Source organism: Mesocricetus auratus, unplaced genomic scaffold (genome assembly GCF_017639785.1).
Source record: "Mesocricetus auratus isolate SY011 unplaced genomic scaffold, BCM_Maur_2.0 Super-Scaffold_100003, whole genome shotgun sequence".
NCBI classification, from domain to species: Eukaryota; Metazoa; Chordata; class Mammalia; order Rodentia; family Cricetidae; genus Mesocricetus; species Mesocricetus auratus.
In genome coordinates this window covers 53311914-53384002 of record NW_024429188.1, presented here as the reverse complement: position 1 = coordinate 53384002, position 72089 = coordinate 53311914, and the positions used below count along the sequence as shown (strand labels likewise).

The 72089-nt window shown below is 37.5% G+C and overlaps 1 protein-coding gene across 1 annotated transcript; it reads left to right on the top strand.

Annotated features, from left to right (window-relative positions):
• Positions 1 to 31521: 31521 nt before the first annotated feature.
• Positions 31522 to 37394, top strand: Itm2a (integral membrane protein 2A). Its single transcript, XM_005085933.4, has 6 exons — positions 31522 to 31777; positions 34930 to 35061; positions 35303 to 35500; positions 35729 to 35839; positions 36355 to 36505; positions 36630 to 37394. The coding sequence occupies exons 1-6, from the start codon at positions 31667 to 31669 to the stop codon at positions 36716 to 36718; spliced, it is 792 nt and encodes a 263-aa protein (XP_005085990.1). The 5' UTR covers positions 31522 to 31666; the 3' UTR covers positions 36719 to 37394.
• The last annotated feature ends 34695 nt before the right edge of the window (positions 37395 to 72089 follow it).

The following is a 72089-nucleotide window of genomic DNA, read 5'->3' as shown; positions in this document are numbered from 1 at the left end:
CCAATGTAATTTAACTTGAAAGTATGAAGTTAGAACATACCTGTAGTTGGAACAACTCCATCAAATCCCTCATCTTAGAGCTCAGAGAACTCCACAAAGGAGGAGACAGAAAGAGTGTAAAATCCAGAGGAGGTGGAAGAGACCAAGAGAATAAATTCCTCTAAATTAACTGAGCAAAGCTCATATGAACTCAAAAAGACTGAAGCAGGAAGAACAAGGTCTGTACAGGTCTTCACCATGTTCTATGCATATGTGTTATAGATTTGAGCTTAGTATTTTTATGGGACTCCTGAGTGTGTGAACGAGTGGGTCTCTGATTCTTGGGACTTCTCGGGATTCTTTTCCTTCTGTTGGTTTGCCTTTACAAACTTGGTGATGGTTTTTGATTTATCTTATTATATTTTATTTTAATGTTTTCTCTTAGAAACCTATTCTTTTCTAATAAGGGACAGAAAGGTGGTGGATCTGAATGGTAGGTGAGTTGGGGTGGAACTTGGGTGAGAGGGAGGGGAAACTGTAATTAGGACATATTGCACCAGAAAAAAATTTATTTTCAATATAAAATAGAAGTATAGGAAGTGAAAAAAGTATGAAGTTTTAGATATAAAAAGAAGCCTCAAAACACAATCTAAACCTCAATTTGTATAATACAGTATATCTTAATAATATGACCTCTCATGAATTATAGAATTTTTTCAAGTAATTATTGATTTTTAACAAGAATGTGTTCTTCTAGGGCTTTAGGTGTTACTAAAACTATTTTGACATATTCAGAAGTTTTATTTAATATTATATAAATTCTAACTAGTTTCCATATTATCATAAGTTCAACAAATTTCCATTTGATGATTAATAATCATTGAATGTTCTTACAATATTCAATATTTGAAAAATAATTGTGACCTTTATATGTTTTGGTACATGCTGAAGGGCTAGATCTAGACTGCCCTCTAAAGGCCAATATGCTCTTCCTAAAAATGTTTCTGCTGCTACTCTCTGATTTGCTATTGATATTATTTAATTGTATGCAAATAATGAGAGCAATATCTTCTATTTTGGAAGCTTCCATGATTCAATACTTTTCCATCTTGGTCTTCAAAGGTTTAGATTATATTCTCAAATGATTTAATAGCAACAAATTCAATATGACTAAATTGTTGAAAATATACAAGAAAATGCTAACAAACATGACTATTCTCAACACCCTGGCCTTTTCTTTCCTTTTTAAAGACATTTTTAAAAGATTCTTTGGAATTTTACATCATACACCCTAGTTCCACTCATTATCCAGTCCTTCTGTGTCCCTCCACCCTTACAGTGTCTCCTTTCAAAAGAAAGATTTTAAAAAGTTAATTTAAAAAACAAAACAAAACAATAAAACCACTCTGTTACTCCATCTTTTCCACCTATCCATCACCTTTTCATTTGTCTCAATAGCACTGGGGGCTGCAGTGTGTCACGCAGTATATCCTTTACACCAAAGAGCTTTATTTGAAAATGTTCATTGTAATGGGTTGTTGGTCTAGGTCAAGGACTCTAGCTTCTGGTACACCATAAATACTGGACCTTCACCAAAATTCCTCTCAGATATCCTGCTGTTTCCCTGAGTCATGAAGATCCTGTGGCTATGGTTCCATAGGATCAGTTCCTTTACACACTCCAGAGGGTCATAGATGGACTAGACACTGGGGTGAGCCAACTCAAAGTTCTGGATGTGGGACTGGGTGGTAGCTGAGTATGTCAGTGAGGGCCTCTGCTGGGACTGCCCCATCAGGTGAGGGGTGAAGCCAGCTCCCCTGTGCCCTTGGTGAGGGGTGGGGCCAGGTTTCCCATTAGGTGTGGGACCAACTCCTTCATGAGGGACAGGGCCATATCTCCCAGGGCCAGTGAAGGGCAGGGCTGGTTTAGCACAGCCCTCAGATTTCAACATACATGGTTTGCGTGGTGGTAACATGAGTCATGGATATAACTACAGACCAGCTGCAATAGGACCATGGTATCAGACATGGCCCTCAGCACTTGCTTGGCCACAAAGGCACCTTGGCACTGGGACAATACCCAGAACTGTCCTGACTTCTGTATTCCCGTAGTATAGAGCCTAAAGTAGTTCTGAAGGCAAAAACAAGGTTTGGCAACAGAATGTCAAATGTATTGGCCTCTCCATTGTAAACTGTACACAAATTTCTAGCACTTGGGAGGAGAGAAGCCTGGGAATAGGATGAATGTAATGACTTTTTAAGTTTTTCTAAGATCAGGCATACAAATTATTTTAGTTAAAGAAAACATGTCAATCATTGAGTGGAAGGACATAATTAATGTTAATTATGGCTGTGTTGGTTTGAGTAGGAATGTCCCCCAATAAGCTCAGGTTCATATATTTGAATGCTTAGTCATTATGGAGTAGCACTATTTGAGAAAGATTAGAAGGATTAGGAGGTTTGAACTTGTTCGATGAAGTATGTTACTAAGGGTAGGTTTTGGGGTTTCAAAAAGTCCACACCAGTCTCTCTCTCTCTCTCTCTCTCTCTCTCTCTCTCTCTCTCTCTCTCTCTCTCTCTCTCTCTCTCTCTCTCTCTCTCTCTCTGTTTTTGATCTTTCTCTGCCTCTGCCTGTGAATTAGTATATAGAACGCTCAGCTACTTTTCCAACACGAAGTAGCTCTGCATGCTGCCATTCTCCCCACCATGATGATAATAGGCTAAACCTCTGAAACTGTAAGCAAGTACCCAGTTGAATGACTTCATTTATGCAAGTTACTGTGGTCATGGTGTTTCTTCATGGCAATAGAACACTGACTAAAACAATATTAATTATAAACGCTACAAATCAATGTGTTCAGCTTTTTTTTTACCACAATAGGTACTTTATTGTAGAAGTGTATGGTTTTCTTTGCTTCCAGTCTTAGCAACTAAAGTGAGTATAGATTTAGAATATATCCTTCAATGGGACAACCTTTCCTAAGTAATTGAACTTCTAGAAAGCATCTCTAAATGACTATATGGGAAACAGTTTGTTCCTCAATGTGAAAGGCATTCTGTTGCTACATTGTTTTAAAGTAATAATCTCAGCTAGGTGGTGGTTGTGCACACCTTTAATCTCAGCATTTGGGAGGCAGAGGCAGGTGCATCTCTGAGTTCAAGACCAGCCTGGTCTACAAAGTGAGTTCTAGGATAGCTGGAGATGTTACACAAAGAAATCTCATCTTGAAAAACCATAAAAGTAATAGTCTCTCAAATACATTTTATAAATAATTTTCATCATTAGCTTCAACTTCCAAAAGAGTAAAATAAGATTGGGAAGCAAAATACCTTTAATTTCTAGTATTCAGTGATTTCTAGTAAGACACATCCAAATATGAATGTTAATAAAAATAATGTGATCTTCTTGAGTCTTTCTCTTTCCCAGTAAAAGTGGTCCTCTCTGTCCCTGGGAATTGTTTATATACACCACTAGCCTTTCTACTGGTGTGATGGTGGAAGTTCTTCTGTATATATGTTTGTCTTATTGGTTGATTAATAAAGCACTGTTGGCCAATAATGAAGAAAGATAGGTGGAGCTAGGAGAGGTGGAGGATTCTGGGAAACGGAGGCACAGTCAGTCACCATGTATGACACTATAGGAGTAAAAGATCCGGACCCTTCTTCGATAAGAGAAGACCACGTGGAAATATTCAGATTAGCAGTTATGGGTTAATAATTAAGTCAGAGCTAGACAATAAGAAACCATAACAAACAGCCAACAGCTTCTTTTTTTAAATTGGTTTATATTTTTTCCTCAGTATATGTTTTTATTTAAATTAGAAACATGCATGCTTCACATGTCAATCCCAGCTCCCTCTCTCAACCCTCCTGCCTTGTCCCTCCACCAATCCCAGCCCCAGGCCCCCACCCAATCCCCAACATCATCCCCCAGGTAGGGTGAGGCCCTCCTTGGGGGGATCTCCAGAGTCTGTTGTTTAATCCAGGGCAGGACCTAGGTCCTTCCCCATGTGTCCAGGCTGAGAGAGCATCCCTCCATGTGGAGTGGGCTCCCAAAGTTCATTCATACGCCATGGTAAACACTGATCTACTACCCAAGGCCCCAGTGATTTCTGAGGCTTCCTCACTGACACTACATTCATGGAGTCTGGATCAGTCCCCTGTTGGCCTCTCAGCCATAAGTCTGGGATTCAAAAGCTCCCCCTTGTACAGTCAGCTGTCTTTGTGGGTTTCACCACCATGGTCTAGACCCCTTTGCTCATCATTCCTCCATCTCTGTCACTGGGTTCCAGGAGTACAGTTCAGTGTTTAGGTGTGGGTAACTGTCTCTGCTTCCACCAGTCACTGGATGAAGGTTCTAGGATGGCATATAAGGTAGTCATCAATCTTATCATCAGGGAAGGGCTGTTAATGTAGTCTCTCCTATTTTTTAGTTTGCCAGTCAATGTTATCCTTGTAGATCTTTGGAAATCTCACTAGTATCAGCTCTCTCTTCAAACCTATAATGACTCCATCTATTATTGCATCTTTCATCCTGCTCTCCTCTATTCTTACCTCTACTCAACCTTCCTGCTCCCCCATGCCTTCTCCTCCCCTCCTCTTATCCCCCTCTCTTTTTCCTGGTTCCCTCTCCCCTCCCCCGATGTTTCCAATCTGCTCAGGAGATCTTGCCTCATTCCTCTTCTCTGGGGTATCATGCATGTCTCTTGGGAACCTCCCTGTTTCCCAGATTCACTGGCACTGGGATTGTAAGCTGACACTCCCCTGATCCATGTCTAAAATCTGTATATGAGTGAGTACATACCGTGTTTGTCTTTTTGTGATGGGGTTACCTCACTCAGGATGGTTTCTTCTAGTGCCATCCCTTTGCCTGCAGTCAGAATGGCTAAAATCAAAAACATCAGTGACAGTTTATGCTAGAGAGGATGTGGAGAAAGGGGAACATTCGTCCATTGCTGGTGGGAGTGCAAACTTGTACAGCAACTTTGGAAATCAGTATGGAGATTTCTCAGGAAAATGGGACTCAGTCTACCACAAGACCCAGCAATTCCACTCTTAGGCATATACCCAAAACATGCCCATTCATGCAACAAGGATGTCTGTTCCACTATATTCATAGCACACGTATTTGTAATAGCTAGATCCTGGAAGCAACCTTGATGCCCCTCAACTAAAGAATGGATAGAGAAAACGAGGTACATTTACACAGCCAACAGCTTCTTAATTAATATAGCATCACATGTCTTCGTTTGGGACTGACACGGCTCTGGGACCAGGCTGGCAGGAAGAATCTCATTACACTGGTGTTTGTAAGTAGTGGCATGTTCATTTGCAATTTTATTCTGTAAATAGATTAAAAATATTTTGGAGGTATGTATTAAATTTCTTAAATAAGTAAACTCTATTTAATTGTTCTTTATGCTTTTTACATACAGTGCATTTCATTATTGCTCCAAGGGGCACATAAACAACAGCAATAATAGTAAAAATAATGCTTTTTTATTTTTACATTTTACAGTTACAGAATTGCATCTTCATGCTGAATATCACATTTATATCACAAATAAATGATAGCATGTGCAAATAAACTGGGAAGGTCTTTTCCCCTCACTTAATCCTTCAACTTGTGCAGAGGAATGTATGTTAATTGATTCCATACCCAATCAAATTGTCTATCAAGGTTAACTGTCACAGTACCTTAGCAGAAATAACAACTATGAATGGAGTGATCTGAATGTGAGTTTCTTAAGAGACACACATTCCAATCTAAGCTGGCTTTTTCTTACTACTCCTAATAATGAAAACTTCTTTAAAAATGAAAGAGATAGATGCCTTTCTTCAACATTATTTAACCAGGAATGTAACTTATGACTGATATAGCACAAGCACTGCTTACATTCCAAGGAAGCCCATAAAAACTGTTTTCCTAAACTGTGCAGAGAGACGTTGGAACACACAGACCTAACTGGGATGTCTTCATCAAACCCCTCCCCTCAAGGTTCAGGGATACACGCCGAAGAAGAGACAAAGACTGAAAGAGCCAGAAGGGATGGATGGCTCCAGGCAGACAGTGTTTTTCAGCGACAACAGGACTGATGTACATAGGAACTTATACATATTGAGGCAGCACGCATAGGTGCCTCCAAGGTTCAAGCCATTGCGTCCCAGCACTGAGAGGGACTATGGGATCCCATTCCTAACCACGAAGATTTTTCTGGTTGATACCTGCATGTAAAGAGAAATCAATTCTCTTCAATGGAGTCTCACTGGGTATATTTACCTCATTTAATACCGGGCCTCATACTGAGGGCTAAGCTGGACAGCACAAAATGAACTCAATAATGTTTTTGAGGACTTTGTTTTATTTTATTTTGCATAGTTTTGATTTCCAGGGTTTTTGTATTAATATCTCTAGGATATTTCTCTAAGACTAATGTCTCCATTTGCATGTATTTTAAATCAAGTTTTACTAAGAACAAAGAACTAAGACTTCTGGCTTGATGAGCACCAGTTAAATGATGTGGGAAAACATTAAAACTCAGGGGTATGAGTTTATTTTGGAGGTACTTAAATATCTCAAAAATCACTCCACTAGTCAGGAAATACTACACTGCACTGTGAGAAAGTAGAAGTCAAAGGCATTGATTTGTCAACACCTACTGAGACAGGGTTTCCACGCTGGCACTATGAATATTTGGGCTTGAATCATTTTTGATTGTTAGAGACTGTGTTGTGTATTGCAGAATAAAAGCATCATCTTTGCTCTCCACCCACTAGATGCCAGTAACAGCCATCCTTTCAATGGTTCACAACCATTGATGTCTCCAAACATTGCCAAATATCCCTTAAATAATGCCTCTTTTTGAACTGCTGCTCTAAACTTGTAGCATTTTGGTCCCAAGCCTAAATTTGAGTCACTTATGATGTGTATATATATATATGTCATATATATCATATAAATATTCATCTGCATAATTCCAAAAATAATCTGAAAATAAATGCAAAGGAATTAAAATTATAAAAGCATAGAGATTGTATGCTCAAATACTATCTTAAAATCATTTTGAACCAATATCCTTTCATTTTGCTTCCATTTTCAACCTGTTTATTTTTACTTACTCATTTTATATTTATATAATTATCTATTTAATTTTTAATCATTCATTCATTCAGTCATTCCATCAGCCAGACAGTCAGTCATCTTCCTGTTCTAGTGAACTATCCATCCCAAATTTACTCTTGGATCATGTACTCAAGCCTCTGCCAGATCCATTCTGCTGCGAGTTATGATTTCCAAGTGTCCTTCAAGGGCAGCCAACTGCAACAACAAAAATAAAACCCCCAGTTGATCCTAGCCAATTTAGTCACCTCATTCCACACAAAAGTGAGAACTGCATTATCAATAAGTTGGTAATGTGTTGGAAACTTTCCCCTCCAAAGATTTCTACATTCAATTACAGTTATCAGTAATTGCTGGCATTCTCAGTGTGCTTCTCCTTCCTCCAACTATTGAACGCTTTTAAAATATCTTTTCAACATAATAAATAGTTAGTCTAAGCAAGTTAAAATCATTTGTCTTCATTGTGCTGCTAAAGGAGGAAGGGAAATGAAACATCCAATCTGAAAAAGCAATGTTTATAATCTGTAATCAGTTAATGGAAAAATACATGGTAGTTTGCTGAGGAAATACTATATACCTCTCAAAATGTAGTTTGAATAAGATGAAAAGATGCATGCTGTGCAAACTTTTTCAAGAATTAGAAAAGCTGTATCTATCTTTGAATTATTCCCTTTTGTGTCAAGAGATATATCGAGGGCATAGTTGGTTCATAGTTAAAGAAAAGCAATTTGGACCAAGTGAAACTTAACATTAATGTTAAATCTGCCACTTTAGAAATTATTGGCCTTAGGTATGACTAATAAATGGTTGTTATTGATAATTATCTTATTAGATGTGATTTTATTTTAGAAAAGTGCTGAATAAATCACACTTTAGCATGTACATTCTTGCAGGGTTTCTATAAATCTATAATGATAGCAGTATATGAACGTTCATCTAACCTATTAATTCAAAGACTTTCTAGAATGTCTTTGTTGTTAGACCTTGTATTGTTCTGTTAGAGTTACAGCATCATGCCAAAATACCTGAGAAAGGCAACTTAAGGGAGAATGAAATTATTTTGTTTCATGGTTTTAGAGGGTTCCATTACTTTCTAGAATAACACCATGAACTAGGGGCAAAGTTTGAATACATGAACCTGCAGGGAACACATCACATCTGAACCATAACAACAGCTAACCATAGGATAAATTGTTTCTAATTTTTCACCATTATTAATTTGATCTAAGTATATATATACATATATATGTATATATGTTATACACATATATATGTATATATATTATACACATCTCTCCCATGTGTCTTTGTATGATTGATCTAATGCATTTTAGAGTTTTACTATGGGTAAAAAGAAAAGAAGTTCACAAAATGAGTTGCTTCATACCTTATTTCTTTCCATGATTTCATTACAGCAAAAGCACAGTAATTTAATTATAGTGCATGACAAGATTTCAGTTTGTAATACTGCTTTGTTTTAGACAGACTTCAAGAGAGGTAATGGAGTTGAACATTTCTATGTTAATATTAATCTCATATTTGTAAAGATTTGAGAATTTTTAGGAACACAGTTTCTAAAAATTCAGTTCAAAATTCATAATAAATTTAAAGTGATTGATTAAACTTTGCATCTAATAATTTGTGTATAATGACAAAGTATGTGTAAGCCATAATGAAAGTGAAAGGCAAATATATGCTATTTATTACCAAAAATAAAGATTTTAATTTTTGGATAATTATCTGATATAGTTCATGGGTTCCAAATAGTTAATTGTTTTTTTCCTGGATGATTCACAGTTTTAAAATTATGTTCACCAATTTTTATTAATAATTTTATAATTTACTGATATTATCTTACATTTCATACTCAAAGAAATTTTTATCTAAGGATCATTATCTTTCTTTTTCCATATATTTTTATTTAACTTTTTACACATGTCACTTTCAGTTCCTTCTCCCTCCCCTCCTCTCCCACCCCCTCATTCCTCCCAAACCCTCACTCCCACTTCATCTCCCCTCCACTCCCCAGGGAGGGCAAGGGCCTCCATGAGGGATTTTTCAGGGTCTGTTATATCATCCCAGGAAGGGCCCAGGTTCTTCCTCAAGTGTCCAGGCTGAGAGAGCATCCCTCCAGGTAGTATGGGTTCCCAGAGTTCTTCTGTATGCCAGGGATAAATACCGCGCCACTCTCCCAGGTCCCACAGATTGCCAAAACCTCCTCTCTGTCACCCAGGTTCGGTGGGAGGGTATCTGAATCAGTCCCATGCTGGCCCCTCAGTCATCAGTCTGGGTTCCATGTGTTCCCCCTTGTTTAGGTCAGCTGCCTCTGTGGGTTTGCCAGCCCGTTCTTGATTCCTTTGGTCATCACTCTTCTTTGCAACTGGGTTTCAGGAGTTCAATTCGGTTCACAGCTATGGGTGTCTGCCTTTGCCTCCATCAGCCATTGGATGAGAGTTCTAGGATGGAACGTAAGGTAGTCATCATTCTCAATATCACGGGAGGGCATTATAGTTAGCCTTAATGTCAGTTGATGTCATTCTTGTAGATCTTTGAAGATCTCACTAGTGCCAGATCTCTCCTCTAACTTATACTGACTCCCTCTTAACTTTCTAAGGAAACTAGAAAATGCAAATATGGAAACATGAAATTGGTTACAAATAGAAAACTGTTGCTTACTGAAATATGTTTAGGGTAAAGATGAACAAAACAAAAAATTCTAATTATTTGGTTTGTCTGGGTCCTATAGTTAAACCATGGCAGAGAGTTGTGAGTATATTATCATCTTAAATATCAATTTAGTATAAAAATTGAAACAGTAATATAATGAAATTTCTATTAAAGACCACCAACGTACCTTACTTCACCACAGTGAGAAAAGGGGTAGGGAAGTAAAATCCAGTTTGATTTGCTTATGTTGTTTTGTATAATTTATCCACTCAGAGTAATCATTAGGTACAACTGAGAAAATATCACGTTTGCACTTCCTGTTCCATTGTGTCCTGACCCACACGTGTGACAATTTCTCAATAGAGTATACATGAAGCCACCATCTCCCAATGATGCTTCCAAATCACTTATTTAAAACTTATTTATACAATACATGGGATTATTACTGCTTTGTAAACTTTAATCTACTCAATGATTCATTTTTCTATTAAGTAAAGCAGGCATAAAGTTAAATCACACTAAACTTATTTAAAATACACAAGTCTAAGCATTAGTGAAACACTGTACCACTCTTCTCAATTAAATGTAACATTTTTGACAAATGAAGTTTGAAGTTAGTCACATTTCCCAGCTCTTTCAGATACTTGCTTTCCTTTGACTTTACATATTGCATTTGCTTTTGTTCTGTTATCTACCACCATCTCTGTACAGAAGATTGCAAAACCAGAAGACAGATTTAAGATACATTTCAAGTATACTTACTGCATACCAAATTAGCATCAAGTTTCCAGGTGCCTTAGCCAGGCAAGCATGTAAGTCATTTCCTCTTAAGACCTTCGTTGAATGTTCTCACCTACTTCCTGTACACACCCCACAACTGAGAAAAGAAACATAGATGCATGCATATGTATCACCATTTCACAAAAGATACTCTGTTTTGAAATGAGTTATAAAATGCCTATCCACAATTCAACAAATTATTTTGAAAGGTAACCTGAGTTTCTATAAATTTACAGATCACATGTTTTTAGTTAATCCAAATTTTAGGCCAAATATATGCTCAACTTGTTTTAAGTGTGTATATATATTCACAAGCATTTATATACATTTGCTAATTATCTCACAAAACAAACACACTGAAAGTACTTTAGTAGTAAAACCATTGATATCTACTTATTTTACCAGTCATCTAGAAAATGCCAACTTATGATCAGTCCTGAAATTAGACTATGCGAACTTCATGGTTACTCATTCCATGATTCAGTCCTCCTTGATAAAGACCTACTTAAAGATGAAATAGCGTCTTCCAACTCCCTATTCCATCCTTTTAACATCCTTTTCATTTTTTGTTATATTAGTATAGAAAAACTGACTCATTATTATGCTATTGTTTGGGGTTGTTTATGTTGTTGCTGTTGTTTTTAAAGCAAGCCTCATGACATAGGCTTGTACAATATCTTTCTTTAAAGCATTTTGGGGAAGAATAACATTATATACAAATCATCTAAAATAATATGAATTTTAATTTTGTATGTGTGTGTCTGTGTGTGTGCAAGTGCTCACACACATGTAATTGTGGAAGGCAAAGGATAACCTCAGGCACTAGTCTTCAGATGCCATCCATCTTTTTGCTTGAGGCAAGGTCTCTCATGGACTGGAACTTTGCCGACTATTCTAGGATTGCTGTCCTGTGAGCTCCCCAATTAGAGGCATGTATGACTTTTCATGGGTTTTGTAGAGTATAAACTCAGATCTTGATATTTGTGAGGCTAATGCTTTACCTAATGAGCCTCCTTCCTAGACCCCTCCCTGAATTTGTAAGTTTTGATGGATAAGAAATAAACCAATATTGAAAGTCACTGATTGTTTTTAAAGTTGAGGGATGAGTTCATGAAGTCTTATTCTACTCATAAAAAGTATCATAGACTTCACAGAAGTAGTTATGTACTATCTGAATAAGTTGACTAGATCCTGAAGAAAAAAAGCCTGTTATTTTTTTGGTTCTTGTCTTTTCCATTCTGTGATTCAATTGCTTCTCTTGGAAACAAATCAAGGAATAATATTTGTATTCCAATGTTCCTGTGGCTAAGTCTACCCAAAGGAATGTAGAGAACTAAAGACTTTCTAGATAATTGGAAACAGTCTTGTTACTGTAAGACCATACAACCTTTTTCAATGTTATATGACTAATATTTTGCCCTTATCACATAAAATTGCAAGTAAAGGACAGGAACTCTCACTGTCTGGTAGTTGCTCTCATGAATAATGAATATTTTGGCATAAATTTACTCACATCATCTCTGCAATAAGGGGCTTCTGGATATATTTTCTTTTTTAGCTGTAGGCTATTAATTTTAAATAATTGGGAAATTAATTTTAATGACTTATTATGTTAAGATTAAAAGGTTGTATAGAAATTTCCTTGATTTTTCTGAACACCAGGTATCTAGACTTATGACAGATTGCATACACTTTACACATCCAAATGAATCTTAGTTCCTCTCCATAGTTACTCTTGGATACAGTATTATATTTTCAGAATACGCATTCCTCTGGGGTTGCCCTCAGTATCTAAATAAAACAGATGTGATCTATATATCAAATTCTCAAACATATTACTGATCACTCTAAATACAACAAGTATTCTGGGTTATTATGAGTGAATAAGACATCAAACGTACTGATCACAGTCAAAGGCAAATGCTATTAAAAACAAATGAACGTATTGTCTTGCTTGAGTCAGGGTATATGCTCAAGAGAGGACAGCCAGCAAGACCATGGCATCATATGGAGCAGAGGTAATGTGTGTGGTATGAGGAACTAGGAGGGCTCTCTCTCTCTCTCTTTCTCTCTCTCTCTCTCTCTCTCTCTCTCACACACACACACACACACACACACGCACACACACACACACACACACACACATATATATATATATTATGTTCTTCTTGAAACCATTTTTAAATCCTACTTCTTGTCAGACAGTGTGGATGATGGTGTAGCTGAAAGAAACACTGTAGAACTGTAGTTGTTTCCACACCCAGACCAGGAAAGACTGCTTCTTTGACTCATTTCTATTGCATTTGCTTTGCTCTGTGAGTCATATGACATGCTTACAATGTTTCCTAGTATTTCATGTCTTTGAAGTACAGGTTTAGATTTTACATACAATAAAATTCTGCCCTGTATGAGATATAGTTTGATGATTTTTTGGTCTAGTCAAGAGGTTAAATAACTATTACCACTTCCTAATCTCAGAACATTTTCATCTTCCTAAAAGGAAACTCGACATTGTATACAGTCAATCACCATCAGCCCTTCTGTTTTGCTTTGTTAAATGAATTTTATTTTAAATTAGAAGCAATCTTATTTTACATACTAATTCCAGTTCCCTCTCCCTCCATCCTCCCATTCCCCGCACCAGCACCAACCCCCCTTCCCACTCCTATGCACTCCCCAGGGAGGGTAAGGCCTCCCATGGGGGATCATCAAAGTCTGCCAATCATTTGGGGGCAGGATCTAGGTCCTTCCCTATGTATCTAGGCTGAGAGAGTATAGCTCCATAGGGAATGAGCTCCCAAAGCCCATTCATGTGCTAGGAATAAATACTGGTTCCACTGCCAGAGGTCCCATAGACTGCCCAAGTCCCCCATCTGACACCCACATTCAGAGGGCCTGCTTTGGTCTTATGCTCATTCCCCAGATGTCAGTCTGGGGTCCGTGAGCTCCCACTTTCTCAGGTCAGCTGTCTCTGTGGGTTTCCCCAGTATGGTCTTGACTCCTTTGCTCATTACTCCTCTCTTTCTACAACTGGATTCCAGTGCTTGGTTGAGAATCTCTGCTTCTGCTTCCATCAGCTTCTGGATGAAGGCTCTAGGATGGCACTTAAGGTAGTCATCAATCTCATTATAGGGGATGGGCATTTAATGTAGCCTCTCTACTATTGCTTAGATTCTTAGGTGGGGTCATTCTTGTGGATCCCTGGAGGTTTCCCTAGTGCCATGGTTTCTCATTAAGCCCATAATGACTCCTTCCATTAAGGTATCTCTTACCTTTCTATCCTTCTCTGTTTTTCCCCATCTTGACCTTCCTGATCCCTCATGTTCTCCCCCTCCCTCCCCTTCTCCTTCCTCTTTCTCCTATCCCCCCATATTCTGCTTTTGATACCCACTATTCTACTTTTGCATGTGATCATTTATTACTTTTGCCTATTATACAGTTTCAACTCACATTGATGTCTGTAGAAATATCCTATTGCTTTTTGTGACTGAATGATATTCTTTGGATGCATGTTCAAATAAAATGTGCCATATTTTATTGATGTATTCATTAGATAATAGACATCTTAGTTAACTCTAATCTTTGACCATGCTTATGAGTAAAAGTATTATGAATATTTGTGTATAAGATTTTATATTCCAGTAACATTTTAGCTTACAAAGATTCTTAATAAACACTCTATCACTGGATATGGAAGGCCATGCTGTTAGTATGCAAGGAAAACAAAGGCTAAGCCACCTCCAGAAGTTTCTGAGCACCAATCCTAAATACTATATTCTATCTGTACTTTCCCTTACCTCACCAGTGGATACTACCTATGTTGTGATCCTTTGAAAATGTAAGCTGGAAACATTGAAAAACTGTGTTTTGAAATAGTCTTAAAAGTTCATTTACATGGAGTGGCAAGATGACTGAGTCACAGGATGACTTCACAGAGAAACAAACATATTTCATGAATTATGTTGACATTTAAGTGGTAAACAATATTTAAATTGTTTTAGATCCTTTAACATAGATATGGTCCCAAATTACAGTCACAGAAAGGCAATCCAGGTTCACTATTGATACACTAAGTCTGTGGTAACCATATTAATATCTGAAGATAAAGGGTTGGATTTTATAATCTATTTTTATAAATTGTTGTATTTATTTTGTCAAGTAGTCATGATTTTGAAACTAGTGGCATTACCATGTTCCTTGCTAAGTCATTGTGTTCTGTGTAGTTGAGTTTAGTTATTATGATTCCTAAATTTTTTGTCAATATGTCAATGTTAGACTGTCTTTTTATGGTAAATGATATCTTTCTGAGATTATAAATATTTTCTGGAAAATTACCAGCCCTTTGAGGGACTTTAAAACAATAAGTCACCACAGGGAACAGGAGTAGATGTTAAAAAATTTACTGTTAACTCAAATACTAACAATAATCACATGGAAGAAAGTTCTTTGTTTGGGAAAAACACGACAGCAAAAGGGTAAAGGTCACTGAGCCTAGTAAAATAGAAACTTTATCCGAGTGCAGCCAAATCAGACAAGACAAAAATTTGCAGTTTGTCTGATTTGTTATGGCTCATCAACATAGTCACAGCACACAGCAGGGACCAGGAAATCCAGTCTCCACCTCATATACTCTCCATAAAATAGCAAGTCACTCAGCTGGGCCAGCACTCTGTGCAGCAGCTGCTAGACCTTTTGTATTGAGAAAGGATGAAAAGGATACCCTGGCAGTCTTGAGGTCCCAAACGTGGGCCTTAGCTATGTAGGGGATCAGCATAACAAAAAGTTTTTCAGTGCATGGAGAGTGAGTGGGAAACGATGTTTAAAAAGAGATAGTACGTATGGAAGTGTTACAAAGCAAACTTGTCCTTACCGTAGAATTTTCCCACAGATTTTTCATTCCTTCGTTTATTTTGAACATTTTGAACATTTCATTAGAAGGCAGAGAGGTAGAAGAAATAAGTTGAGTGCACTCACACCAGTGCACAGACAGGAACAAACGCTGGTTACAGTAAAGGCAACAGGGCTTTGTTGAATGTCTAGTCTTCAAACCTGTTTGCAGGGAGGCTTACCTGTGAAGGAGTTATGAATGTTAAAGCCTGAGAAGGAAAGTTGAAGACCCAAGAGTTTACATTTAATTTTAAAGGAAAAGGGTTCTATTTTGTTTCAAGAAGCAATGAAAGGATGTTCTCCACATCTTTTCCTTATCTTTGAAGCAAGTTTCATTTTTAGCACAATGATATGACAGCCAAAGATGAACAAGAGCAAGCAGAGAGAATACTCCAGGGTTTGTTTTTTAAGTAAACCAAGGGTGAGCTGATAGAACGCTGCAGTGACTGTGGCATTGCAGCAAATGGAAAGGAACAGATGCAAAAAATATTGTCTGAGAAGACTTGGCAGAACACGGTGACTGATTAGCCATGGGGGCAAGGAAAAGGGAAGGCATTGTTAGATTTTTTTAATATTCCTTCCTTCGATTCCACACAAGTGTTGAATGCTGCCTGCTTTTATTTTCAGTTCAGAGTATTTTAAAATGTATTTTTTACCTTATGTTTTCCCTCTGATGAATTTCATAATGCCTTCTAAGATAATTAGAAACCTGCTATAGTGGTACAAAATCATTCACCATGCTAATCAAAATTTTATTATTTCTAGCTTCTTAGTGTCCATCAACTTCAAGCTGAACTCTAGCACATGTAGCAACTATAAAAAGTTTAGCATCAAGAAAGAGAAAAGTAAATTGTATTATAAAAGCATAGATTTACAGGCTTACCTCCTCATCTTGTAATAAATAAAACCAAAGTCAGAAAAGGGCCTTTGACTGGTGACTTTACTGCTGGAAGTTTTTCAATATAGTTTATTTGGTAAAACTCGTTTATTTATAACATTTTTCCACAGTTCTGTTCCACTCTTACTGGGAGTGACAATATGCAATGTGACAGTTTGCTCAGCAAACAGCATGGAACTTAGCCAAGGAGTGTCTTTCATGATGAATGAGGGCCTGGTTTCTACTAGAAACATTATCTCATAACATATCAGTTTTATGTCAAATGTTCTGAAGCTTTTTCTAGTCTTTTCATTCAGTGTGTTGGGGCCTCTTGTCTTGGACCTTTCAAAAATATGACCAGAGGGCATTTAGAGTGACATGATGACTTATAAAATTTCTTTCATTTATCACGCATGAAATTAAAATATGTAAACCAAATTGTTTATTCATGTGTAAATTGCTGTTGCAAATCAATCTGTAGACAGAGAGACAATGAGTGAACGTACAAGGAACAACTGTGAGTTAATATCCCTATTTGGTCAATTAGTGTCACATATTAATAAAGCTTAGCAACATGCCCTCTGAGCCAAGGTGGACATGTCACAGGCTGCTTTCTCACGGTCAATACTGTCAGCATGTTCTAACCTAGACGGAAAGTCAGTAGGTTCTGTGAGCATGCAGGGCTAGAGGAGGGCATCCAGAGGGAGGAAGGAGTGGGAAAAGCCTAGATTGTTTGTTAGTGATAGCTGTAGACAAGATAAATATTGGGCGGCTGCTCCATAATGATGGCTCTGTGCTTACTGTGGCCCAGGGTAAATTATCCTACTGTGACATTGGATCAGCCTGAAGGCCAGGCTACAGATTCCAAAAGCTATCCCAAGCACCTGTTCATTTTCTGTGTCCAGCCAGCCTCTCAGTGACTTTTTATTTAATTTATTTAATTATTTTTAAAATTTCAGTATTTGTACAGTCATGGATATCACTCATGTGGAACCCAATGCAATTAAATAAAAACCCTTTAGTACATACTACAGAGTCCATGGTTCCTGATCTTTGAGAGAATAAACAGAATTTTAAAAATCAACAATTCTCAGGACTAAAAGTGTGGTTGTAAAAAAAATTACAAAGCAGTGACAATCATTTTCCTTGGATTATCTGTGTAAGCCTTTGTGAAGGAAGAGCCTAAGTTTAACTATGTGTAACAGCTGAGGCAGGGACAGATGCTCAGATGGTTAACCAAAGAGTGCCTGGTCCCAAGCAAAAGAGCCTTCAGTTGAGACTGAACAAAGAAAGGTTTCCAGGATCTTTCACTTGCTTACTGATTGGGAAATTCAGGCAAGATAGCCCTTTCCTGAACAGCCAGAAGGGGACTGAGCCAACCTTGAAGGTCTTTGCCAGCTCTGTGATTTTGATCCCATGAGGTCCCATTCTTTTTATGTTTGTTTTCAAAAGATAAAATCCTTCAAACATAGCTATTTTGGTAGTGCTTTTCCTGAGAAGGCACAAGTACATTAATAATAATAATAATCTTGTCTTTGTATGGTTTCAGGAACTTCATTTTGGACATCAGGAACCAATAGAACTTATGATTTAGTTTTTTTTTAACTAAAAGCTCTTCCCCTCAATTCCCAAACTCATTTGATGAAAATTATATAATTATACTGATAGATAATCAGTCCATCAGCAAGAAATGGGAAGACAGCAGAGATGCAGAATCATTGTCAGGTTTTCTTTGATTGTTTTTTTGCTACATGCTGGAGGTTAGGCCTTGTTGACATGAGGCAGGTGCTCTACCACTGATTTGCACACTGAATCCATCATATTTTCTAATTGAAAATGCATACTAGAAAGTGAACATTTCTTACTGCTAAGCAAGCATCATTTTACATGTGAGAAGGCCATACAGTTTTGATCAGGCTTAGCTCTCTTACCATAATAGACAGGACAGCATATAAATAATTGGGGGGAGGTTGACAGCCTCAGCTTTCGAAACATATCACACAATGGGCAGGGAGAACTTAGAGAGTGCTCCAGTTCTCATGGAGTTCTGTTCATTATAACTTCCAAAACTACAAAATGCAAATAGGTCACAAGTGGTAAGTCCTGAAGTCCTGTTTGGGCTATCTGTGATTTTAATGAGGATTATGTACTCAAGAAATTATCCTATATAATCACTAGGCAGGCTAAGTATGGCAGGGGAAAACAGGAGGGTATGTGATGGTTTTTTTCTTAGCTTTTGTTTAGAAAGAAAAAGAGGAAAATAGGGTAAATTTTCATTATGCCTTGAAGGTCACTGTTTCCTCCATCCCCAAACCCCAAAGGCACACTTCTCATTTTGTAATGAATTTCAACAAATAACCAAGATTTACTAGGTTACATGTGTATTGTTCTCTATTGGTAAACATACAAACTTTCTGGAAAAAAAAGATTTTTTCTAAGTGATTCACAAAACAAAGGAGCAACGTTTTATTTTTGTGTTTCGTATCGACTTCAAGATCAAAAGTAAAACAACAGCATTATGGTTCAGTGGACTACCTTAAATGTCAAATGCACAGTTCTGACATAACAAATTTGTTCAGTAAAGGGAATATTATGAAAAAAGATACCTCATCTTTCTATTTTTCTCATTTTTTGAGAAAGGATCTCTTGTAGCCCAGGCTGGCCCCCAACTTCATATGTGGCTGAGGATGACTTTGATCTTTCGATCCTCTTGCTTTCACTTCCCAAGTGCCAGGAGTAGAGGCATGTGCTGCCATGTCCAATTTCATGTGGTACAGGGGATAAACCCAGAGCTACATGCATGCTTGCTAACTGAGGCCCATCCTCAGACTGAAGGCAGTTTACTTGAATAAGAAATAATGTATAACAATTGCAGTCAATCATTGATTTCCATAGTAGCCCATACTCTTCTCAGTTGAATACTTGCTCTCATGTATGCAGAAGCAACGTATAAAGCAGTGTTACCATACTAAAAGGACAGCATGTAATTACAGACAAAACCCCTGAAATCCATGTTTCTAGCTATTTTAGCTATGGAGAGCTGAACTTGAATCCCCCCATGCTGTTTGTTTGGTTTTTTTGTTTGTTTTTAAAACAAATTATCAACTAGTAAAAAGAAGATTTTTTAAATATTCACATAGTTACATCTCTGGGAAAAGTGATTGTTTCAGCTTTGACACCACCCATTGAGGCTGGGAATACTTTAAAGCTAGGTTCCTGAATGATCTCCATCTTTGAGAAATTGTTTGCAGTCCTAAGACCTTTTGGTCACCACCCTATTCCTTGTCACTCAGCCTCTTTCCCCTCTTCATTTTTCTTAGGCAAATGAAGAAACTCTACAGTAACCTAATGAATGTGAGTCACTAGAAAGAGCAAACATTTCTTTCCTGAGTTATTATGTAGAACACAAACAGCAATTGTAATCAATGTTATAGGTTGAAAGTTTGCCACTTTCAGCAGCAATTTCAATAACTTCTATATTTAAAGCTCAAATGTGCCCTTTGAGTGTGTGCTCTGGTTGTTATTAGTAAAGTATAATATTTTCTCTACTTTCCAGGAAAAAAATACCCACAGTAAAACAGTCACAATTCCATATTACTAAGGCTCTTTATAAAACTATTTAAGAAAAACCACATTTGAGAAAAGTAATGCTATAGAATATAATGCACAGATTGATTATAACTATACTGCTGAGAACTGAGAGGGGGATACTTATAGTCTGCCCCTTGTTAGCTCTAAATTTGAAAGCTTGTCTGGACATTTTTTCTCAGGCCAAATCCAATTGCATTTCCTCATTCCTTCCTGTGAACCACATTTATAGAAGTCCTTGTAAGCAAAGAAGTGCTAAAGGCCTATAAACTGAAGAGCCAAAGCTAGTTTATCTCAGTTAAAGCAATGACTGTCAGTACAGTGAGAGTGTTTGTATACAAACTGCACAGTTTAAAGCAGAACGGTAAGAGGAGAATTGCTGCCATAAATGTACTAAAGTAGAGATTTGCCGATAACCAGAAGGTTCCATGGGATTGCGTTAGAGAAACTGTTCACACAAACTTTCCACTCCTTTTTCTCCTTTCTTCCTCCACTTCCTCTCTTCCTCTTTCTCTCCTTTCTTTTTCCTTCCTTCAGTTCCTCCTTTTTTGGTGTAAGAACTTTAGTATCTCCTTTTTGTCTTTGTATTACAGGAAACCATTTTTAATTCCACAAAAATATGCCTTTTCCTTAGACTCAAGAACAGGTAAATAAGTCTTGTCCATTGCCTGTGTTGATAATTGATTTACAAATGAAAATACAATATTCTCTCTTGATCAAAGACCAGAACTATGTTTATCAGTATTCTAGCCTATCCAAAGACCAATATTGAGGTACAGGTAACTGGCTTATGTGACTGACTTTGTTCTTGATAAGTCCAGGAAGGGTAATATTACTGCTATTTATGAAAATAAAAGAACAATGTCTTAATCACTGGATTGTAAGTACTTATGATGTTATGAAAATAAAATGTCCTCATGAACATATTGAGATTTCTCTTAGGAACCTTTCTTGTGTCTCCTTTAGAAAGTTTTATGGTCTTCATATTGGTTTACATGAAATCCCTCGGTGAGATAGAGGCCTCATATGGCAAGCACTAGAGGTCATATTTTCAGACTGCTACTAATGGTATATGATACGGGTGGTGAAAGGCAAGAGACACCTGTTATATTCCGAGATCTCTGCTACAGCCTTGATTTTGCCGCATCCTAACTCTATGACTGTGGGCAAGTCTGAATTCCTGGTAGCCTTAAGTATTTCATGTACCAAAAGAAGCTGAATGAAGTTTGTTAAAAAAGATATAGAGGTTTTATAGGGTGAAATTTAATGAGTTTCCCCAGACTAATGCCATTATATAAAGACATAATAGAGTGTGACTACTGTAAATGATTTAAATGATTTTAGCACAGATATTATCTATTTAATCTTTCTGTTTTTTCTGTATAAGAAAGAACTGCATATATACAAGAAGCTTAGTGGAATAAGGAAAAAGACAATATAGGCAATGTAATTCCCCTCAACTTTATATTTATTTTCTCAGTCTCTTCACAGATAAAGAATCATCAATAACTATTTAAATACAATCAATCAATTTATTGTCTGCTTATAATAGACAATGATTCAAAAACTGTCAAAATTCAAAAACAAGATAGATATTAACTGATAGAGGTAAACACATACATACACACACACATGAACTGACTATAGCATAAAACAATACTAAAATCACATCATCATTCAAACCTAAGTCATTTTTTTCTTGACAAAAATTAATCCCAGAATCATTTTAATTCTAATGGAAGCAAAGTGACCTAAATTTGTTTCTTTAAAATTTTTCTCTATCTTGCCTGGTGGCGATGGACTCACACCTTTAATCCCAGCACTCAGGCACTCAGGCAGCTGAGGCAAACAGATCTCTCTGAGTTCCAGGAAAGCCTTGTCTACAATGTGAGTTCCAGAACAGACTCCAAAGCTACAAAGAGAAACCCTGTCTTGAAAAACAAACAAAAAAAGTTTTTCTCTCTGTCTCCCACAGATACACCTTCATAGAGTGAGTACAAAATTAAGTTGATGCTAAGAGCTGTGTCACTATTACTCTAGTCTAATGTGAATTATGTGAGAAAAAGAACTTTATTACCATGTGACACACTATTAATATACAAAGTAGAATGTGAAATGAATGTGCTTTGGAAGTTTCCAGTTAAAACCATTTTGAATATTCATGATGGCAGTGTGACTTATAAAAACCAGACTCATGAAAGTATGTTCACTAAAACAGACATATTCATGCACATAGTGAGTGATAGGAGAGCAAAGAGACAGAGAAAGACAGACGCAGCCAGGGGAAAGAAGGACAGAGACAGTGAAAACAAACTGTGTACATAGTTGATTTGGTAAGTACTACAGCCTGGATCTCAAATGTATCCCAAAGGCCAACGTGTTGCATTGTTGGGAAGCAAGGGAATCATTATGAGATGAGATGTATTGGAAAGAATTGGGTTCTTCGGAACATGTCCTTGAGGGGATTATTATAGTGATGCCTTCTGTCTCTGTCCACCTCCCTCTATCCCTGTCTCTGAATCACCTTCATCTGCAATGGCTAGTCCCCTTTCAGTTCTAAATAAGACACAAAACAATAGGGTCAAGTGAGTATGGGCTGAAACTTATGAAACCACAAGCCCAAACAAACCTTGTCTCTTTCCAAGTTAGCTATCACACTCTTGAAATATCAGTTTGTATCATACTATTTGTTGACTATTGTTTTCAGTCATTATCATATTACCTCAAAGTGTCATATCGTAGCTTACAATCCTTTATAAATATTTCCTGGATAAGCTGATGAAATGGGACATTTCTATACAGACATAACCTCATTGTGTGCTTCAATGAGGTTCAATACCAATTCTTGGCATCTCTTGATTTATTCTCAAAATCATACACAAAACACAAATAATACACTCATGTGACTATATTAAATGCTTCAACTGAAAAATAATCCTGAAAGGGAGACTATCTAATGTTATCTCAGAATGAGCTATCCCATAGCTGCCTTGTAAAGATTACAGGAGTTTGAGAAGTAAGCATTTCATAACCCAAGTAATTAGAAGATGTTCTTAAATGTTAAATGTCAAGGGATAGTATGACTATGGGAAAGGAAATGGTCTTATTTAGAATGAATGCTGGTAGTTGTATAATTGGCTAGCTCCATTTCTAAAATTTATTATTCCAACTTTTCACTTGTTTTGTGTTAACTTCAACATAAACACAACATAAAAAATCTTTTCTTTCCAATAAATATGGATAATATTTTTCTATAGAATTTGTCTTAACATGGTTGATGATGTACAACTTTACATTTTAAAAACAAAAATGAAAATTCTGAGATGACAATTTCCCTAATATGAAAGTCAAGAATATCATTGATGTCTTAGTGAAAATTGGCTGATAATATGCCACACACCACGGTGTTCTACTATGTAAGCACTCTCATTTGCACTTTCACAGAAACATGACAGCCACACTTGATCTGTAAACAGATCCATTTGTGAACCTTGAATTACAGAAATCTCAATCAGGATACTGTAATCGTAATCATGGTCTGACTTGATATGTTCATACTGACAAGGAGTGAAAAAACAGTACTCTTTTGTTAAACATGCTTTTCTGGCTTCCTTAGAAAGACAGGACTGTATTTTGGAATATTTGAAGATGTTAGTTTATGGAGATATTGAACTAATTTCAGTTCAAATTTAGTTTTAGAAAGGTGATGGTGAAAACTGCATTTGAAGAACAATCAAAGTGAATCAGTCTGTTTAAAACAATTCACAACTTTGAGATTTTTTAAAGGCTAAATTATAAAGTAGGTATATAATATGTTGATCTAGTAGCAAAACTAAATATGAAGGCCCAAGAAACATTTGGTTCAGTAATAATACTGCTTATGCTTGGTTTGAGAGGGATCAAAACTCTGAAGTTACAAGTGCCTCTCAGTGCCTCTTGGTGATGTATTATGAAGCAACAGAAACAACTGGACATTCTCAAAAGCATTCCTGAGCTAAGACTTAAGCTTCTCAATTGCATTACTCAAGACTAGAATTTCTGTAAGTTTGATCAGATAAAGCACACACAGATATGGATTCAATATTGTATTTTTAAAATTCCCCAAGATAGTTTGCAATGAGTTCACAATTCTTACAGAATTTACTAAAAATGGCACTGAAAAAGCAAACATTTTTCACTTAAGTTTTCAGTAGCACAACTTAAGAAAAATGAAAAGTGACGTTTACAAATTAAGTAGGAATTAACTTCAAGTATACAAACACTTCATTGTGAAAAGATAATTGAAACTATTTGAGTATTTATGGAAATGTTGTATTCCCTCCCCTCCCCCTCCTTTTAAAGCAATGTCTAAGTATTTCAAGCTGGCCTGGACTTGCTATGTAGCCAAAGCTGACTTTGAACTTTAGATACTCTTAATTCTACCAGCTGAGTTCTATGATTACAAGCATGTACCACTAACCTACCATATCTTCTTATCATCAGAACTCCCTAACTTATAGAGAAAACCATAAATGGAGTGGAGAAATAAGAATCTATTTATGAAAACAAGTTTCCTATGTTACCTTGAATGAGGGTCCCTACCTCTGTCATAGGATTTAGCTACATGTGCAAGGAAATTGTGGACCTAAAATAAAATTAGCGTGGCTCCTTAAAAGCTAAACTAAGCTCCTGGACTTATACCCAGAAATAGATGTCTGGTGAGCTATGCCTTTTGCTGCTTCTCTGCTGACACAAGCAACTGCAGAATGTAGAAGCAATGTGCTTGAAAATGAATAGCCTATAGTCAGGCATGTGGAGGCCAGGAAAGTTTTCAAAGGGCTCCAACTGTAGTTAGCACTGAATAAAATCCTAATCAGGAATCTATTTTTGCAAGATGAGCAGGCAACTTGCCCTTTGTTGAGCTAGTCAATGTGTTATTTTCTCTACTCTCTTTTTTGTTGGTTTTTCGAGACAGGGTTTCTCTGTATTGTTTTGGAGGCTGTCCTGGAATTCCCTCTGTAGACCAGGTTGTCCTCGAACTCACAGAGATCTACCTGCCTCTGCCTCCCTAGTGCTGGGATTAAAGGCATGTGCTACCAAAGCTCGGCTATTTTCTCTACTTTCAACCATCTGATTTAGAATTTGAATTTAGGCAAGTTACCTGGCTTTCAAAAAATTCATTTTCCTTATCAGTGAAATGGAAGTTGATATTGCACCTTAACAGGCTCACAACCTGATAAACGGGTCCTCAGATAGACAATCTGAGAGGTGATAGGATCATAAGGGCTAATCACTGTGTTGATCCATTGATGGACTCATAAATTGATGGCTTTTCTGGAAGGTGATAGAACTTTAGGGTGTAGGCCCCAGTTGGATAAAGTAGAACAATGGACACTTTAGTGGCTCTAACTTTTCCCAGTCCCATCTCTGGCTCTGCTCTGCAGCCCCCATGAGATGAGCAGCTCTGTTTCATTTCACCACCCCCAAATGCCATGATTTTCTGCCTCACTATGGGCCCAGAAACAAGAAAACCAGCTATCCATGGATTATAACTTTTGAAACTATGAACTCAAATCAATCTTTCCTCCATAAAACAATAAAGAACAGAACAAAAACATTAAATGCTTTAGCAGAGAAATCCCAATTTTAATGTGCTCAATAAATGTATCCTATTATTGTCAAGGGTGCCATCAATCTGTGAATTTCATATCATTCAAAAGCAAAAGCAAAACCGTTTTTCTTATTTTCGTCCTTCATATGACTTAAGTGAGCACTAAGTATTTTAAGTGACTCCTGTATTTCGTTAGAAGTTTTGCCTTATTTTTGGTATGTCAGTCTTCAACATGATACACTGTATCTCACCTGGAATATATAAGAATGCCTCCTAGCTGGTTTCCCAATTCATAACCTGTTAAATTAATTTTCCCAGGATTCTGGATCTAAAACCACTGCAGTTAAGCTAGGAATTATGGCAGTCACAGTAGCATTGGCTGCAGGTGGAATTACTCTACTGTTTTGTAGACTTCTTACATCTTCCTCTGTAGTTAATAGAGTTGCTATGCATTGCTATGCCACAAATACTGAAGGACCCATAACACATATTTTATAGCCATCTGTGCAGCGACAATGTATTTTACAAAGGAAAGGTCACATTTGTTTTGTTCATTCTTATATTCCTATCATAATCACAGTGTAGGACATGTACTACATCCTTAGTTAACATCATATAAAAGAATAAATGAGATAATGAATGGAATTATACCACAGATGCTTCTAACAACCAGCGTAGTGGATTGGATGTGCAGCCATTTCAGAAGATAATTCGAAGAGAATTGACATTGTTACTTGACATCCAATTGCATGCCATGTTCCATTCAGCCCAAGTTGTGCTAATTTAGTCATTCTTTGGCATGTGCGAACAGGGAACTCATTTATAATCTTGAATAGTGTGCATTCAGACATGATTAACAATGTGAGCTGGAAGCAGCATGGCAGCCAGATCCCCTACAGTTTCCAAAGGCAAGAAAGTTGAGAAATTGATGTTAAGAAACAAGAAGTTGCTTCTGCAAAAGAGACAATTCAAAAGAGTCTAGTCAATGTGAATTACTTTTGGTAGCTAGAAAAGTGTTTACGGATGTTTCAACGCAATGAGCAAGTTGCAGTATATATTTTGAAACTTAAAAAAATTGGGACCAATTTCTTGAAATAAATAAATGTCTTTTAATTTAAAAAATATTTTCCATTTTACATACCAACCCCAGTTCCTCCTCCCTTCCATTCTCTTGCCCCCTCCACCTTTCCCCTTCCAACCCTCCATTCACTCCCCAGAGTGGGTAAAGCCTTCCTTGGGAAGTCAACAAAGTCTGGCATACCAGGTTGAGGCAGGACCAAGCCACTCCCCACTATATCAAGGCTGAGCAAGGTATGCCACCACAGGGAAAGAATTTCAAAAAGCCAGTCCACACACCTGGGTTAGGTCCTGGTGCCACTGTCACGGATCCCCCCCACACACACACATAACACCGCATAACTGTGGCCCACATTCAGAGGGCCTAGTTTGGTCCCTCATCTGTCAGTCCATAGTCCTTGAGCTCCCACTAGCACGGGTCAGCTGTCTCTGTGGTTTTCCCCATCATGCTCTTGGCCCTCTTGTTCATGTGATCCCTCTTCCCTCTCTTCAACTGAACTCCATGAGCTCAGCCCAGTGCTTGCCTGTGGGTCACTGCCTCTGCTTCCATCAGTTACTAGATATAGGTTCTATGATGACAATTAGGGTAGTTACTAATCTAATTAAAGTAGAAGGCCCTTTGAGACACCCTCTCCACTATTGCTAGGAATCTTAGCTGGAGTCATCCTTGTGGATTTCTGAGAATTTCTCCAGCGCCAGGTTTCTTCCTAACTGCATAATGGCTCCCTCTGTCAAGATATCTCATTCATTGCTCTCCCCCTCGGTCCCTCCCCCACCTTGGTCTTCTTGATCCCTCATGTTCCCATCCTCCATGCCCTCCCTTCTACACACCCTCCCAGTTTACCCAGGAGATTTTAATTATTTTCCCTTCCTGGGGCCTTCCATGTGTGTCCCTCTTAGGGTCCTCCTTGTTACCTAGCTTCTCTGGGGTTGTGAACTGTAGCCTGGTTATCCTTTGCTTTACATATAATATCCACTTATGAGTGAATACATACTGTGCTTGTATTTCTGGGTCTGGGTTACCTCACTCAGGGTGTTTTTTTCTAGTTCCATCCGTTTGCCTGAAAATTTCAAGATGTCATTTTTTTCCGATGAGTAATAGTCCATTTTTTAAATATACCACATTTTAAAAAATTAATTCTTTGGTTGATGAGCATCTAGTTTGTTTACAGGTTCTGGCTATTACAAATAATGCTGGATTAACTAAAAAATCAGTAGTTTTCCTATACAGAAATGATAAATGGGCTGAGAAATAAATCAGAGATACATTCTTTACAATAGCCACAAATAACATAAAATATTTTGGGCTACCTCTAACCAAATAAGTGAAAGGCTTGCACAACAAGAATTTTAAGTCCTTAAAGACAGAAACTGAAGAGATCAGAAAATGGAAAGATCTCCCATGATCTTGGACAGGCAGGATCAACATAGTAAAAATGGCAATCTTACCAAAAGTAATCTACAGATTCAGTGTAATCCCCATCAAAATCCCAACACAATTCTTCACAGACCTTGGAAGAACAATACTTAACTTCATATGGAAAAACAATCCTGTACAATAAAGGACCAACCGGAGGTATACCATCCCTGACTTCAAGCTCTACTATAGAGCTACAGTAATAAAAAGACACCTGGATCAATGGAACCAAATTGAAGACACTGATACTAATCCACACACCTACGAACACCTGATTTTTGACAAAGAAGTCAAAATTATACAATGAAAAAAATCATCTTCAACAAATGGTGCTGGTATAACATGTATAACATGTAGAAGAATGTAAATAGATCCATATCTCCATGCACAAAACTCAAGTCCAACTGGATCAAAGTCCTCTACACATCCAGTTACACTGAGCCTGGTAGAAGGGAAAGTGGGAAGTAGCCTTGAACACATGGGCACAGAAGACTACATCCTAAATATAACACCAGTAGCACAGGCACTGAGAGCAGCAATCAATAAATGGGGCCTCCAGAAACTGAAAGGCTTCTGTAAGGCAAAGGATAAGGTCAATAAGACAAAATGGCAGCCTACATACTGGGAAAAGTTATCTAGTAACCCCACATCTGACAGAGGGCTGATCTCCAAAATGTACAAAGAACTCAAGAAACTAGACTGCAAAATACCAAATAATCCAATTAAAAATGGGGTACAGATCTAAACGGAGAATTTTCAACAGAAGAAACTCAAATGGCTGAAAGACATTTGAGGAAATGCTTAACATCATTAACCATCAGGGAAATGCAAATTAAAGTGACACTGAGATACCATGTTACACCTATCAGAATGACTAAGATGAAAAACACCAATGACAGCTTATGCTGGAGAGGATGTGGAGTAAGGAGAACACTCCTCCACTGCTGTGCAAACTTGTTCAGCCATTTTGGAAATCAGTATAGCAGTTTCTCAGAAAACTGGGAATCAAGACCCAGCACTAACACTCGGCCATATACTCAAAGGATGCACAATCACACCACAAGGATATTTGCTCAAATAAATGGTTATTAACATAGGATGTTATTGTTAAGATATGATTCCAAAGCATACGTACACTAATTCCCTACCCCACATATATGTACACATATGTTCATATGAATAAATACACATGCACATATATATGTATATATAAAGAGAGAGAGAGGGTGAAACACACACACACAAAGACATAAACTGAGGTATATAAACAATGAAGGAGGAAGGAGGTACTAGTGGCAGCTGACAAATTGACAGCATGTGTGCATTCGATATTGACAACAGCAGCAAAGATCCTTTGGGGGTGTGGATGGCATTCTGAAATGGGATCATGATACTAACAAATAAGAGATGTGGCTAAATTATTTGAAAAAAGTCATATGTCCATATATGTGACTAAGCTTAGGATTTTAACTTTGTACAGGAAGACCTAACTCTAGAAATTGAAATCACTTAAGAGCTCTATAAGGCGAAAGAATTAAGAGGTTGAAAATAATTAAGGTCCACAAGCTTTAAATGTGAATATTCTCCCGACTGGAATGTAGTCCTAGGGTAAGCAAGCATGCCATTTTCTTTCTCTTTTCTGAAAAAGAAAAGAAGCATGTCTTTCTACATTCAAATTCCTGAGAATAATCCAGTGGAGGAAAGTGGTGCCTGAGGAGACCAGGTAGGTTACTTAATGCTACATACCAAGCAAGTGATAAAATGTTCCCTTTGGTAGCTATCAGAGGTTGAGTTTCTCTTCTCTGAACAAATGGAAAAATTCCTGCTCCTCCTGCCTTACCACATGGAAGGAAAGATAATAATATGGCTATCTGATCCTGCAGCTTGCACTTAGTAGATAAATGTGAAGAAATAAGTATGTATTCGGTTATGCAGGTGGTGTGGATCAGGGTAGTACAGATCCTAACTGAGGGGTCATAAAGGTGATTCCCAACAGAGGGCAACTGGAAAGAGAAATGGAGGGAGGAAACTGAAATTTTTCTCTGCCTAAACTAAGGGTTGCCTGGGGAATTTTGAATTTTGAATAGTCAGATTGAAGAAAAAGTGAAAGAGCATAAGATGCCAGTGTTTCTATGTAAACTCAAACATCCTGCTTCAAAGGTCCTAACCCTGTACAAGGCACAGGTTCCTCACTGTTCCTGTCCATCCATCCACCTTCCCATCTGTGACCTATCAGAGAATATGAACTCTGTCTTTGGAAAGCCTCCATAGTCAAGGCAGGAAAGTGCCTTTAGAGGCAAAACAATCTCCATGGGAAAATCTCCAAGCTAGAATTTCTTGGATAGAAGAGACGAAACTCAGCATATCCAAGTCTGCTGGGTTAAGTTGATGAGTAGGTGGGGAATTCTCTAGTAAAAAGCAGTGTGTTGTTTTGTTGGGGCTTTGTTTTGTGTTGCTCCCTTCATACAACAGACCTCTATTCTGTTTTATGTAGCAAGACTATTTATAAACTCTCTACCAGCAACTCTAAATCACCAACCACCATAGCTTGAATTTCACTAGTTAGGTTCTCTGTGTCACCAGTCTAGGAGAACTGAGTGAAGAAACAGTTTAACTATACTAGATGAATATCACTGTAAATGTTCGATAATTCTTTGTTACCTAGTTCCTCTGAGGTTCTTTATTTTTTTCTACAAGAACTGCACCAGCATCTGGTTATACTGTGTATACTCCAGCTCCTTAAACACAGAGGTACACACACCCCTGCTTTTTCCCTGCTGATTACACAGCTGGTGGCTGAAGAGAAACAGGCTGTGGTCTGAGTGAGACCTTACTCTGCCTATCCCGGCTAGGGAGAATGAAAAGATCTGGGTTATTTCACTGATTCATTAGGAATGAGCTTCCCATCCTCCCTTCTCTGTATCTCATCATGCCCTGTCTTCAAAACGAGGAGTTGAGGAGACGGAAAGTGCCGTCTTTGTCATCTAACATTACTTTAAGTTGAAAAGTTAAAAATTATAAAAGAAAACAAAAATCATGGAAACAAAACGATGGTGGGCAAATGAAGCAAGCAACTACAGACTAATTTCTAGGTGTTCTTGAAACAGAAGATATTATGAAGGTGTAGAACAGTCTGGAAACTGCTTTCTGGCCTGGGTGGGTTGGAGAAAGGAGAAGCCTTGAGTTAGTGCCAAATTACAATCTGGGCTCCACAGGGGGCCAGGCCCAAGTTTGGGAAAACAGAGTCAAAGTCAGGGGCTATTGTGGTCCAGGCCTAAGCAGAAAGACACTACAGACAGGTTTCCTTCCTGCTTTGCTCTTATCTGAGGGTGCAGAAGGCAGTAGGAGCATGCCTGGGGTGCAGGTGAGCCTTGTCCACCAGCCGGCCATCAGCTCCAGCAAAGCTCTCTTCCCCTTCCCAACTAGCAGCTTCCCACCCCCACTCGCTTCCACTCCAGCGCTTGGGGCCCCTCCCGCTCCTCCCTCAGCACCTCCCTGGCTCCGCCCACGCTCTCCCCACTCAGCCTGGGACTGCGTCATAAGTATCCCCAGACCTGAGTTTGCTGCAGCCTGTGGAAGACAGGGAGAAAGTGCTGCTTGGGCAAGCGCGATCCCTTCCTCCTCCAACCTGCAGCCCAGGATACTGATTCGAGCCGCGCCTTACCGCGCAGCCCGAAGGTTCACCATGGTGAAGATCGCTTTCAATACCCCTACAGCGGTGCAAAAGGAGGAGGCGCGGCAAGATGTGGAGGCACTGGTGAGCCGCACCGTCCGAGCACAGATCCTGACTGGCAAGGTAGTTCCCACTCGGCCTGTGTCTGCCTGCTGGGGTTTGGGAATGGAGAGAAAAGGGGGTGGGGGTGCAGGTGCAAAGGACAAAATGTTGACTGCTCTGCAGTCCTCAAGTTCCAGGCAGGCCAAGTTGCATGGGCCACCTTTTACTCTGCCTGGACTAGTGCCCCTCTGCATCCATGCAATTCCATCCCCTAATACCACCTATCCCAGGAAGTTGTTGGAAGGAGTTTGAAGAAATTCCTTCATGTCATTTTGTTCTGGGAAATGGGTTATGGAATTAGCCAGGGACACAATTACAGCCACAGGGACAGAGCAGCCACATGGGGTGAGCAAGGGCAAGAGACTTAACTGTTCTTTACTTGAGTGAAATGCTATGAATCTGTCTTTGTAGAAATGCTGATTGTGGAGTTTAAATGGAGAAAAGGGACAACCTTGACTCCAAACTGCATGGGTTGGAACAAAAACTGTGTCTGCACAACACACACACACACACACACACACACACACACACACACACACACACATGCCCTTGAGTGTATTTTTAGGTAGACAGTGGTAACGGTTAGAAAATGGAGCTGTCAAAAAACATATATTGGTTTTTAATTCTTGGTCAAACACTTGTAAAACTAAATTTTGAGCTATTCTTTTCTTTTGGTTGTTATTTCTTTTTGAGCAATATCCCATTCTGAAGCATATCCAATGTTGCAATTTAAACAACTAATTTTCTAGACACTGGAGAAGTTCTCTCCTCCCAGGTTATTTATCTAGTCCAATTTATATTTCTTTTCAAAACCAACCGCTTTTGGAGTGTTGATAACTCTTCTTCTTCCTCAGGAAAATCTGAAGTTTAAAAGGCGATCATACTTTCTTCTGCATCTGTGGAATCTGCAGTCATGGGACTTGATCTGCCCTAACTTGTCCTGTTGTCTTTAGAAAGTTTTCACTTTTAGAGAGGATATTTGAAATGTGTTTTGAGGGAGATCTGAATTCATGTAGTAAAGCTGAATTATGCACACAATTTGAAATGGTAATGAGCTTCTGCAGAGCTTTCATCATGGAAACTTTCAATAGCTAACCCTGCAATCAGACTAGCTTTTGTGTATCACACATTCTGCAACTCAAAAGCAACACCCCCCTGCATTGTTGAGGTTTTAATTGAATGACAGAAGGTCAAATATGTAGTTGTCTGCCTACTAACTTTGTAAATGAAATATGGCCAGATTTGAGGGGAGGTCTAACTAGATGCCAGTAGTTAAAAATAGCCACACAGTAATCCATTTTCCTCCTCACCACCAAAAACTTCATGAGTGGTAGAAAGATTTAATTAATATGTAATACTTTTGCCAGTCCTGTGGAGCAATGAGCAGTAAATAGAAACAAACATCTCCACTTTGATTATATTTCTTTGTTAGGTTTTAGAGAAGCAGCAATAGAACCCTGACATGGCCACTTTGACAGTACTATTTGACACATTGTATTTCGATATTAGGCCTGATCAACAGAGATTGAACACTATGGACTCCTATTGGCAAATGATAAACAGTATCTTTTAAAATATACTTCAAGAAGAGATTAGCTATGAAAATTGATTCATTCAACAACACTGAATTCCAATAACATTACACAAAAACAAAAGAAATCCTTATACCTACTGAATAGGCATGTCTAGTGAAACGAAGACCCTCATACTTTAGCCATGCTTAATAATCAACTTCCTGAATTATTGGAAAAGAGAAATGAAATTACATTACAAATTGTTTTTCTGCTCAGTAATAAGAAAAAAGAAATTCATTCCTCAGAGAATTTCAAATTAAGCTATTATGTGCCTTTTAGCAAGTCATTTCATCTTTCTGCACCTAAATTTAATTATCAAAAATATGTCTTCTAAGGTCCCACAGCTGTATTACAGTAATTCCCAGTCAAAATTTAAAGTCCAGTTTCTGTTGTACTAAATATTAATTTATATTTTTTGTAATTGAAGAAATAAGCTTCAATACATTATTAAAAAATATGAACCTCAAATTTTGACCTTTAAAAATACCTATTTTGCAGACAAAAATTATCAAATAATCTTCTACATTTTGCACATTAACATACATTTTGACCGAATTGATGTAAGGTCAGTTAAATATCCAAGTCATTGCAATTTCATGAAAAAATTCTAATGGTAGACAAACTAGAATAATTTTTAATACCAACTTGTATCATTAGAGCTGAGATTTGCTGTCTTCACTTATTCTCTTGTAGAGTAATAATGCGGCTGAGGAGTATATTGTGACATGCAAATTAAAATAGCAGGCCTTTCAGTTCCATGCTCCGTGGAGGGTACAGTTAATCAGTTACTTCTTGTTTTGGATTTTTCTTTTTAGAATCCTTCAGCAAATTATTGATTTCACAGAATGTTTAAGTCACTGGTTCATGAACAGCTTCTACATGTAGCAAATCCTCTACTTTCAAAACTAGTGTTTACTCTAGAGCTTGGAAAATAGCACTATTGCAATATATGGGATAGTGAGTAATACAAGTAAGCTTTATACTTACTAATAAAGTTAGGAATATTAGAAAATATATCATTGATCTCAATTAATTTCTGAAATAAAAGGAAGTAATTCCTTTCTAACTTCACAATAAAGCTTTTTGAAAATGAGCCAACCGATTGAAGGTTACTAATACTCCTTTAAATTGATGAATTGATTTCTAAGCAAGTAGAAAAGTGTCTATTCTAAACAGGCAGTGTTTATAAAATAATGACTCGCTCCAATTAATTAAAGAACATACTACAGTTAAAAATACTGTTGCATCCATTAAATATTTGTTAAAACACAGATCCGCATTAAGTATTTTAATAAAAGTTATGTCATTCTACAAATTAATGATGGTTTTAATATTCTACAAGTACATATTTTAAAATAACATTATATCTATATTTAAGTTTGAAAATGCTAGAAAGGTCAGTGTTGGTGGAGATATTTTATATATATGTATATATATATTAGCATTAAAATTGTCTTGGAATGATTTTATATTAGAACATTTTAGTTTATTTTCAAAATATTTTGTTTTTTTGGGGTCATAAATTGCACACAAAAGCAACTGTCTAAAAGTATAATGTGTGTGTGTGTGTGTGTGTTTATTTTGCTTTTCAATCAATAGGAGCTCAGAGTTGCCACGCAGGAGAAAGATGGCTCTTCTGGGAGATGCATGCTTACTCTCCTAGGGCTGTCATTCATCTTGGCCGGACTGATTGTTGGTGGAGCCTGCATTTATAAGTACTTCATGCCCAAGGTAATAATTATAATCCTTGATACTCTGAATTACTAATTGCCATGTATTTATTATCAATGCAAGTAGTTATGTGGTACTAACCAGAGAAATGAAGACTTCACATTACCTTTCAGTCTCTCACATTTCTGAGACTTCATGATGCTATATCAAATAAGTCTCAGATGAATACAGTGTGATGGACTGGCATGAGTGTCCTAGCAGTGAGTATTAGAAAGTGTGAAGTCGCCCTTTTGTCTCTTAGAGCACCATTTACCATGGTGAGATGTGCTTCTTTGATTCTGAAGATCCTGTAAATTCCCTTCATGGAGGAGAACCATACTTTCTGCCTGTGACTGAGGAGGCTGATATTCGTGAAGATGACAACATTGCAATCATCGATGTGCCTGTGCCCAGTTTCTCAGATAGTGACCCTGCAGCAATTATCCATGACTTTGAGAAGGTTGGTTTCTCTTTCTTGCAGCTATTCAAATGTTTTCTCTATTCCTTCTTCATTGAAAAGCAACAAATCTATTCATAAATGATGAATAACTTTTCGAAGAATAGCCCTTTCATTGTGTTGTTGTTGGGTAAACAATAATGAATTTTCAAAGAATATCTGACTGTTTCTTCTAAGGGTACTTAGGAAATCTGAAGTATTAATACCCATCTTTTTTCACCTCCCCAACAGGGAATGACTGCTTACCTGGACTTGCTTTTGGGAAACTGTTATCTGATGCCCCTCAATACTTCCATTGTTATGACTCCAAAGAATCTGGTGGAGCTTTTTGGCAAACTGGCAGTATGTATTTTAGAGATTAATTTTTTCTATAAGCATTTCAAAATATTTATCTTTCATTATTCAAAAAAGTTAATGAGTTGGTCCAGACATTCCATTTCATTGAAATATATTTGAATGAAAAGTGAATGCTGTGCCAAAATAGATGTAACTGAAGTATTTTATGTTAATCAATGAAAGTCAGTCAGACAGACAAATGCTTTATGTTCCTCACATATAGAAGCTAAAAATATTCGTCTGAACACAGAACATTGATTAATAGAAGTTGAGAAGGGAATGTGTGTAGGAAGGGGTGGATAAAGGGAGGTTGGATTTGATCAATGCTTTCTGAGTATATGTGCAAATACCACACTGAATTTGAAACCCATAAATGTATATTTGTATAATAAAAATAGTATATAAAACCATGTTAAAATGAAGACTTTTTAATAATGTCTATTTTTAAAAGTATGTAAGTGGGAATTTTAATACTGTCTTTGAGAATTTATTGTCTTAATCTTTTTTCTTTTCACTTTTAGAGTGGCAAGTATTTGCCTCACACTTATGTGGTTCGTGAAGACCTGGTTGCTGTGGAAGAAATTCGTGATGTTAGTAACCTTGGTATTTTTATTTACCAACTTTGCAACAACCGAAAATCCTTCCGCCTTCGACGCAGAGACCTCTTGCTGGGTAGGCAATTTATTATTGTTGGGTGAATGAAAGAGTGTGGGGATAGACTGCATGGAAATGAGCGTATTGAAATACCTTTTCATGAACACAAAAACTCAAAAGCCATCTTTTTATACCTTCACAGGTTTCAACAAGCGTGCCATTGACAAATGCTGGAAAATTAGACACTTCCCCAATGAATTTATTGTTGAGACCAAGATCTGTCAAGAGTGAAGAATGGCAGATAAAGAGTATCCTTGATAATAAGAAGTCAGTAGCTTACGGTCTGACTTCAATATTAAAGTTTCTGGGATACTCACAATATTTACTCATACATTTACTCTATTGCTTATACTGGAAAAGGAGAGGGGGGAGAAAACTACTAACCACTGCAAGCTCTTGTCCAATTCTAGTTTAATTGACAATGCTTGCTGTTTGCAACAAATTAAATGATTATCTTTTCTTTTGAATTTATAGGGTTTAGATTCTGAAAGCAGCATGAATATGTCATCTAACATCCTGACAATACAGTCCATCCTTTGTTTTTATTTAAAGCAAGTTCTTGACAATTCATGGATAGAGCGTGCTTTAAAGTCAAAAAATCTCAAATCGTTTTTGACAATTTTGTGTGAAGCATGTCAAATCTCTTAACATTCTTTTGTTTCATTCTTCAGTTTGTTCAACTCTCCTGATTTTAGAAATTATATTTTTACATTTCTATCAGGTGCTCTCTAATGAATCTGACTTATATGTGAACAATATTCATGAGGAAGCAATTTTTACACATGTAATGATTCTTTCTCACTGATATCTGTATTGTGAAATCCACATAACTGTACAGGTGCTGAATGCTGTAAGGAGTTCTGGTTGTATGAATTCTACAACCCTATAATAAAGTTTACTATATTCAGTCACGTTTTATTTCATCACTTGACAGATACTTAATGTGGAAATTACTAATTATTTGACTTTTGTTCACATGAATCACATATAAAATTATGAACATAACTGTATTCATTGCCACTTATACATATTTACATTTCATAATCTTACATTTTCATTTTATATTAATTTATTTTTAAATATCTTATCATTTCTGTGTCATATAATTTCAACGACTTACAGAATATTTAGCTCAGAACAATTGAAAACATTTTAATGGTTTTTCTTTTTCATAAAACATAAATAACCATATGTAGCTATAGCAGATTACCAAAGACTAACACTGAATAAGGCATTGAAAGTTTTTATTGTTAATTTATTTAGTGTGTGGATTTGTATCAAAATGAGTATGTTCAGGTCAGAGGACAACTTTGTTTAGTAGATTCTGCTCTTCCACTTTGACACATGTGCTGGGAATGGAAATCTGAGGGGAGTAAGGCTTGTTGAAGCATGTGCTTTAACCTCTGGAACACTGGTTCAACATTGATGATTTCCAACAACTTCACAAGCCTGACATCTTTACACATTAACCTACTTCATACCAAGTAGGCCAGTACTGCCATTTTTTCTATTTGCTAATAGTGATTATTGCTCAATTTCTGTAGACAAAAGTCCCCAGTTCAATCCAGGGCTTTAAAATATCAGCATTATTTTAAAATAAAGTAAAACAAATATTTAACTTTATAAATTCAGAAATAATAACACATACTTTGTAAGATATAAAAGAAAATAAAGGTTTAATGGTTATGAAGCAACCGGAACTGATACGTTCAAGAACTGGTTCTCAGCTGGACACAGAGACATATGCATCTGTGAAACCAGCTACTCAGGAGGCTGAGGTGGATGATAGCTTGAGTCTATGAGTTTCAGATCATCATAGGCAAGATACAGAAACTGTGTTTCAAAAAGAAAATCAACAACAACAAAAACAAATGGTTAGCCCTGAAAACAGACACAAGTAACATTATACAGACTAAACAACTTATACTTAACAGTATATTTAGGAATAGACACATATAGATATACATGAATAATAATTAGTGTAAAAAGGGGGCATGGATTTGAAGAATTTGGAGGGAGGAAAGGGAAGGGAAATACGTCTTATTATACTCTTAGAAAGTATAAGGCTGGGGAAAAAGAGAGAAAGTAGTGAAAAGAACTGATTCCTTAAAAAGAGGAAGGGATGCAGAGATAGCTTAGCATTCAAGAGCAGCGATTGCTCTTTCAGAGGACCCAGTTCTCAGCATTTACACAGCAGCTCACAACTGTCTGTGAATACAGGGCCAGAGAATCCAATATGGGGAATTCCCTTCTTATGTTCTCCACAGGCATCAGGCACACAAGTGGTATATAAACATACATGTAGGAAAACACCCATATATATGTAAAAATAAAATTTTATAAAATAAATATGGTATGAGATTGTTAACAAATAATAGAATATTTAAAAATAACTTGAAGTTCAACAATCAGTCTTTTAAAAATTGGTTAATTAATTATATACTAAATATATAGTGCAATATTATGTATTATTTATATCAGAAAAAAGAAAATGTCTTATTTTCAAACTCATAATGTCTAATTGTGATTCACAAGCATGGGTGATTGTTTTTGTACCTATTCAGTGTTGTTTCTGACATTCTGGTCAATATAGTTATATATAAGATAACATGTATTTTTCAAAGATTCAAAAAGGATGAAACTACGTATGCTAACAGATAATGTTGTATGAAAACCAGAGGTAGTGGGTTAAATAAAAAATTAACATAATGAGAGAAATATATATATATATTTCAGAGCTCTTCAAAAATTTTTGAAAGGCTTTCTAGAACTGTAAATAATTAGGACAGGTAAATAAGCAAACAAAATTAATTAGAGAGGAAGATATCTTACAGTAACAGCCATTAAATCACAGCTAAATTTACAACAATTTTATCAACTACTTTCACACAAGTTAGAAAAAAATGGCCCCAAAAGAAATACAACCATATAAAACCAATGTTTTAATACAAGCATCTGTCAATTTTTTGACAAGGGATTAAATGAAAAGGCAAATGTTTTTACATTATGAAACAGTATAACACCCATAGTCATCTACCTACAGTGTCTCTTAAATATTCATAACTAATGAATAATTTCAAAAGAAAATGTTTAGAAACTTTTAAAAGTATAAATGAGTGTTAATTTGGAGATGGAATCTGAAACTCAATATACAACAGACATTGGTTCCCTGAGTACCTGAAATTAATTACAGAAATGGGGAATTATCTATCAATTGTTTTCAACCTATGGGTCATGACCCGTTTGGGGGGGGGACGGTCAAATGTTGATTTCATAAGGGTTACCTACAACCATTGGAAAACATAGATTATTACCTTATGATGTATAACAGTAGCAACATTAATTATAATGTAGCAACGAAAATAATCTTATGGTTGTGGGGTCACCACAACATGAAGAACTATATTAAAGGTTGGAAACATCGGGAAGGTTGAGAACCATTGGTCTAACAAGTATTTTGTGAAGCAGTTTTAGGTTCCATAACCTATTACCATGTTTCCTTTCTATTTAATGTCTCTAATCTGGTTATCTATACATTAATCATGGGCTGGGTATTATGCTATATATTTGGGATGCATACAATTGTGAGAAAAACAACATGGACATTCACTATTATATAGTTGTTGGTTTTTCTTTTTCTTTTTTCTTTTTTTTTGGTTTTTTCGAGACACCATTTCTCTGTATTGCTTTGGAGCCTGTTCTGGAACTCAATCTGTAGACCAGGCTAGCTTTGAACTCACAGAGATCCGCCTGCCTCTGCCTCCTGAGTGCTGGGATTAAAGGAGTGCACCACCAATGCCTGGTTTATATAGTCTTTTAAAAATATTTTTAAAATAAATTTTATTTAAATTAGAAGCAACCTTAATTTACATATCAATCCCAGTTCCCTCTCCCTCCCAACCTCCCATGTCCCCCACCGACCCCCCATCCCATCCCCTTGTCCCATCCCCATCCACTCCCCAGGGAGGGTGAGGTGCTCCATGAGGGATCATCAAAATCTGTCAAATCATTTGGGGCAGGGCCTAGGCTGTTCCCTATGTATCTAGGCTAAGAGAGTATCCCTCTACGGGAAATGGGCTCCTGAAGTCTGTTTATAATCGCAAAAAATTTTTATAAAGAAAAAAATTAGGGGTTTAGCTGGGTTGGTATCCTAATCCCTCCACTTGAGACCTTGCCTTTTTACAGAAGATGGCTGGTTCAGGCTCCATGTCTCCCATTACTAGGCCTTATTGTAGTATAATATGCCTTGTTTGGTTGATGCCTTTGAATGACCTGTTTTTTTTCCTGAGGGGAGATAGAGGAGGCATGGATCTGGGGGAGAAGGGAGGTGAGGGGGAGATACTGGGGGGACAGGAGTGAGGGGAAACTGCAAATGGGATGTAAAGTATGAGAGCAGAATAACAAAGAAAGGAAAAACTAGGATGTTTATGAGAGTTTGAAAGTGAAGAAAATTCTGGTCCATTAGTGAAATATGAGTTGAAAGATGAGGAGCAGTAATAAAATAATTGAGAAAAGCATTTATGCCAAAGGACATGGGATCTAAGTACAGGAAGAAGCACGATTGTAAAAAGTGAAACAGGGAGTGCTAATAGCACACTGAGTAAAGATCACACTGACAAAGATAGCATTGGAAAAACAGTCAGAATCTACATCATATATCATCTTGTATCCTATAAAGCATTTCATCTTTATACTTAAAGTATTTAGAAAGCACTTGAAAACTTTAAACAAGATCATACCTAGAAACAGGTTGTGGTTTTTAAGACATTATAAGATCTGTTAGGAGTACATTCCAGTACTCTAAACAAAAGGCAATAGAAAATTAGACTAAGAAAGTGACAAGTGTGAAAGAAAAGTAAGGAAGCCAATACATGTTGTGGGTATAAAAATGGCAGAAAATAATTTAGAATTGGATATGCAGGATGAGGGGATGTCAGAAAGTCTTGCCTGCTGTTTCTCAGGTTTTTTTTTTACCTTAAATACTTGGAGAAAATGTAAGATGATTTATCCTTCTACATCTCAGAAGTTAAAAAGAGTAAATAAGGAGAAACTGATATCACCCATGGTCTTGACAGAAGATATATGTCACCTTTAAATTAGATAATGGAACAAACATACAAGGTTTATGAATTGGGGATTATGGGGCAAAAACAATGTAAGAGCGAGAGTTTAGAGAGGAATGCTGTTAAATGATACCCTTTGGATATGACTTGGGTGTTGAACTCATGTACTCACCACAGCTGTAGTTACCTGAAGAAGACCTTCACAAGATCAGGCCAGTGAATGAAAAATTTCATCATGGAGAAAGAGGAGCACCTAAGGCGCCATTATTTTTGTGGAATTATTAGAAGTTGATAGATGCTAGGGGAGGGAATGTCACTTTATTTGATTGGGAGTTGGTAAGAGCAGTGGTATATTCTCCATGTCTCAGTAGATGACCCCATAAATATACACATATGGGTAGCACTAACTTGACTCGTTGGGTTAAAAAAGAAGATGGAATGAAGTTTCACACCTCTCATCACTACTGTGGAAGATGAATATCTGAGGTAAGTACTGGATTTCACTCCAGGCTAGGACCATACACACATAGAAAGCTACGTATCTCCATGCAGCTCCAGCTGAAGCTGCAGACCTAGGGAATGGATGTGTCCTGAGTTAGAGTAAGGTCTACTGGTGTTTGCGATGCTGTACATTTTTGGCAGCATAAGATGAAACTGTGTACCCAAGATGGGGTCAAGATTTGACTATGGATTAGGCTTAGAGTCATAATGGATATTCTACAACTCTGGAAGCTACAGACTAAGGCTGGGAACCATATCTGATTTGGGGTAAGGCCCACATGTATATGGAGAGATCTACAACTCTTATTAAAAGTGGAAGGTGGGGTCAAGAGGCCCCAGTCAACACAGGATAATGCCTGGCCTTCAGAAGAAGACTTGGGATAGAGCCCTTGGCCCTATATATCAGTACCATAGAAAGAAACTTTATCCTGATGCCTCTAGGATTACTTATCCACTGAAAGTATCATTACTGACAGATAAAGGAGACTTGCATTTAAAAAATAAAAAATTCATATGAAAGAAAGAAAAGTTCAGTTAATGAACTAACTCCAGATGTGGAAGTACCAATGCAGAACAAGGAACAACATAAGAATACAAGACAACATGTCTCCTCTAAACTGACTGATATCATAATCTTAAAAATTGACTTTGGCCGGGCGGTGGTGGCGCACACCTTTAATCCCAGCACTCGGGAGGCAGAGGCAGAGGCAGGCGGATCTCTGTGAGTTCGAGGCCAGGCTGGACCGACAGCCTCCAAAACAATACAGAGGAACCCTGTCTCGTAAAAACAAACAAACAAACAAAAAAAACCAAAAATTTGACTTTGAAGAACTACCAGACAAATAATTTAAAACAATATTTATAAATAGTTTCAAACCATTCAAACAATGTAATAGTAGACTCCAGGAGAATTAAAACAAGGAGGTGAATGGAATAGGATGTTAATCCAAGATGTGAAAATAGAACTATTAGAGAAAATCCAAGGTTAAATGATGGTAGAAATCAAAGAGTCAATAAGTTAAATACATATCTTGTTGGGATCCTTCAATAATAGAATGGTCATGTAGAAAACAGAATTGGGGATGGAAAACAAAGTTGAGGAATTTATTAATGGTCAATGAGAAATTAATATATAAACAAAATGTGAGATAGCTCTGGGATTCCGTGAAAAGACCTAACCTTGGATTGGGACCATAGAAAAATACCATAATGAAGGCATAAAACATAATTTCAATGAAAATACAGAAGAAAATTCTCCAAACATAGACAAAGAGAAGTCCATCCAGGGTCAAAATACCTACAAAACAATATATAGAAGGGGCCAGAAAAGAAAATTCCTCATGACATATTCTAGTTAAAACACAGACAATAAAATTTATTAAATCCCTTAAGAGCAAAAGATCAAATCATTAACAAAGGCAGACTCATCAGAATAATGCTTGAGTATTCAACAGAAACATTAAATCAGAAGGGCCTTGGAAGGTATACTACAAGCTCAGAAAGTCCACGCTGCTAACACAGACTTTATCTAGAAAAACTAATTGAGCAAAATATCAAAACGTTAGTGGTAAAAATATATTAAAGCATTTTATAACCACTAAGTCAGATCTGCAGGGGCTACTGTAAAAGAGGACTTTGGTCTGAAGAAAAGGATACATACATCCAAAGGGTCATAGGGAATAAAAGGAAATTCCAGAACCATTAATCAAAAGGGGTCTAAGAAAATGACTAATAATTAGTAATTTGCAGCCATCATTCAAAATGAATTCAGTACTAATAATGGTATAAATTCCCGCAACGAAGAAACATAGACAAGCAGATTGAATTACAAAACAGGATCTAGCTTTTTGTTGCCTCCAAGAATACAGCCCAGGGCTGGAGAGAGAGCGTAGAGGTTAGGAGCACTTACTCCTCTTCAGAGGAGCCTTGCTTGGCACCCAGCACACACTAGCAGCTTACAACTGCCTGTAATTTCAGTTTCAGAAAATTCAGTGCTCTTTACTGCCCCCTCAGGGCCCTTGCATGCATACAGTGCATATAAGTACACACAAATAATAGATGAACCTATAAAAAGCCCACAAACTTCACCATCAAACATAGGTACTACCTTAGGTACAAACATTGAAAATATATTTAAAGTAAATGAAACAAAGAAACCAGGAGTCATATATATATATATATATATATATATATATATATATATATAGTTAGTTAGTTAGTTAGTTAGTTAGTTAGTTAGTTTAGTACTTGACAAAATAAACTTTAAAGAAAAACCAGTTATAATAATTAGCAAGGATCACTTCATACTCATTAAAGGAATGATCTACTAAATGGATATTAGAATTCTAAATATACATTTACAAACATTACTCCTACTACATAGGAGCTATCTGTATAGTGGATGATATAGACTTTAGGGTTTTTGTCACTTATGGTTTAAGTAGCTTTAGCAACAAATTCCTGCCACACAATAGTCTGTTTGTCTTATCCCTAGGGAAGACTTTCCATTGAAAGGGCTATGTTGGTAGACCATGACTAAATGAAAGAAGAGTAAAAGTAAATTATTCATAATTGTAGGGATACAGTGAAATGGTGAACAAACAATTCTTCAAGTCAACTACAATGAAATAAAAATGAGTATAGCAATAGTGAATGGCAGTCCTGACTGCAAGGCCCCACTGCCTACATGACTTTATTTATAGCTCTTAAATGGATCTTATTTATTTTCTATAACAACAAGGGATGTTCCAAGGACTATTAGACCAATCTATGTGTTCAGCCTGTAATTGTTTCTCCACCACATCAGTGCCAGAAGTCCATATTTCTCCAGCAAGCTGCTACTAATATATCCAGATGGTAATCTCTGATAGTCAAGTCATCTAGGAGGCAAATTTCCATAGGCACTTATCTTGGATGTCTACCAAAGCCAATAGTGAAAAGATTTTGTCCTGGGATACCCCAATCCCAACATTTCATAATCACCTTAAGGATCTATGAGAGAGGCTACACCTTTTGAGTTTTACCTAAACCCCATAAAGCATTAACTCCCTGGGGTAACATCTGATGAGAGATAATATAGCTTATGTTATATAAAAGAATCCCTACTTGGCTCAAAATATCTCAGCCCTAGAAATTTACAGGTATATTGGTCCTAAACAACCTTGATGACCTTTGGCATTCTACCAGTTAATCATAGCACTACTCTGGGATGGTGCCAGCATCTTACCAACTCCCTGCAAACAGGCTTAAGTGGCCATGCTGGGACCAGTATCATTCTGAAATCATAGATACCTCCTCTCTGGTGTTAAGAAGCCCCACAAAAACTTTACCATTTCAGTACAGCTTCATTTCTGGATGATTCTCCGTTACTATTTGTACCCAATAAACATGCTTTGAGGATCAAAAACCTTTGTCTTCATGGAACTGAGCCATGAACAACTTAACACTGGGGATTATTGATAGTCCATCTATTTTTAATCCAGGTATAATATCAAAATAAGTTTGCGTGGCTGAGGTAGAACATTAACTTCCCCTGTATAACCTTCATCTATTACTTCCTAGTGAGTCTGATGTCCCCACATCAGGTGCTGGCTACTTTCTAAAGTCATTTCTACTGTATCTGGCAGCAAAGGCCAATATACCCTGGTGGGAATGACTTGGGCCTTCATGCTAGAGGCTGGTATACTTTGGGTGGTAGAAGTGAGGTACCATTCCTTAAGGCTTGAGGTTGTACAGTAGAGTTGATCAGTGGTGTGTTTTGGTGGCTGAGGATCACAGGTCTGACTTTTTTGGTTTACAGGGTTCTTTGGGGATGAATAGCTCCTATTATTTGGTGCAGCCTGGCTTGACTTGACTGTTTCCTCACTCTTAAAGAAGTTGCCCATGAATATCCTTTTGTGAGCAGTATTCCTTAGGCCAGTGGATTACTCTATGAAGTCACAGGTATAACCCCAAGGCTATGTTTATCATCTAGTGGGTACAAGGCCCTGCTTATTTTTTAATTTGAAATTCCTGTGGTGGCAATCAGTCTGCAAAATGTCTAGGTTTTTCCACATGCATAACAGGTACCACCTGTTCCCTCAGAGTGTACAACTACCTTAAGGGCAACTGAGAGAGCCACACCTTGAAAGTGGTTAGGACCTATATTGACACACAATCTAATCACCTCTTGTAAATTTATGCTCTTGCAGGAACCCCGAAGTGATTCCTTTAAAAACATGTTAGCTTTTTCAAAAATCAGTTGTTTCATAAGTACTTTCCCTGCCTCTGGGTCAGCTCTTAGGTACTGTCTGACTTTTAAGAGCTGGGCCTCAAAATCTGGGTACAACTCTTCTGAGCCCTGGTGAATAGCAAGCAGTTACAAAGTTTAGTCCCTTTGGTGGGCAACTGTCTCCATGCTTTTAACGTGACTATATTAATCCATTGATAGGTGTGCAAAGGATAGTGTAATTGGTTGTTTGCTCCTTCATAAATCCCTGGACCCAGGAGGAAGTCTTCAGCTATAGCAATTCCTTAGACTAAATTATGTTGGACTTGGTCTTGATATAATTCTACAAATCCAATTTTGAATAACAGGAAATCTCCCGAATTATGGCAAGATTTTGCCATATTTAATCAATCAGAGGAAGGGAGGCCAGACACTGTTACTGAGGACAAGTGTAAGTATTTGGGTATATGGAGCCAGAGGACCATAAGCCATTGAAGGCTTGTTTGATCTCCTTTAAGAATTTGGAATCATGGTCTCATGACAGCACAGCATTTGCCCCGAGATATTTGGGTCTGGTTATTCAAATACGGGAAAGCAGTAAAATTCATTATTATGCTTCCCCAAATTTCTCACCCGAAACAAGGCCTGATGCAAAAAGAGTGCAACCATTTTCTGCTTGAATCTGTTGGTGGCTCAAACCCAAGGCACAATTTTGCCACAGGTTGGATGGTCTCATCTTTAGAATCAGTCTCCTAAGTATCAGCCTATGAGGCACTGTAGGCATTTTGGGCGAATTGCATGAGACAGGTATTCTGGCACTCGGGAGTCACAGAATACTAAGTGTTACACAGCTTAGACAGAAAGGTATCCTGGAGCTCAGGAGCCAAGGACTACCACAGGTGGAAGTAAGCTTAGCTCTGCCTCTGCCTCTGCCTCTGCCTCTGCCTCTGCCTCTGCCTCTGCCTCTGCCTCTGCCTCTGCCTCTGCCTCTGCCTCTGCCTCTGCCTCTGCCTCTGCCTCTGCCTCTGCCTCTGCCTCTGCCTCTGCCTCTGCCTCTGCCTCTGCCTCTGCCTCTGCCTCTGCCTCTGCCTCTGCCTCTGCCTCTGCCTCTGCCTCTGCCTCTGCCTCTGCTCCTGGGAGAGTGGAGAGCAGACACTCTGCTCTGCCCAGGGTCGTCTCGGCTCCGCTGCAAAAGAGATCTTCACCCAAAGCTGGTAAAAGGGGTTTATTAGAAGGAAGCAGCTGGACCAGCCAAACTGAACATACACAGGGTTTATATAGGAATTCTTGGGAGCAGGGGAAATTTCTCCAGGGTAGGGACTGGTCAGATTTCAATGCTGAGTTCACATCGGCTAGAGCTCCTGCTAGAAGATTGGTTAGTTTTCCGCACAGATTTGGCTCTGGTTTCAGGGTCAAAGTGTGTTTCTTTCTCTGGTCCTTTTTAGCTTATTGCCTCCAATTTTAGGATGAGGGTGTATTTCTTTCACTGATTCTGATTTCAGGGACAAAGTATGTTTCTTTGGGACTGGTTTCAGGGTCAGGGTACACTTCTTTGGTTGTGGTTGCAGGGCCAAAGTGTGTTTTTTTGGCTCCCCTTAGGGTGTGTTTTTTTGGCTGGTCCCTTTTCCCTACAGGCACTAGGCCAGTCAGGGCATGCCTGACCCATAAATCCAACTTGTCCCTCTACTCCTGAATGTCCTGGGAATGCTATTGAAGCTAAAACTGTGACTCCCCTGCCATTATCTGTGCCTGTTTGGGGGAGGAAAGGGGTAAGTACTTCCTAATCTGAAGAGCAAGGCCTATGAAGCAGGATTCTTCCAGGCTATGGATCTATGGAGTCATGTGTAAAACTACATAAAAGTGAAAATGGAAGTGTTTAGGTGCTTCATCCCTGTAGCCATCCCTCCAGCTCTTTCCCTAGTCTTTCCCAAGCAGCCAAACTTACTGTGCTGTCTTCAGAAAACAAAGAGCGAGTCTCCTGAATGTAATTTAAGAATTGATGAAGCTGCAGTATTTTTACCTTGCTTCCATGATTTCTGAAAATCTCTCTCAAAGTACTGATATGTAATTTTTATCTCTAGATTTGACATGTTAATATCTTCTTTATATCAGGTGAAATCAAAATATATTTCCTTTATCCCTTTATCTATTCCTTCATCCGTTTTCTTCTCTACTTAGGTTTTATTTCTTTTTCCATTATTTCTTTCTCCTTCTCTAGGGAGTATTCTCTTGTGTAACATACAAGTGTACTCTATAGTCAGTATCTACATTATTATCCAGTAGTTACTTGCCACATATAGCATGATTCTAGGGATGGAGCTGACTATGACTAAGAGGAAATAATGAAAACACACACCTGAAAGCTGGATTGGATGAAATGGGTTTTGTGATGGAAAAACCTCAGTGCTGTGTTTATTATATACAGTTGAACTAGGACATAGAGTTATTATTGTATACAGCTAAACAAGGAGGCACGGCTTTTACATGTACATAAACAAGGAGGCTGAGTTTATTGTATACAGCTGTACCAGGGAGACAGATTTAACTAATCTCTGTAGGAGCAGTTTCTGTAGCGGAGCAGCATTGTGGCTCTACATATCCATGGGGAGAATGTTATGGTAGACATTTTATGCATATACTATCAACATCTGCACATGGACCAGGAGAAGGCTCATCATTTCTCTGAGGCCCACCACTAAGAGATAGCTCTGCCATTTTCCCATGGGTCTGAGATTCGGGTCCTTAACAGAGCTGGCTCATGTACAACACATATTAATTCAGGACTTCCTCTGTTACCCATAACTGCACAAAATAAATACATTATTTTTGTGAAAAGAATAAAGGAAGGCATGAGATTTGGAAAGGGATGTGATGTGGGTTCGGGGGAATTAGGTTGGGAAAGGGGTGTGAATGTGACCCAGATACACTGTATACATGTATGAGATTTTCAAACAAATGAAAAATCTGTCAAACAAGAAATGCTAACATTACTAAAAATTAACTTTAATGGAATTCACTAAAATGAGCAGAAATACTGAAAGTTGACAACCCCTAGTTTTGAAAATTCAAGACTATTTTTGAGAACCTAGAAAGACAAGCTATCTGGAAGAACTGTCCTGGAATGATGTTGTGGCTTCTAGTAAAGGATACGGTGAACTCAGTTTTTAATTTTCTGTTGCAGCCATGCATTGGACAAACTCAACTAAAGCCAAATGGAAAACAGTTCATTGATCTAGTGTCTAAAAGTCAGTCTTGAATACAAGCAGAATTGATGAAGAGTAGCTCTGGGAAGTCAGGCAAATAACAGCCACCATAGTTGCATAGCTTTTCTCCCTTGGCGTTTCTTTCTTTTTTTTTCTTTCTTGCTTTCTTTCCTTCCTTCCTTCACCCCTCTTTCTTTTCTGCATTCTGGAGTGTCTTGATTGGATATGTTTTGTTTTATCTAGAAAAATCCAGTCTTTTCTCATTGTGAGATCTTAGGTCTTTATGGTCTTAAAGCGGTTTTTGATACAGATTTTCATTGACTCTGTCTATCTGGCAAGGTAGTACAGGAGGCACCTCTGTAACTTTTTGTGTTTCTGATTGCCCTTTTGAGTTTTACTGTGTACCTACAACCCTATTTCCCTTGATAATCAGAATTAATTAACCCTGCCAGGAGAGTCATATGCACAGGATCTTGATCCTGATGAATATTATAGTATTGTTTTCATTATAAGGTATGATTAATGAGGCATGTCACTTACTGTCCTTTAGTAAAGATAGCCTTACCAGGACTATTAGAAAGTTTGGAGCAGAAAAAAAATAAAAATGGGAGGTCATGAGTGCTCCCAGGTATGGTGGAGGACAAATTTTATTGTAGATGTGAGGGAGAACATAGCCAGAGGCAGAGACATCTGGGAGAGTCCAGCATGAACATGACCCTGAGCAGGGCCATATGAGAAGAGAGGGAAAGGGGAAGAGGGGAGAGAAGAGAACTGTGTGCAGCAGCCAAGAGAGTAAAAAGGTAAAAAGACCAGGATAACCAAATGACTGAGTTATATAGGGATCAGAGACTGGGGGATGGAAGCCTAGCCCTGGACTTGTGAGTTCAGGGAAGTCGGTAGTGTGTGCCAGTCATTCTCAACAGGTAGGCACTGAGGGGTGCTAGAAGAGCCTAGTGGCCACTTTGATATGATAAATAGGCATCTCAGCCATTTGTCCCAGGTTTGCGACCTAATATGTCAGCTTTTGTGCTGATAATAAATGGTAAGGGTTGACACAATCTTTGCTATGACTACTTCCTGCGGATATTGTGGTGGCATTGTTGAGGACTCAAGAAAGCTGGAATGCTGGCCAAGGCCAGGAATAGGGAGAAAGAGCTGTCCAGGCTTTGTAGGACCATCTGGGGATGGGAAGTGCATGCCAAGTTGATGCAGTCTGTGAGGCTGTACCGCTTAGAGCTAGCCACTCTGGAGCCATCTAGGATGCAGAGGCTCCAGTTGGTTGGAATTCCACACATTGGGATGGTGAGTTTGTAGCAGTTTGCAGTCTTCAGGTGTTTGGAAATCTTATGGAATACACACACACACACACACACACACACACACACACACACATACACACACACACATGCTCCCTTACTTGGTTTATAGCATGTAGTCACCTTAAGATGGTGGCAAAGTCATATTGCATGTACCTTTTAACCTTAGTAAAGATGGCTGCCAACCATATGGTTGTTGTTTAAAGTATCTATTTTTGTTGAACCTATTTTATTTTTTTAAAATAATTTTTATTTAAATTTAAACAATCTTACTTTACATACCAATCCCTCTTCCATCTCCCTCCTGTTCTCCCATTCCCCCCCCCAATCTCCCCATCCCATCCTCATCCACTTCTCAGAGAGGGTGAGGCCTCCCATGAGTGATCATCAAAATATGTCAAATCATTTGGGGCAGGACCTAGGACCCCCCCACCTCCCCATGAATCTAGGCCGAGAGAGTATCCCTCCATAGGGAATAGGCTCCAAAAACCCAGTTCATTCGCGAGGGATAAATACTGGTTCCATTGCCAGAGGCCCCATAGACTGCCCAAGCCCCTCAACTGATACCCACATTTAGGAGTCTTGGTTCAGTCTTATGCAGGTTACCCAGTTGTCAGGCTGGAGTTTGTGAGTTCCCACTTGCTCACATGTTAGACCTATTTTAAAACAAGAATTGAATCTCAGTTACATATACCTTTTGTAAAGGGAAGCCTTTTCCTTGAGAGAAGCCTTCCCACCAGCCTGGTTCCAGAGCTGCATCAGTCCCAAATAAACACACAGGAGGCTATATTAATTATGAAGCTGTTGGCCTTGCTTATTTCTTACTGGCTAGCTCTGACTTAAGTATTTATCCCATAATTGTTAATCTAAGTATGTCTCTTACCGGAGAAGTTTCCGGGCTTCTTACCCCATGGCGTTACATCTTGACTCCTGTGTTTCTCCTACTCAGAGTCCTCCTGGACTCCTAGTGCCACCTATCTTAGTTCCCTATTGGCCAGCAGTGCTTTATTGACATATACTCAGGACTTCCCCAACAGATATCAGTATATTCTAAACAAGATTTCACTCACGTATACAGTATACTGGAGCAAATCAAGATTACTCATGTATAAGTTTTTAAAATTATTAGCCTTTTGTTTTATGGTTAAAACTAAATGTTACAGATTTTTTATACATTTTTTAAAATCACACCCAATGAATTTACAAATCCTGAGACAGAGACTACAGAGTGCAGAGAGCAGAATTCAGAGAATTTGTGGAGGTAAAAGATTTTTAAGAGTGTGAAATAGAGGAAATATGGAGCAGGGGCAGGTTCAGATAAAGAGATTTGGGGAGCTTTTGTTTCTTCAGTAGCAGAAGTTATTACCATGTGTGAGAATTTGAAAATAGAGCATGGCAGTCTTTGACCATTGGTCTGTAGTGAGGCCAAGCTGTAAGTAGTTCAAGGAAGGGAGAGAAAGGGTTGAAAACTGGAGCTCCACTGGAGAGGGCTGAGAAAGAGTGCATAATGGCCCATATTGGCTCAGGCTTACAGAAGCTGTGGGAGAAGCTCCACACAAGGGAGAAAAGACTTAGGAGGGCTCAAGGAAGAGACAGAGCAGGCAGCTTCTGCTGGGGACAGGAGACTTCAGGAGAGAGCAGAAGAGCAGAAGCTACAGGACTGCAGGCAGGATTACCATTCCTAGGGGAAATCAAGAGAAAGCTAGCTGAGCTGAGGTGGATAAAGTGTTGTTGCAACTAAAATTTCCATCCAGGGCATCACCAGGCAGGAAGGAAAACTTGTCCGAGAGAAACATGTTCCAAATCACAAAGGAGAAGTACCCCTTCCCATGTGACTAGGGCCCGAGTATGGTGAGAAGAGCTTCCTGGCACAATGGTGTGGCTTTTGTCGTAGTAGTAGACAAAACAGGCAGCTCTGGTGACACATATTCATTCAGTAGAAAGAGGTCACAGCAGGGACAATGGAAGATGATAAGTTCTTTTGTAGAGATACTCAGACAGGTGTAAAAGAGCTCTGACACAAGTACCAGGCATTAGGAGCCAGAGACAAGACAAGGAGAGGAATGGTTAGAACACTTGATAGGAGGAAGAAGCTGAAGAGGCAGATTCTAGAGTTAGCTGTCAAATTAGATGATGGCAGAAGCCAACAGAAACAAACGACCTGTACATACCTTAGGAGAGTCAAATCAGCATCTTGCTTTGGAGAGGCCTAGTTCCTAGGAAGGAAATGCATATATTCCAATCATGGGTTTCAGTACCAGATGAATGGGAAAAAAGAAAGAAAAAGGGAAGGACATAACTAGGTAGGGTGGAGGATAAAGTTTTTTTGTAGATAAAAGGGAGAGACATCTGGAGAGTTCAGAGTGAACATAACTCTGCCCATGGCCATGTGAGGAGAGGGGAGAGGGAGAAACGTGTGCAGCAGCTTAGAGGACAAAAAGATAAATGGATGGCCATAGCCAAATGGCTGGGTAACATACGGACCAGAGACTGGGAGAAGGGAAGCCTAGCCCTGGGCTGGAGAGTTCAGGGTATTGGGTAGGGTATGTTAACCATACCCTGTAATGCTGGGAGAGCCTTTTGGCCAGGTCCACTTTTGTTTTGATATGTTAGCACCTCAGCCATTTGTCCTGGGTTTGAAACCTAATGCTTTACTCCCAGTCAGCGCTATAATTGTCATAGAGTATGCCTATATGCCACATGAACTTCAAATGTTATGTGCCTGATGTGTTATAAGTTTCAAGTAGCAGAATGGCTTACACTGGAGCCTAGATACACCGTTCACAATTTCTTGCTCTCAAACATATTTAATATGACTTTTTGTGGATTGCAAGGTGAGATGAGAGCCCAAGTACCGTACCAATATGTTGCCTCTTAAGTTTTACTAACTCTACCAATAATTTTATTTTTTCCATGGTAAACAGAGTAATGATTGCTCACCATTTAAGAAATGACATATTGAATCCCAGACAACTGGATTCCCAGAAAACATCAACAATTGATCAGACCCTGTGGTCTTGGCAAGACATTACAAATGCTTGCTATTTTCTGCTCACCAGGATAACTTAGCATGACATAAAATGTAATGAAAAAACATGTTTTATGAGGCCAATCAACACCAATTTAAGTCATTTCTGATCAATGTTTCAACAGAAAGGAGAGATTATGAAGTTTTAGCATAAGAAACCAATAAGTGAATATAAACCACTTCTGATGTTTTTTTGAAGACAGAAATGGAGTAAAGAGTAGGAGGTCTCTACATATATGACTCTATATTAACTTTTAAAAGCTATGCTTTTTGTTTTAGTGAAGAAACATCATCTAGAACTGAAACTGGAATTAATCACATATATTTGGTTAAGTTTAAAGCATCCTAGTGATTCCCCAAACACATATACGTTTTGTCCCAGCCAAATAAAATTCAATGCAAGTATAATAGAAAGTGCCAGTTTGTAATCATTGCAATATTTAATGATAGTGTTAATCACTATAATGTAATCCCTTTCATCCTTTTTGGTGTGCTGACTTAACTAGAAGCGAAGAGAAATAGATTAATCAGGTCTTAAGTGACTCCAGTAGATAATAGACACCATTTCATGCACAGAGAAACAAGACAGATCTTCGTTTCACTGCTGAATATGTCTTTTCTCAGAGTTCTGAATTTAGGACTCTGTGTGTTTCATAGAATAACTTCTCCTTTGGAGCATAGGGCCCCGGTGGGCAGACTTGACTTCTGATGATGTGGTCCATATCTTTTTTTGCATTTTGGCTGGAGGTTTGCTATCTTTCTGGTGACTTCTATTTTCTCCTCATCTTCCACTTTCATTCTTGATGGCCTGTGGTGGGAGGAGCAAGAGATGAATCCATAGTGTTTCACTAGATCCATCTGCATTGACAGAAACATAACCCTTTTCAATTTTCTTCTGGAGAAGTAAAAATAGGAAGATTAATGTATGCCTGCCATGGAGAGATGTACTCAGGAGGTGTACCTGTGCCACCAGAGAGAAGTGTGTTGTCATCTAAACCCCCTTACATTAGGTATAGAGTTACAGGGTTTGAAGTTTGCTCTTCTGGTTACAGTCTTATTTTCATCCAGTATTTCCTCACTATGCCACAATTCCTCCATTTTTAAAATGGTAATATATATTCTGTGCCATTGTATATCAGAAGTGTGTAATTTGTCTTCTTATTTTGCAGCAGATTGCATTTAAGTGTTTATTGAATCTCAGAGACACTATGGACTGTGTTGAGACTGTGAAAGACTATGGGGACCATTGATGTTGGACTAAATGCATTTTCATTATTATATGTCAATAAGCCAATGGGACCCAGGGAGTAGACTGTGGTGGTTTTAGTGAGAATGGATCCCATAGGTTCATATGATTGGAAGGATTAGAAGAAGGTGTGGTCTTGTTGGAGGAGGTGTGTTATGGGAGAAAGTTTTGATATTTCTGAAGACCCAATGCTCTTTCTTCACCTGGTGACTATGGATCAATCTCTTCCATTGTACTGTAACATCATGAACTGTAACATTCTGAAACCACAAGTTAAATTATAAGCTCCATTTTATAAGTTGCCTTGAACATGATATATTATCACAGTGATAGAAAAGTGACTAACACATATGCTAACAAAGATGAGAGAAATTTCACAAGGCCATAGCTAGATCAGTGGTTCTCAACATTTCTATTGCTGCAACCATTTAATATAGTTTCTCATGTTGCGATGACTCCCAACCATAAAACTATTTTGTTGTTACTTCTTAATTTTAATTTTCCTACTGTTATGAATTATACTGTATATATCTGAATGCAGGATACTGATAAGCAACCTCCCAAAGGATTCACAACCCACGGGTTGAGAATCTCTGCCCTAGATGAAGAGCTATAGGCAGGGAGAGGCTTCAAGAGAGGGAGAATTAGTCTTCCTCTGGGTTGAGACCACAATACCAAGTGGTCAGTCCTAAAACCATATACAGATGAGAAACATTAAATGGATGAAACACATTGTGTATATCTATGGATATTACATATACCTACAATGTTAAAGAATAAGGGGTCATGAATTTGAGAGGGAGTTGGAGGCAAATGGGAGGATTTGGAGGAAGGAGAGGGACAGAAGAAATCATAAATGCAGTACTCATATAAAATTCTTAAGTAAAACCAGTCCACAAAAAACAACCAACCAACCAACCAACCAACCGACCAACCGACTGACTGACCGACTGACGGACTGACTGACTGACTGGCTAACCAACGAATTAAAAAGAAGGTTATGAAGTTGGCAGGGATATGTGATGCAGATTCCTAGTGAGGGTTGTATGTCGGGAATGAGGCTTGTATATGGTCAGGATACCTTGCATACACGTATGAAATTTTCAAAGAATAAAAATATGCTTCAATTAAAAATAAAATATAGGTGTTCTAAAAAGCCATAGAGAGATCAAAGAAAGAAAGAGATAAAAATATAAAGAAACATATAGAAAATTTGCCAAAGCTTGAGAAGAAAATGAACATCCAGTCTCATGAAGACCAAAGAACTCCAAATAACTTGATCATCATGGGCTTCTCGCCAGGCATTCGTATATAATCAGTTTTCACAAAAGTCAAAGGCAGAATTTTAATGTTGCAAGAGAAAATCCATTTATCACACATAGGAATGCCTCTATACGTCTATATGGATTTCTTAGCAGACACCTTGCAGACCATGAAAGAAAAGAAACATACTCTAACTGGTGGGGGGGGGATCCAGAAACAACTTCCTAATTAAGGAAACTATACCAATCAAAATTTTCCTTCAGGAATAACAGAAAGACAATAATTTTCCAAAGCAAAAGTTGAGAGAACTCATAACAACATGACATCCCTAGAATAAAAGAAAATTGAAAGTGAATTCTTCAAGTTGAAGCATAAGACACATCATGAAAATGCATAAGACTGAAAAGCCTACCTGTAAAGGCAAGTATATAGCCAAAAACAAAATACATATAGAAATACTAGTAAGTTGTTTCCAACATTTATCTTAAAATCAAAGCACAAAAGTATTAAAAATAAGCAGAGCTACAGTACATTATTGATGGCTATGTAATAAAAAGATGTTATTGTGATATCAATAACAAATCATTAGCAGTAGTGAGAAAAAACATAATATTACCATGTGCAATTAACTTAAGTTGTTTGTAGCTTAAAATTTAAAATCACAATTATAGAATATTTTATGTAAGATTAATGATAGTCATGAAAGTTTATAGAGGATTCAGGAAATAAAAGGAGAAGCAAAAGAAAATACACCCCCCCTTTAAAAAAACTCACAAAGGAGACAATAAAAGAAGAAAACAGTGAAGAATTGTAAAACTGGGAAAGACGCATTTTCTTTTTACTTGAAAGACAAATGTTTTTAAAAAACACACATGCACATATATTATACATACAGAAGACAACTCATACACATGGTCTTAAAGTGAATGGATGGCCAAAGATACTCCATGCAAATTTTAAGCAAAACAGAGTAAGAATAGTTAATATGGAACAAAACAGACTTTAAATTTCCAACAATCACAGGAAACCAAGAAAGTCATTATGTAAAAATAAGAGGATAAATTCAGTAAGACAGTAACATAGTTACTGCCTGATTGTCCTGCTTGACATTTGTTGCTGTTTTGGCAACTTGACACAAGCTAGAGTTACCTGGGAAGAGGCACCTCATTTGGGAAAATGCCTCCATTCGTATTGCCTGTGAGCAACAAAGTAAGACATTTTCCATATTAATGACTAATGTGGGAAGATCCAGCTCACTGTGAAGTTCCACCCCTGGGTAAATTGTCCTGACTGGTAAAAGAAAACAAGCTGAACAAGCCAGAAAGCAGTGTTTCTCCAAAGGTCCTGCTTAAGTTCCTGCCCTAACTTCCTTTGACGATGGACTGTGTTATGGAACAATGGGATGAAATAAACTTTTTCCCCTCATTTTGGCAATGGTTTTTTTTTATCACAGTAATAGAAACATTACGATCCAGAATTTAATAGTATTAAAGTAGAAATCAACATCAGGAGGCAATTTGGAAAACTCACAGATACATAAAGTTCAAAGTAAAATTACAAAAAAGCATACTGGAGTGTGCAAAAATGGGATGACAATACATAAAAAATGTACGAGATATACCAAAGCCATTTCTAATAAAAAAGAAGTTTACAAGTGGTAGTTTTCTACATTACAGAAAGAGAATCAAGTTTGGTGAAACACACTGTAATCCCAGAACTCCAGAAACTGAAGTAGGAGAAACAGGAGTTCCAGGTCAGCCTAAGATACATAGAGATCTCTTACTTCAAAATAATTAAAAAAGAGGATCAAGAGAGAAAGAGAGAGAGAGAGAGAGAGAGAGAGAGAGAGACAGAGACAGAGACAGAGACAGAGACAGAGACAGAGACACAGAGAGACAGAGACAGACAGACAGACGTAAAGTGAGACAGAGACAGGCAGATGACAGAAAGACAGGGGCAGAGACATAGAAGAGAGAAATGTTAAAATCAATTAATGTGACCTAACATGATAGAATGATGAATAAAAATCATATGATCATTTTATTACATACCATGAAGACATTTGAAAGAATAAATATTCTTTCATGAAAAAAAAAACTCTTTTTTTCTGCATACTAATTCATTGTGAGTTTTGTGTTAATTGCCATCTACTACTTGAAGAAACTTCTCTGATGCAGATTGAGAAATAGACATCATGGCTATGGCTATTCTGGTATCTGACAAAAATATACTTCAAACCAAAACTAGTCAGAAGAGATAGGGAAGGACATTTCTTAATTGCTAAAGAAAAATCCACCTCAGGAAACTGCAATTCTAAACATTTATGTGTCAAAAAGCAGGAGCACTCAATTTTATAAAAGAAACATTAGTGTTAAAAGCACAAGTTGACTCAAAACAGTGATAGTGTATGACTTAGATACCCCACTCTCACCAAAATAAAGTCATTCAGCAAAAAAATAAGTAAAGGAACCCTGGAGTCAAATGACACCATAAATCAAAAGGATCTAATAGATATTTACAGAACATTCCACCCAAGCACTAAAGAATACACTTTATTCTCAAAAGTCCATGGAACTTTCTCCAAAATAGATAACATATAAATACACAAAGCAAATTTAGGAAAATTGATATAATATACTGCACTCTGTTGAACTACAATGAAATAAAGCTGATTATCAACAATATAAATGACAGAAAGTACACAAGTTCATGGAAACAAAACCAAGCAGAACAGAATAAAAATCAGGCAATGGGAGAAATTAAGAAATAAAATTAAAAATTTCCATAATTGAATAAAAGTGAAAAAACACTCCAAAATCTATGGGGCATAATGAAGTAAGTCCTAGAGAGAAAGTTTATAACAGTGTCTACATCATAAAATGGGAGAAAGTTCAAATCAATAACAATGATACACCCAATGGCCTTGGAAAATCAAGAACAAACAATATCCAAAGATAGTCAACAGGAAGAGACAATCAAAATCTGGGCTTAAATTAATGAAGTAGAAACAAACAACAACAATTATAAAAACAATTCAAAAAATAAATGAAATAAAAAGTTAGTTCTTTAAATAATTAAGATAGACAATCTTTCATTCAACTTGACCAAAAAAAGAGGACCCAAGTAATCAGATATGAAAAATGAAAATATTACCACAGATACTGAGGAAATTTGGAGAATAATAATATATAATTTTAAAATTTGGATTTTGATAAACTGGAAAAATCTATAAAGAAGTTTATGTAAAAATCTCCCAAATGAAAGAAGCCTAGGCCCAGACACACGCAGAATTCTACCAGTTGGTCAAAGAACTACACCAATACTTAGCAAATTATCCCATAAAATTGAATGAAAGGAAATTTGCAATTTCTTTTTATGAAGTCACTATCACTCTGATACCAAAACCCGGCAAAGATCTAACAAAAGTACAAAATTATGGGTCACCCTCTCTAATAATAAATGCAAAATTTCTCAAGAAAATACTTGCAAACAAAATCAAGAGCACATCAAAAAGTTAACTGCCACGATGAAGCCGGCTTTATCCCAGATATGCAAGGATGAGTCAACACACAAAAGTCAATAAATGTAATCTGCCACATAAACAAACTCAAGAACACATACCATACGATAATCTTCTTATATACATAAAAAGCCTTTGACAAAATCCAACTTCTCTTTAGGGTAAACATTCTCAAGATTCTAGGAAGCCCACAGTTTGTGAAAATCTCAGAGGTGGTGGGAGGATTTGGTGAGAAAGTGATTTCCTTGAGATGGGTCCTCACTCAAAGGAGGCCCACTTTATCAGTTGCTATAGTTTCAAGGACTGTAATTCAGTACTGCCTTTAGAAGTTGACTAGAGGGGGCTAATTGCTTTAAACTAAGCTTCTGTGGAGGCCTAACAGCAATGAACTATCACAAGTCAAATAAACAGGAAACACTTTTCAATGAATTTTTAGTTCATGCCGCAAGAGAATAATATGGGTATGGGTACTGAGGAAGAATTTGTTTGGTAGCCCTGACCTCTGTAACTAGAAGGCAATCCCATCCTCTGAGGGTCAACTATGCAGACTGATATCCCCAAGCTGAAGTTACAATATTCTTCAATGTGTAGAGCCACCTATCTGCTGTTCACTGTTGGAAGGAAGAGACCTCTATACTCACATCCACCACATCACTCAATTTCCACAACCTCCTTCTTCCCACAGGGTATTTAATGCTGAGGGAGATTTCGAAACACTAAGACTGGTCCTTCAGATCTCGGTGCCATGTCTCGCCTCCTATATCTAATGCACTAGGGAGACATTCCTTGGCTTCTATATTAGCCACATCAGAGTGTACAAAATTAGGAGTCTGTGGAGCCTGAAAGAACTTGCTACTTCCACAGGCTACACAGCTGAGTGTGGCCCCAAGAGGTTCCTGATATGCGAGAGACAGAGACAGAGACAGACAGACAGAGACAGAGAGACTGAGAGGAAGGGAGGGAGGGAAGCAAGGAGAAAGAGAGGGAGAGAGAAAGAGAGGGGGACAGAAAGAGACAGAAAATACCAAAGTGAATACAGTCCTAACAGACTTCTGATGCTTGATCTGCCTGACCTCTTAGACAGTCTAAATGGCAGGAAAATGAAATAATTCTGCTTCAACTGACTGCTCCAGCCGTCAGTGGCCAAAACTATAAGGCCCAGAAGAAACCACTTCAATACTTTGCCTTTTTTTCCAGTCTTAATTTTATATATATGCAAACACACACACACACACACACACACATTTCATTTTCTTTTGATGCCCTTTGTATTTACCTCTCCCCATACTTTGGTATAGGTTTTGCTTATTTTTAAAATTTTTAAGTTTTTATTATTTGTTCCTCATCTCTTGTTTATCAAAGATCATTAACACAATTTGTTTACTACACAACCATATTTTTATTTCTTGCTTTTGTTTCCCTGTAGATAACATTTTAATCCATTCTTCTTTATCTTTTATCTTTCTTTTTTCTTTTCCCCTTTCTTTACTTCATTTACTTTTTTATTTTAACTTTATTCTAAATAGTTTTAACTTCATAGCTCAGTCTAAATTACTATTAACATTTTCTGTTAGAAGGTCACTGATGATATAGAATTTGTACTTTAGTTGATTTTAAGTGCATTTCTAGATTTGCTTGGTGTAGCTGTTAGGGCAGTATATTTTTCTTGTTCGAGTGGTACTAGATATTGAGTTCATATGAGCATGTTGCTCACTGAGATCCCAAAATAAAAATTGGAAGATGTCCATACCAACAGATGCGTAAACTGTAAGACAGACACACAAGAGGTGTGGAAAATGAAGGTAACATGATACTTCCAAATGATCATAACTCCTCAGTTACCAAGTCCAAAGGTATGAAAATTGTAGAAAAGTATATTTTAAAAATTTACTTCTCAAAATGGTAAATGACTTCAAAGGGGATTAAAACAAGCAACTAAATACATTAAGGAAAATAACTTTGAATCTGGATTATAAATTCAGTGCTTCCGAAGCAAAACTTTTATCTACATGGGTTAGAAATTCAAGAAGTAATTTGAGATTTTGAAAAAGTAAAAAAAAACCTTTCCAAATGAGAATATCAAAAAACAAAACACTGTGCCATTAGTAGATTATCCGAAGCAAAAGAAAAAAATGTCAAGGATGGAACCAATGTCATTTTACATTTGTATGTGAATATGGAAACTAATGCTGACAACAGTAACCAAAACAATTAAAATGTAGTAAAAAACAAACAAAACAAAATAAAACAAAAAGCACCTGAGAACACAAATTATATTATTAATGACATTAGAAAAGTAAGATTCCAGAGTACTAACATAATAAATCTGGATTAGGAAGTTACTGAAGCTAAAAGTATTTGTGAACAACAACAAAAAAACAAAAACAAACAAAAAAATAACGTGTGTATTTGCAATCAAAGTGAAAGAGGAGAAGCAAGACAAGAGAGAAGCTATTTGCAGTGAATACATAAGAAGTAAGAAAGAGGGTAAATTGGTGAACTTGAAGCTGTTAATCAAAAGGAGTCAGTAATAGAAAAAATAGAGAGGAGAACAAACTTGTGAAACCCATGTAGGGAATAATAATAGGATAATTGAAAATTGTAGAGAAAAGTGGGGGTAGTACATCAGAAAGAACAAAGGGAACACAGCTGGCTCTAACATGGCTTCCCGGCAGGAGGATAGGAAGCAGAAAATAGGTTTTCCCATTGAGGATGGTGGAAGTTATACTCTTAGGAGAAGTCCAGTTTGGGTGAGACAGTGAATTTTCTGCTCAGCAGCAGAGAGGAATTCCCTCTTGCTACTGTATAAGACATGGAGGACAGTGAACAGGTGCCATTTTGAGAGGGATCTATTGCTCAAACCTGAGCTATCCTGGGAGCTTGGAATTGAGCACAACCGCAAATCAAGGAGATTGAATTTAACTTGGCACAGTCTCAGAGTCAGTGAGAGACAGTCCTGGGAAGCATTTGTAGAGAGTGGGAGAGCCAGACATTGACGAGCTAAAAAGTGCAGGCTGCAGTATTCTTTATTTAGGCAGTGAAATGCATATCCCCGAATTTCAGGGAGCAGATCTCATCAACTGAGAATAACACTGGAATTTGGTAGCCCCTGTCTGAGGTCAGCAGGTGGCACAATCTCTGGAGCCATTTATCTGCCTTTCACTGCTGTAGAGTCTGAGAACTCTGAAGTTCATCCATCACAGATGGTGATTAATACTCAGAAGTCTTCAAAGTACAAAGACAGAGCCTTCATCTGACAGATCTCAGTGTTCTGGTTGCTTCCCACATTCCAAAAGTATTTGAGAGATATCCCAAGCTAGAACATCAGCCACCCCAGGGAATATTATCTGCAGAGACTTGGGAGGGAGAGGGAAGCTTGTCCAGCTCATAGATAGCAAAGCTAGTGTGGCCAGAAAAGGGCCAGGTACACTAAAAAAGGAATTTATTAAAGTGGCCAATAACCAGAGAAGACATTAAGTACTTGTCCAATACAGGATAAAAAGCAGCATAGCTAACAGGAAACAGAAGAATCAACAAGTTTAGTTGATCAGTCCCTGTCCTCATTCATGTCACTAGCAATCTTCAAGTTATGAAGACCTGGAAAGAAACTGATCCAACACATCTTATTTTGTCTTTTAACTTATTTTTCTTCTAGAGCCCTGTGCTTCTTGTGTGTGTGTGTGTGTGTGTGTGTGTGTGTGTGTGTGTTCACGTGTGTATGTGTGTGGGTATGTTTCAGTACTGTGGATTGAATCTACAGCCTCAGATATTAAGTTCAGATTCCAAGGATACACATAAAAAATTGGTTGTAGTGGTCCATGTCTGTAATCCAACACTGGACAGTAGATAGGCAGACATGTCTCTAGGGTTCATTGGCATTCCCACTTTGCCAAATCAATGAGTTACAACAACTTGTTTTGGTTTTGTGTCTTGTCTTTGGGGACCTGCCACCCACCTCACAAATAAACACACAGAGATTTTATTTCTACTTATGAATACCTGGATTTAGCTTGGCTTTTCTAACTTTAATTATACTGTCTATCTTTAACTACATTTTGTCTCTGGGCTTTTTACCTTTCTTTATTCTATATAGATTTTTTTCTTTCTTACTCCATAGCTGACTGTGTGACTGTGTGGCTGTATTGCTGTGTTGCTGGTCTCTGGAGTCCTCCTCTCCTTTTCTTTTTCTCATTCCTCACCCCACCCTCTCTCTCTCTCTCTCTCTCTCTCTCTCTCTCTCTCTCTCTCTCTCTCTCTCTCTCTCTCTCTCATGTGTGTGCACTCACATGCCTCGATTTCTCCTACTATTTATTCTCTCTGCTTGGCAGCGCCTAGCCCTCTCCTGACTAGCTATTAGCTGTTCAGCTCTTTATTAGACCAATCAGGCATTTAGGCAGGTAAAGTAACACAACTTCACAGAGTTAAACAAGTGAAACATGAAAAGATGAAACACACCTTTGCATAATTAAACAAATATTCCATAGAAAAAAACGAATGCAATACAACTTAGAATAATATTCCACAACATTTCCAGGTTCAAGGAAAGACCCTGTCTCAAAAACTAAGGTGCAAAGACATTGACAATGATATCTGACTTCATCATTTATAGGGATATAGGAATATAAGATAAAAAGACAGATATTAATCTAAAATATTTTACTTTGGTGTGGATGGATATTGTCTCAAATTTCAGGTTATTTTTGTTACATTGTATATATGTTTCTATTCTTTTTTAAAAATTGTACCTTTTCAATTCATTTAAAATGTAATATAAAGTTCTAATTCTTGAAAGTTAAAAAAAGATATCTGGCATCTAGTTTTGACTTCTATATAAACAAGTACACACACCCAAATACATACATCTAACACACAAAACTAACAAGACAGCATGATTCTTCCATAAGATAACGACTCCCTAATTATCAAAGCTAACAATGTGTATGAAGATGACACGTTGAATAAATAATTCAAAGGTCTCCTTATAAAAAAATCATAAATGAGCCAGGTGGTAGTGGCATATGCCTTTAATCCTAGTTCCTGGAAAGCAGACGCAAATGGATTTCTGTGAGTTTGATGTCAGCCTGCTCTACAGAGTGAGTTCCAGAACAGCCAGGGCTGCTTCACAGAGAAACTCTGTCTTAAAACACCAAAAGAAAAAAGAAAAAAGAAAAAAAAACATAAATGACTTCAAATATTATACATACCAGCAGATGAATTCAGTGAAGGACCTGGAGAGAAAATTTAGCAATATAGATGAAAAGGTAAGGGACACAGAAGAAAAATTCACCAAGTAAATTGATGTTGGGAAAAATATAAATATTAGATATTAAAAACTTAATAGTTTGAAAAATGAGCACAGTTAAAAGTATCACCAAAAGACTTGAAAAATCGGGAGAAATGAAAATTAAATAAAAATAAAATGAACATAGAAAGAATATCTGAAAAGTCTGGGATGCCTGCAATAAAAAAGGCAAAGCTAAGCAGCTATGGAATAGAACACAAAGCAGAGGTTAAAAATTAAAGGCATATAGAATCTATTCAGTAAAATTATAGAAGAACATTCCTCAAATTCAGAGAAAGAAAATTACATCCGAACAATAAGGTATTTAAAACTCCACACACATTGTTTTAACCTTCATCTCTATGTTGCCAAACTTTGTCTTCAAGTCCTTGACTGAATTCATCCGCTTGTATGTATAATGTTTGAAGTCATTTATGATTTTTTTCTTGCTAGACATTCAAACTCAAATTGAACTTGTCTTTGTAAAAGAGAACTGGACTAAGTGTCAAAGAATGGAGGTCAATATATTAAACAAACAGAAGATGAAAATAAGTATTGATAACTAGTCTGATGTCTGCTAAGGTAAAATGCTAGCTAAAAGTAGTCATAAAAGACAAAGAAGGTCACTCATGTTAATAGGAGGAGCAATTCATTATGAATTACACAAAGAGGCTGGAGAGATGTCTCAAAGGGTAATAATGCTTGCTGCTTGATCTGAGTTTGAATGCCTAGCACCCATGTAAAAATCTGGGTATAGTTCCATATACTTGCTGTAACCAGAACACTGAGCAGGTGGAGATAGGAAGATCAATGGGATTTTCTGGCAGTCAGGCTACCTCCAAGTTCAATAAGAGATTGTCTATCAATGAAATATTGCTCTGTGTCCTCCTTTGGCTTCTTTGTACATACACAGGTGCATGTATGCACACATATGAATGTACATAAACAGCTCACACAGTTCCAACACACATGCATACATGAAAATATAAATATATAGGCTGAATATTGTGGCTCTAAATTTATAAAATAAACATCAATGGGCATTAAAGGTCACAAGTTATTAGTATAATAACATTAGGTGACTTTAATACCCAGTCTCATCTTTAGATATAACATTCAAACTGAAAATCAACAAAAAGTACAACAGTTACACAATATTATACATGAATTGTACTAGTGAACAGTCCATCCAACAAGTATAGACTACACATTCTTTGTACTTATAGAATCCTCTCCAAAATAAAAAGACTGCATTTTAGGCCACAAAGCAACTCTCAACTCATAAAATATGTCTTTGTATCTTATCAGATAATGTAATAAAACTAGAACTAAATAACAAAAAATACACAAATAATGAGTAAACAAACTTTTGAATTATTAGTGGGTCATTTGACATATCAGCAGTTTAATTAAAAAATTAATAGAATCAAATGAAAGTGAGCACAAATTATGAGACCCATTTGAATATAGCTAAGGCAGAACTAAGAGTAAAACTTACATGTATGAAGATTTACATTAAAAAATTCAGATTTTAAGCAAATCTAATGGTACACTTCAAGATTTTATAATAACAGAAACAAGATAACCTTAAAAGCAGTAGATGGCAAGAAATATTATCAGGACAGAAATTAATGAAATGGAGACTAAAACACAGTAGATAGAATCAATCAAACAAAAGCAAATTTTTCATGTAGGCAAACAAGATTAACCAACCCTTAGACAACCTGACTAAAAGAAAGTGAAAATGTCAAAAGTGATAAAATTGGGACTAAAAGGGGGCTACCACAAAAGATTGCAATGAAATCCAGAGGATCACTGGGTAATATTTTGAAAGCTTTTATTTCTCAAACTAGAATACTTGAAATAAGTTATTAAATACATATGATCTAACAAAAATAAATCAAGAAGGTATAACAGACCAATATCAAACAATGAAATTGAAGTAGAAATAAAAACACAATCTCTCCATAAGAAAAAGCCCAGGATTATATTGATTCACTGCATGATTCAACCAAACCTTTAAGAAAGATTCCACAAAATAGAAAGGGGAGGAAACACTATGAAACTCATTGCAAGAAGCACATAATACCCCGACACATGCCAGAAAACCAATGAAAAACTTTTCAATAATTTTTTTGACATCTTACTTCATGAACATAAGAGTATATCACTCAACATGATCAATTTGGTTGAATCCTAGGCAAAGAACGGTAGTTTGGCATATGCAATACAACAAATGCTTGCAATATTTTATTGAAACATTTCTTTTTGTCACAGAGATCATTCTGCACTTTTTTGTGTCTTTATCTGGTATTGACAACAGAAGAATAATGTAGAAACTATACAAAGAGTTTGAAAACATTTCACCCTTAGCTATCAAAGAAATGCAGATAAAAGGGTTTTCAGATTCCGTCTTATCCCAGTCAGAATGGATATGATCAACCAAACAAATGACAAAAATATAGATATTGATGTAAGGAATGGGGACCCTTATATATACTTGGTGGGAATGTAAATGGTTCAGCCATTTTGGAAATCAGTTCACAGGTTTCGAAAAAAACACTAAAGTAAATCTATCAGATGACCTAACTGTGTTACTCCTGGGCATAGACTAAAAGGATTTATACTAAAGAAATACTACATCCATGTTTACTGGGGCCCAATTTGCAAAAGCTAGGATGTGTGTAGTCAGTCAAAATGTCTGTCAACTGATAAATGTATACACATACGCAATGACATTTTATTCAGCACTAAGGAAACTGAAATTATGAAATTAGCAGGTAAATGTATGGAATTTGGGGGAAAATATACTGAGTGAGGTAACTCAGTCCCATAAAGTCAAACTCTACAAGTCTTATTTCATTCATGAATCCTTGCTTTGACTTTTTTAAAGGAATTTTTCCTTTGTTTGTACAGACCTGGAATCTAGAAAGCGGTCATGCTTTGGTACCAAATCAAATTTCTTTTGACATTCTTGTTGATTATACACCGAGACGATATAATCCCTGGATTACAAGCTGTGCTTTCTAACTCTGCTGGGCATCCTTTGGCTACTGCATGCATCTGAGTGGGGGGTATTCAGAGGCCCAAGTTTGCTTAAGAGTTCCTCAGCAGACCCCTGTGAACAGGTAACGGAAGCGTTCCCTCCCTACTATATCGTTAACCACTATCTGAATTTGACTAAAGAAGGAGGGGCTTGGAGAAATTCATACGTGTGGCAACAGTAAGAACAACCTGAAGCTTTCGTGGTAACACTTGCCTGGGGCAGGATTTCAGTCAAAGCTGGTTAAGATCGTAATGAATTTCTTTCAGCAATGTGTATACAGGAGGGTTCAATACCCGAAGTAACACGTTTGTTCAAGACCATTTCATTATGCTCTAGCAGGAACAGGGACTACGGTGCTTGTTTCTGCTTCATCATGTTAATAACAGGTGTCTGTGGATAGTTTTAGGGAGCAAGGAGGCAGAGCCCATTTTAGTGCCTGCACAGTCCTGCTTCTGTTCCCACAGAAGGCTTACCACATCCTTGGTATTAGACTCAACTTCTGTCATCTTTTGGTTTTCACGTGCCGCCCTTCATTCTTTTTCATGTTAAAACAGCCACCCTTTATAGTGCAGAGAATCTAAGGGGTCATAGGTCACAGCCAATTTGCGGAGCCAAGTCAGGTTCACATGGGAGCTACCCTTCAAATTAGTGCAATAACCTGTGGATTCTTAAAGATGGGTATATGCAAGTTTATTATGCAGATTCCAGGCTATTAATCAAATGGGTTATGAAGTACATGTGGGGGCATTTTGTTTGTCCTGCTAATGCTATTATTGTTGCACAGGTCTCTGAATCTTTTTGCTGAATGTCACAATTTTGTGATTTGTTCTTTTTCATTCCCATGTTTTAAAAATCTAGTATTTTGCCGGGCGTTGGTGGCACACCCCTTTAATCCTAGCACTCAGGAGGCAGAGGTAGGCAGATCTCTGTGAGTTCGAGACCAGCCTGGTCTACAATAGCTAGTTCCAGGACAGCCTCCAAAACCACAGAGAAACCCTTTCTGGAAAAAACAAAAAACAAAACAACAAAAAAGGAATCTAGTATTTTAATCTCTCTCTTTAACATGGGAAGGGAAATCAAATTACACAATTACATCAGAATAGCTCCTACTAGATGTAATACTATTACCCATTTATCATTTGTATTCTATATATTTTATGTTTTGTGATTAATTGAATACATATAATAATTTATGAATATTTCATTTGTTGATCATGAAATTTTATACAATGTAAAATGGTAAAAATTTTATTTCAATAGCAGCTTAATCTTAAACAAAACTTTACATGACATATATTAATAACTATTTTATGTATTTATTTTTATGTTCTGTTTAAAAAACAAGCTGGAGTGACAAAATTATAATGCTAGTGACTTTTATTTCTTAACCTAAAGATATTTGTTCATGTTACTTCATATTACTGCCTAGCAGTCTTGAATTTCTACTAGAGGGACACAATTCACTTTTCTTGTGGGGAAGTACACTAGCAGAAAATTCTGTAGGACTTACTTTACTGGAAAGCATATTCACTTTTGAGGGGCAATTTTGCCAGAGTTGCAGTCATCATTTGAACTTTTGTTTCTGTTTTACAGTATTTTAAATATATCACTTTACTACTTTCTCATCAGCAAGTTTTCTCAGGAAAAAATAGAATAATTATTCCTTTATCTTTGCTTTTTTTCATCTGAGTACAGATTATTTTCTTTGTCTCTCTGTCTGTCCCTCCCTCTCTCCCTCTTCCTCCCTGCCTCTCCCTCTCCCTCTCCCTCTCCCTCTCCTCCCTCTCCCTCTCCCTCTCCCTCTCCCTCTCTCTCTCTCTGTCTCCCGACTGTCAGTATATATGTGCCACTTGTTTTTTGTTGAGCTTCTTGAATTAATAGATCCACTTGTTCAGTCAAATTTTTGTCTTTTCTTCTGTATTTAATTCTTTCTGTCTGTTTATTCTTCCTAGGAAAATTTCATAATTCATCCTTCATTTGTTTTATAGTGACTCGGCTGTCTCTTAGGATGTGCTAACAATCTTTTTTTCCCCTATATGTTATAATTTCATTATTCTGCCTTCCAGTTTGATGACTCAGTAATTGCAAAGATTTCTTTTGACCCTTTTCTAGTAAATTTGTTATTTAAGATATGGATTATTGCATGTCCTTTCATTCTGTTTTATATTTTGTCTTTTATTCTCATTTTGTTTATACATTGCTTTCCCTTTAATTAAAAATGATTTAATTTTATTTCATGTGTGTGGGCACCTGTGTTCTTGCATGTATGAGCATATGAGTGTGTATATACCTCAGAGGTTATTGACTTCCCTGTAATTGAAGTTACAGCCCAGACAGCTGTGAGCCACCCAGCCATTTCTTTCATTTTTTATGAAAATGTTTTCCTTTGGATTTTAAAAAAAATACGTGTGATGGCTGTTCTAATATCTTTTCATAATGATTCCAATGCTGGAATTTCCTTGGGTTAGTGCTTGTCAATCCATATTGCTTCTTTTTTTCATTTTTATTTCTTATTTTTTATTTAAATTAGAAACAAACTTGCCTCACATGTCAATCCCAGCCCTCTCTACTTCCCTTCCTCCCCCCATGCCCCACCAGATCCCCAGCCCCCTTCCAAATCCCCACTCTGTTCCCTAGGGAGGGTGAGCCCCTCCATGGGGGATATCCAGAGTCTGTCATTTCATTCAGGGCAGCGCCTAGGCCCTCCCCAAATAGTCCAGGCTGAGAGAGCATCCCTCATTGTGAGATGGGCACCCAAAGTCCATTTGTATGCAAGGAATAAATACTAATCTACTACCAAAGGCTACATAGATTTCCTAGGCCTCCTCACTGACACCTCCATTCAGGGGGTCTGGATCAGTCTCATGCTGGCCTCCTAGTCACCAGTCTGAGGTTGAGGATCTCCCCTTTGTTCAGGTCAGCTGTTTTTGTGGCTTAAACCAGACCAGTCTTGACAACTTTGCTCATCAGTCCTCCCTCTCTGTCAATGGATTCCAGGAGTTCAGTTCAGTGTTTTGCTGTGGGTATCTGCCTGTGCTTCCATCAGTCACTGGATGAAGGTATACCCGGGATAAATTCTGATCTACTGCCCAAGGCTCAACAGATTACCTAGGCCTCCTCACTGACACCCACATTCAGGGGGTCTTGATCAGTCCCATGCTGGATTCCTAGGCATCAGCCTGGGATTCAAGAGCTAACCCTTGTCAGGTCAGCTGTTTATGGGGGTTAAACCAGCCCAGTCTTAATCCCTTCAGTCATCAGGCCTCTCTCTCTGTCACTGGATTTCTTGAGTTCAGCTCAGTGCTTAGCCGTGGGAGTCTGCCTCTGCTTCCATCAGCCACTGAATGAAGGTTCTGTTTCCCAGACTCTCTGGCAGTGATATTGTAGGCTTACACTCCCCTGATCAAGGTCTAAAATTCATATATGAGTAAGTACATACCACATTTGTCTTTATGTGTCTGGGTGACCTCGCTTGGGTGGTTTCTTCTAGTGCCGTCCATTTGCCTGCAAATTTCAACATTTCAATGTTTTTTCCACTGAATAGTATTCCATTGTGTAAATGGACCACATTTTCTCTATAAACTCTTCAGTTGAGGGGCATCTAGGTTGCCTTCTGGTTCTGGCTATTACAAATAATGCTGCTATGAATATGGAGGAACAGATGTCCTTGTTGTATGAATGTGCATCTTTGGGGAGTATGCTAAGAGTGGATTTGCTGGGTCTTGCGGTAGACTGATTCCCATTTTCCTGAGAAATCTCCAAACTGATTTCCAAAGTGGCTGTATGAGTTGGCCCTTCCACCAGCAGATAGGAGTGTTCCCCTTTTTCCACATCCTCTCCAGCATAAACTGTCATTGGTGTTTTTGATTTTAGCCATTCTGACATGAGTAAGATGGTATCTCAGAGTTGTATTAATTTGCATTTCCTG

Excerpts from the sequence above, each read along its gene's own strand:
- Itm2a (XM_005085933.4), top strand. The coding sequence starts at position 31,667 with ATGGTGAAGATCGCTTTCAATACCCCTACAGCGGTGCAAAAGGAGGAG. Across the intron at positions 35,062-35,302 it reads ATAAGTACTTCATGCCCAAG|AGCACCATTTACCATGGTGA; the intron begins GTAATAATTATA and ends TTTGTCTCTTAG. Across the intron at positions 36,506-36,629 it reads ACGCAGAGACCTCTTGCTGG|GTTTCAACAAGCGTGCCATT; the intron begins GTAGGCAATTTA and ends ATACCTTCACAG.